Source organism: Rana temporaria, chromosome 4 (assembly GCF_905171775.1).
Source record: "Rana temporaria chromosome 4, aRanTem1.1, whole genome shotgun sequence".
NCBI lineage: Eukaryota > Metazoa > Chordata > Amphibia > Anura > Ranidae > Rana > Rana temporaria.
Genome location: NC_053492.1, coordinates 44,264,546 through 44,336,634, shown reverse-complemented (window position 1 = coordinate 44,336,634; position 72,089 = coordinate 44,264,546). Strand labels below are relative to the sequence as shown.

The window sequence follows — 72,089 nt, the reverse complement described above, 5'->3', positions numbered from 1 at the left end:
AGCCAGCGGTCGGCTTTCATGTAAAAGCAGTCCTAGCGGCTAATTAGCCTCTAGACTGCTTTTACATTCAGTGGGAGGGAATGTCCCCCCCCCCAGATATAAACGGCGCCATTGAGAATATGGGAAAGCATTTTATCACACCGATCTTGGTGTGGTCAGATGCTTTGAGGGCAGAGGAAAGATCTAGGGTCTAATAGACCCCATTTAAAAAAAAAAAAGAGTACCTGTCACTAACTATTGCTATCATAAGGGATATTTACATTCCCTGAGATAACAATAAAAATGGTAAAAAAATAAATAAATGGAAGGAACAGTTAACAAATAAAATAAAAAAAGCGAAATAAATATATAAAAAAATAAAAAAATAAAAAAAAGCATCCCTGTCCCCCCCTGCTCTTGCGCAAAGACGAACGCAAGCGTCGGTCTGGAGTCATATGTAAACAGCAATTGCACCATGCATGTGAGGTATCACCGCGAAGGGCAGATCGAGGGCAGTCATTTTAGCAGTAGACCTACTCTGTAAATCTAATGTGGTAACCTGTAAAGGCTTTTAAAGGCTTTTAAAAATGTATGTAGTTTGTCGCCACTGCGCGTTTGTGCGCAATTTTAAAGTATGTCGTGTTTGGTATCCATGTACTCGGCCTAAGATCATAATTTTTATTTCATCAATAATTTGGGCAATATAGTGTGTTTTAGTGCTTTAAAATAAAAAAAAGTGTATTTTTTCCCCAAAAAATGCGTTTGAAAAAACGCTGCGCAAATACTGTGTGGAAATTTTTTTTGCAACACCTACCATTTTAATCTGTAGGGCCTTTGCTTTAAAAAAATATATAATGTTTGGGGGTTCAACTTTACTTTCTTGCAAAAAAATAATATGTTTTTATGTAAACAAACAGTGTCAGAAAGGGCTTTTTCTTCAAGTGGTTAGAAGAGTGGGTGATGTGTGACATAAGCTTCTAATTGTTGTGCATAAAATGCCAGGACAATTGAAAACCCCCCCAAATGACCCCATTTTGGAAAGTAGACACCCCAAGCTATTTGCTGAGAGGCATCTTAAGTCCATGGAATATTTTAGATTTTGACCCAAGTTGCGGGAAATATAAATATATATATATAAATATATTTTTTTTTGCGCAAAGTTGTCACTAAATGATATATTGCTCAAACATGCCATGGGCATATGTGGAATTACACCCCAAAATGCATTCTGCTGCTTCTCCTGAGTACGGGGATACCACATGTGTGAGACTTTTTGGGAGCCTAGCCGCGTACGGGACCCCAAAAACCAATCACCGCCTTCAGGCTTTCTAAGGGTGTAAATTTTTGATTTCACTCCTCACTACCTATCACAGTTTCGAAGGCCATAAAATGCCAAAATAGCACAAAAAAAACCCAAATGACCCCATTTTGGAAAGAAGACACCCCAAGGAAACTGCTGAGAGGCATGTTGAGTCCATTGATTTTTTTTTTTTTTTGTCCAAAGTGATTGAATAATGAGAAAAAAAAAAAAAAAAGAAAAATGTGTCACTAAATGATATATTTCTCACACATGCCATGGTTATATGTGGAGTTGCACCCTAAAATACATTCTGCTGCTTCTCCTGAGTACGGGGATACCACATGTTTGGGACTTTTTGGGAGCCTAGCCGCGTACGGGACCCCGAAAACCAAGCACCGCCTTCAGCATTTCTAAGGGCGCAAATTTTTGATTTCACTCCTCACTACCTATCACAGTTTCGAAGGCCATAAAATGCCAAAATAGCACAAAAAACCCCCAAATGACCCCATTTTGGAAAGTAGACACCCCAAGCTATTTGCTGAGAGGCATGTTGAGTCCATGGAATATTTAATTTTTTTGCCCCAAGTGATTGAATCATGACCAAAAAAAATTAAAATAAAAAAATGTACAAAACATTGTCACTAAATGATATATTTCTCACACATGCCATGGTTATATGTGGAATTGCACCCCAAAATACATTCTGCTACTTCTCCTGAGTACGGGGATACCACATGTGTGGGACTTTTTGGGAGCCTAGCCGCGTATGAGACCCCGAAAACCAAGCACCGCCTTCAAGATTTCTAAGGACATAAATTTTTGATTTCACTCACACAAATCTTGAAGGCAGTGCTTGGTTTTCGGGGCCCCGTACGCGGCTAGGCTCCCAAAAAGTCCCACACATGTGGTATCCCCGTACTCAGGAGAAGCAGCAGAATGTATTTTGGGGTGCAATTCCACATATAACCGTGGCATGTGTGAGAAATATATCATTTAGTGACAACGTTTTGTATTTTTTTTTTTTTGGTCATTATTCAGTGACTTGGGGCAAAAAAATTAAATATTCCATGGACTCAACATGCCTCTCAGCAAATAGCTTGGGGTGTCTACTTTCCAAAATGGGGTCATTTGGGGGGGTTTTGTGCTGTTTTGGCATTTTATTGCCTTCGAAACTGTGATAGGTAGTGAGGAGTGAAATCAAAAATTTATGCCCTTAGAAATCCTGAAGGCGGTGATTGGTTTTCGGGGTCCCGTACGCGGCTAGGCTCCCAAAAAGTCCCACACATGTGGTATCCCCGTACTCAGGAGAAGCAGCAGAATGTATTTTGGGGTGCAATTCCACATATAACCGTGGCATGTGTGAGAAATATATCATTTAGTGACAACGTTTTGTATTTTTTTTTTTTTGGTCATTATTCAGTGACTTGGGGCAAAAAAATTAAATATTCCATGGACTCAACATGCCTCTCAGCAAATAGCTTGGGGTGTCTACTTTCCAAAATGGGGTCATTTGGGGGGGTTTTGTGCTGTTTTGGCATTTTATTGCCTTCGAAACTGTGATAGGTAGTGAGGAGTGAAATCAAAAATTTATGCCCTTAGAAATCCTGAAGGCGGTGATTGGTTTTCGGGGTCCCGTACGCGGCTAGGCTCCCAAAAAGTCCCACACATGTGGTATCCCCGTACTCAGGAGAAGCAGCAGAATGTATTTTGGGGTGCAATTCCACATATGCCCATGGCATATGTGAGAAATATATCATTTAGTGACAACGTTTTGTAAAAAATTTTTTTTTTTTTTTTTTTGGTCATTATTCAATCACTTGGGGCCATAAAATTAAATATTCCATGGACTCAACATGCCTCTCAGCAAATAGCTTGGGGTGTCTTCTTTCCAAAATGGGGTCATTTGGGGGGGTTGTGTGACATCTTGGCATTTTATGGCCTTCAAAACTGTGATAGGTAGTGATAGGTAGTGAGGAGTGAAATCAAAAATGTATGCCCTTAGAAATCTTGAAGGCGGTGCTTTGTTTTCGGGGCCCCGTACGTGGCTAGGCTCACAAAAAGTCCCACATATGTGGTATCCCCGTACTCGGGAGAAGCAGCAGAATGTCTTTTGGGGTGCAATTCCACATATAACTATGGCATGTGTGAGCAATATATCATTTAGTGACAACTTTGTGCAAAAAAAAATCAGTTTGTCATATTCCCGCAACTTGTGTCAAAATATAAAATATTCCATGGACTCGACATGCCTCTCAGCAAATAGCTTAGGGTGTCTACTTTCCAAAATGGGGTCATTTGTTTTTTTTTTTTGCTATTTTGGCATTTTATGGCCTTCGAAACCTTGATAGGTAGTGAGGAGTGAAATCAAAAATTTGTGCCCTTAGAAATGCTGAAGGCGGTGCTTGGGTTTTGGGGCCCCGTATGCGGCTAGGCTCCCAAAAAGTCCCACACATGTGGTATCCCCGTACTCAGGAGAAGCAGCAGAATGTATTTTGGGGTGCAATTCCACATATAACCATGGCATGTGTGAGAAATATATCATTTAGTGACAACTTTTTGTAAACATTTTTTTTTTTTTTTTTTTTTCGTCATTATTCAATCACTTGGGACAAAAAAATTAAATATTCAATGGACTCAACATGCCTCTCAGCAGTTTCCTTGGGGTGTCTACTTTCCAAAATGGGGTCATTTGGGGGGGTTTTGTACTGCCTTGCCATTTTAGCACCTCAAGAAATGAGATAGGCAGTCATAAAATAAAAGCTGTGTAAATTCCAGAAAATGTACCCTAGTTTGTAGACGCTATAACTTTTGCGAAAACCAATAAATATACGCTTATTGCGATTTTTTTTACTAAAGACATGTGGCTGAATACATTTTGGCCTAAATGTTTGACTAAAATTTAGTTTATTCGATTTTTTTTACTTTTTGTTATAAGAAAAATCATTTTTTTTCAAAATTTACGGTCTTTTTGCGTTTATATCGCAAAAAATAAAAATCGCAGAGGCGATCAAATACCATCAAAATAAAGCTCTATTTGTGGGAAGAAAAGGACGCAAGTTTCGTTTCGGTACAACATTGCATGACCGCGCAATTACCAGTTAAAGCAGCGCATTGCCAAATTGTAAAAACACCTCTGGTCTTTAGACAGCGTATTGGTCCGGAGCTTAAGTGGTTAAAGTGGATGTAAACCCAATTTTTTATTTATTTTTTGCCGTCATAATGTAGAGTATAAGATTTCCTATCATCTGTGCCCAGTCTTGCCACAAAGAGTTAATCCAGCTCTGAGCAATCCTCTTTTCTTTTCTCAGTGAGATAAACGAACAGACAGGAGAAAACTTTTGTCTGTTCTTCCCCCTTGCTGTGAATGAAAGGTTATTTACATATCGCATGCACTAGCCTGAGACAGGCATTATTTTTTTAATTCCCACCCCCACTCCTTTTCTGAAGTCATGTGTTTACTTTTCTAGATTTTAGTGATCATAGCAGAATTTAGTGTAAGGAATATACAGGAGAAATGCATGTTGACAAGGGGAGAGTAGAGGTTGGCGGGGAATCTACTGACATCACGACTCCACCCACCGAGCTCCAGACAACAGATCCACCCACAGAATCTGCAGTTTAGTTCTCATAACAGAGGGGAGACATTTGACAGGAAAAGGATACATGCAGGGGGCATCTATATCCTTATAGATCAGCACTATGGCAGTAGTTTAGAAAGCATGAGAGTGGGTTTACATCCACTTTAACATTTTATCATTTTTGGTCCGTATGGTTGCATAATCCCAACTGTACAATTAAACCTTGAAAACAGTTATCCTACCTTAGTTTTTGTGATAACCAGCCTTTATACACAGTTTCTGTAAAAAGCTGGGCTTGACATATAATTATTATACAGGATTTATATAACGCTAACAGTTTGCACAGCGCTTTACATCAGAATGGAGGTTTATACTTCTTGTTTTTTATACCATCCTTTTTATCTTTCTTCTCTTCTATTCTCTCCTGGTTAGAAGGACAAGGCCTATATTATTTGAGATTCTTTACTGTAATGTACTGCTGTTCCCCTAATCCAGGTGTAACAGAACCCCAAATGGGACAGGGGTTAACGCCGTTTACGATATTCCATTCCACCAACCCACGACAGCTTATCGACACTCCACAATCCGGCAGACGAACCCCAATAACGAGACACAGCTCTGTTTGAGGTTCAAACGAATAGACTTTAATGGGAAACTCAGGCTTCTTATATACAGTTAGAAACCCCAATGAACAATGACTGAACTCCACCCACAACATTATACAATGAGCCCAATACGCATCTTTTAGTCAGACTTTCTGGAACCGGGTCTGACACAATCCACATGAGCTAATTAGCTACAGCTGACAAGTCAGACATCATGACTCCGGCTTCTCTCACCTGCTATACAATACACATCTATCATCAATAGAAATTCACACAATACAGTGTCACTTAGCATAACACAATAAAAGGTCTTTTAGCAGCCAGACTAAGGTTAGTTTACATGACAGTAGCAGACTTAATTACCCCCTTAACAGTCTGTGTTCCCACATGAATGAGTCACTCTTCTATTGACCTGTTGGGTTCAGAATCAACAACCTGTAATTGGTTCGTCCAGACATTCTTGAATATATTGTGGATTACATTACTGCCCCATCTCATGTAGTCCAAGATATAATTTCTCAGTCATCCTATGCCCCTAGTGGACATAGGATGACTTTAGACACAAGAGTCATCGGTGAAGCTGAAAAAGGAGTACACCACACCCTGCAAGAGCCTCTGGGTCCCACGGCCCACCCGTTACACCAGGGGTCTCCAAACTGCGGCCCGAGGGCCAGATGTGGCCCTTTGCTAGCCTTTACCTGGCCCTTTGAGCACTATTACTCTTAACCACTTCAGATCCGCACTATGGCCGAAAGACGGCCGCAGCACGGACCTGAACTGGCAGGTGGACATCCTACTGTTTTCTTCCGTGTTGTGCGCCGCCAAGGACGCGCATCGCGGAAAACTGTGCCCGCTGTGTCACGCGGGTGCCGATGCGTGTGCCTGGAGGGCTGCAATGTCCGCCAGGTACTTGCGATCGGCAGTCACAGAGCCAGGGATGTGGATCTGTGTGTGCAAACACAGAGATCCACGTCCTGTCAGGGAGAGGAGACCGATGCTGTGTCCCTTGTACATAGGGACACAGATTGGTCACCTCCCCAGTCAGTCCCCCCCCCACAGTAAGAATCACTCCAAGGGAACACATTTAACACCTTTATCGCCCCCTAGTGTTAACCTCTTCCCTGCCAGTCACATTTATACAGTAATCAGTGCATATTTATAGCACGGTTGGCTGTGTAAATGTGAATGGTCCCACAATAGTGTCAAAAGTGTCCGATGTGTCCGCCGCAATATTGTAGCCCTGACAAAAAAAAAAAAAAAATCGCAGATAACCGCCATTACTAGTAAAAAAATAAAAAAAATATTTAAAAAAATTTCATAAATCTATCCCCTATTTTGTAGGCGCTATAACTTTTGCGCAAACCAATCAATATACGCTTATTGCGTTTTTTTTTTAACAAAAATATGTAGAAGAATACGTACCGGCCTAAACTGATAAAAAAAATAAAAAAAATTGTGATATTTATTATGGCAAAACGTAAAAAATATTGTGTTTTTTTTTTTTTTTAATTGTCGGTCTTTTTCTGTTCATATCGCTCTATTTGTGGGGGAAAAAATGATAAAAATTTAATTTGGGTACAGTGTTGTATGACCGCACAGTTGTCATTCAAAGTGCGTCAGCGCTGAAAATTGGTCTGGGCAGGAGGGGGGTTTGAGTGCCCAGTAAGGAAGTGGTTAATTATGTGAGGCACTAAACCTCCCCATGACACAATCAATAGGGTACTATTTCTTCCACTGATACCAATGATGGTGTAATGTTCCTGCCACTAATACCAATGATGGGGCACTACCTCCCTACTGACTGCCAACCCGGAGGCCATGTTTAGTCTCACGCCGGGTCCAGGACATTTTCTACCCCAGCTGGTCACCATGCGGCCCTCCCTAAATTCTGAAGGACGGTAAACTGATCCTTTGTTTGAAAAGTTTGGAGACCCCCTGCCCTAATCCAACTTGATTTATAATACCTGGTTAATTAGGTTGCCTGTATTTATTTGGATCTTACTGCTCCACAGTACTTTGTCCCCATTATATTGTTTTTCAAGAAAGATATTGTAATAAAATGGTCCATAATGCAGCAAAGCATTCAAAAACTGTAAAAAAATAAAATAAGGGGGGGGTACACTTGACTGCAGTAATATACGCAAATACATATGAACAATATAAAGCATAAGCTTATTCAAAGAGGATGGAGCAGATTTTAATTTTAAAGAGATTGTAAAGGATTTTTTTTTTTTTAAACATGTTATACGTTACCTGCTCTGTGCAAGGGTTTGCACAGACTCCCGATCCTTCTCTTCAGTGGTGCCCCAGGGGCTCTCCTGGCCCCTCTTCAATGGGGTGCCTCGTGCGGGCATGCTCACGAGTCGTGCTGCTGCGTCCATTGACACAGGCAGCAGGACTTAGCCCTGCTCTCGTGTCCCTGGATTTGATTGACAGCAGTGGGAGCTCCTGCTGCCATCAATCTATCCAATGAGGACAGAGACAGCGGCTGGAGCTGCTGCGCTCGTGCTGGTCACTGGAACTAACAGATTAAGGTAAGAAAAAGGTGGGCAGCTGCAGCACAGAAGGTTTTTTACTAGGGCTGTTACTGATTAAAATGTTCGTGTTCGATTAATCAACTAATTTCAATTAATTATAAAACGCACATACATTTTTCGGACCACCACCATACAGTGGGGCAAAAAAGTATTTCGTCAGCCACCAATTTTGCAAGTTCTCCCAGTTAAAAAGATGAGATAGGCCTGGAATGGTCATCATAGGTATACCTCAACTATGAGAGACAAACTGTGGAAACAAATCCAGACAATCACATTGTCTGATTTGGAAAGAATTTATTTGCAAATTATGGTGGAAAATAAGTATTTGGCCACCCTACAAACAAGCAAGATTTCTGCCCCTCACAGATCTGTATCTTCTTTAAGAGGCTCCTCTGTCCTCCACTCATTACCTGTATTAATGGCACCTGTCTGAACTTGTTCTCAGTATAAAAGACACCTGTCCACAACCTCAAACAGTCACACTCCAAACTCCACTATGGTGAAGATCAAAGAGCTGTCGAAAGACACCAGAAACAAAATTGTAGACCTGCACCAGGCTGGGAAGACTGAATCCTGCAATAGGCAAGCAGCTTGGTGTGAAGAAATCAACTGTGGGAGCAATAATTAGAAAATGGAAGACATACAAGACCACTGATAATCTCCCTCGATCTGGGGCTCCACGCAAGCTCTCACCCCGTGGGGTCAAAATGATCACAAAAACAGTGAGCAAAAATCCCAGAACCACACAGGGGGACCTAGTGAATGACTTGCAGAGAGCTGGGACCAATGCAACAAAGGCTACCATCAGTAACACACTACGCTGCCAGGGACTCAGATCCTGCAGTGCCAGACGTGTCCCCCTGCTTAAGCCAGTACATGTCCGGGCCCGTTTGAGGTTTGCTAGAGAGCATTTGGATGATCCACAAGAGGATTGGGAGAATGTCATATGGTCAGATGAAACCAGTAGAACGGTTTGGTAGAAACAACTTGTGTTAGGAGAGAGAATGCCGAGTTGCAACCAAAGAACACCATACCTACTGTAAAGCATGGGGGTGGCAATATCATGCATTGGGGCTGTTTCTCTGCAAAAGGAACAGGACGACTGATCGGTGTACATGAAAGAATGAATGCGGCCATGTATTGTGAGATTTTGAGTGAAAACTTCCTCCCATCATTGAGTGAGTGAGAAACCTTTATAGCACAACACATGCGAACTGAATCGCCTCTGGGCGCTTAGTATCCTTTCCCTACTGTACTTTTGCCCTCAGAAAAGATGGGTTTTGAGTTTTTTTCTGAAGGCCAGGTGATTCACCTCCAACCGGATGCTGGTTGGTAGAGCATTCCATAGTCTAGGTCCTTGGATTCCAAATCTTCGTTCTCCTTTGGACTTGTATCTGGCTTTGGGTATCTGGAGTAGATTTTGGTTGGTGGAACGCAGAACGCGATTGGGGTTGTGACGTTTTAATTTTTCGCATAGATATTGGGGGGCATTTCCTTGAACACACTTGTGTCAGACAGAGTGCCTTAAAAGTGATTCTGTCTTTTACTGGCAACCAATGAAGGTAGCTCAGTGAAGGTGAGATTGATTCCCATGTTTTTTTCCCAGTCACTAGTCTAGCGGCCGTATTTTGAACGACTTGCAGACGAGTGATTTGGTATTTGGGGAGTCCTAGATAGAGGGAATTTGCATAGTCGAGTCCAGAGTTGATAATTGTACCCACCACGACTGCTATGTCTTCTTTCGGGATAAAGGGAATGAGTCTACGTAGCAGCAAGGGCATTGAAGATGAAACGCGGCTGGGTATTTCAGCATGACAATGATCCCAAACACACCGCCCGGGCAACGAAGGAGTGGCTTCGTAAGAAGCATTTCAAGGTCCTGGAGTGGCCTAGTCTCAACCCCATTAGAAAACCTTTGGAGGGAGTTGAAAGTCCGTGTTTCCCAGCGACAGCCCCAAAACATCACTGCTCTAGAGGAGATCTGCATGGAGGAATGGGCCAACATACCAGCAACAGTGTGTGACAACCTTGTAAACACTTACAGAAAACGTTTGACCTCTGTCATTGCCAACAAAGGATATATAACAAAGTATTGAGATAAACTTTTGATATTGAACAAATACTTATTTTCTAACATAATTTGCAAATAAATTATTTCCAAATCAGACAACGTGATTGTCTGGATTTGTTTCCACATTTTGTCTCTCATAGTTGAGGTATACATATGATGACAATTACAGGCCTCTCTCATCTTTTTAAGTGGGAGAACTTGCACAATTGGTGGCTGACTAAATACTTTTTTGCCACACTGTATAGTCCCCATTGTAATATCCACAGACATCTCCCCCACTGTAATATCCACAGACATCTCCCCACTGTAATATCCACAGACAACTCCCCCACTGTAATATCCACAGACAACTCCCCCACTGTAATATCCACAGACAACTCCCCACTGTAATATCCACAGACAACTCCCCACTGTAATATCCACAGACATCTCCCCCACTGTATAGGAAGATTAGTGCTTGCTTAGTCTTACCAGAGATGCCGGCTGAACACGAGCAGTTGAGGCTGGGTGATGACGTCAGCGTGCCGCTCTAGGCTCACCTTACCTTATTGCATAGAATGCATTAGGGTGAAAAACCCAAGACTTTACAACCCCTTTAAACAATCTGTAGTGGATAGAAGTACAATCCGCACATCACTGGACGGAGGAAGGTTCAAAGTTTCATGGTCCTTGAGGTTGTATGAACTCAAACACCATGTATTGCATGGAAAACATCAAAACGGTAGATAATTTCTTGCCACACGAATCAACAGGCCGCTAGTTATTGAATGCACAGCTTCAACAACTCGATGTCTCAGATCATGACGAGTAGCAGGCATAGGTGGGATAAACACCCTTTCTTTTATGTCCCCCCCCCCTTCCGCGAGTCTTTCATGTTCGAGGACTATGCAAGGATTTTTACTGCCTCAAACTCTAACATTCTAGCAATTAACCTTACCAGAGACACGAAACGTTGATTAATCTGAAAAAAGTTGTTTTTGGAAAAATGGTCTTCTTCCATGCAAAACGCAAAAAAATGCATCCTTCTGCTATGATCACCAGGATGCAATGCCTGCAGTAACTGCAACTTGTACAGCTTCATATAGGTGGGCGCTTCATAAGAACACACCATACTGTAAAATGTTGTGCAAGTTCACTGCTTGCCCGAGTTGTATATTTCCTAAGGCTCCGTTTGAACGCACCTTGGATACACTTAACATTCTCATTTGACGTGCGAGGCCGACCAGTGTTTTCTCGTTTACACATTCAACCATCTTCAAGTAATTCTTTTTATGCCAGTTGTAAATTTTCTTATAATGAAGTGTCTTTTTGTTGAACCAACGGTGGAAGTCACAGTGCAATTGAACAATGGATTCACAATTCGCAAACTGCAGTTTGCGAAACGACTTCTCCTGTGGCGTCAAAAATTTCCTATAAATGAATACCAGCGCCACTGTGTGGCATTGAATGGAACTTCTACCCCTAATGCCTCGTACACACGATCGGTCAAACCGATGGGAACGGTCTGATGGACCGTTTTCATCGGACCAAACCGATCGTGCGTGGGCCCCATCGGTTATTTATCCCTTAGGTTAAAAAAAAGCAATCTTGTTTTAAATTTAATCGATGGATACCTAACCGATAGAAAAAAAAACAACGATTGTTTGTAGGCACGTCCAATCGGTTAAAAATCCAGGCATGCTCAGAATCAAGTCGACGCATGCTTGGAAGCATTGAACTTCGTTTTTTTCAGCATGTCGTGTTTTACGTCACCGCGTTCTGACACAATCGTTTTTTTAACGGATGGTGTGTAGGCACGACTGACCATCAGTCAGCTTCATCGGTTAACTGATGAAAACGGTCCATCAGACCGTTTTCATCGGATGGACCGATCGTGTGTACAGGGCTTTAGTTTGTAGGTACCGTGAATTTTTCCTAAACTTGTATCGGCACATGCACACTGAATAAACGGGGCGAGGACATCTTAAAAAAACGATCTTTACTGCATCTGAGCACCACAAACCAAAAACGCCATTTAATTAATTTTTACTATTGAAAGCAAACTCCCCCCATCCATCCACGTCTCCATGCTTTATTTTGGTGAGAAATCTCTTTGAGAAATACCCCCCTAGCATTTCTGGCCATGGCCATCTTGAGTAAGGGAAAGTGATTCATGTAGCATTTACTTCCTGCCCTTAGCTCAAGTATGCATGCAGGAGCGTGTGCTTAGCTGAGAAAACTCCTCCTCTCCTGAAGACTCCTGGGATATATAACAATTTGCCTAGGCAGGAAACCAGGAAGTAACAGAAGAACTGCAATAATAATAAAATAAAAAAAAGTTTAATAAGTAAATGTTATACTTTCCTATATTTACTAATGCCAACAGCAGGAGGATTAAAAAGAATCAATGTTGATTGGAAGAGTGAAGTTCCACTTTAAACTGAATCAGTGCTTTGCCTACAGAGGTTTAAAGGAATAGTTACTTTAATGCAAGCCCCAGAAATTGCTATGAGTAATAATCCCACCTCCGGAAAGAGCAAAGAGCATGTAAGTTTCAAGTCTTACCTCGGAGCTTACACAATGATGAAGAATTTCTCCCAATCCCGATGTGACAGCTCTTGAGCAGCCAATCACCAACCTTGTCTAATGGGAGGAAATAGAGCGAATAACATTCTCCCCATACCCATCAGTACCAGGTACTTTTCTTGTGCTGGTGGGGCAGCTAATAAAAAGGTTGCATGGGCACAGCACAGGTCCACTTTACCACTTATATGAAGCCATTCCAGGACTCAACTCGCCATAAACCATGAAAATCAGTCAAAATATGAGCTTTGACATCCACCATTGATTCCCAAAACACATGAAAAGATGGAAAGTAAGCAACGTACAAAAAACACAAGACCTCGTAAGTCAACATTGTTAATAAATATTTTATAATACAAACAGTAGTAGTGTATGCGAAAAAATTTTACATAAAAACAGAGAATATATTAAGTTATGCAGTCTACAAATACATGTTTAATACAGAGAAAATTTGTTTCAGGATTTAAATCCAAGTCTAGTATATATATTCTTGTTATAAAATACAATAGGAAGGGAAAAGCAACTGGCTACTGCAATTATTTTGCAAAGCATCTTCCAATATCAGAATTCAGTTGCAGCGCCCCTGCTGGTGAAATGTGAGAATTTTCAGTCATAGCTAAATAGACAAAGTGTCCATTTATGAAGGATATTTATCATGAAAGTATCTACAAATACATAATTAATAAGACAGTAAATATTACATAAACTGCCAGCTTTCCAGTTATTATACCAAATGGAAGCATAAAGCAGACTTTGCATTGCAATGTAAGGTCCGCTAAAGTGGCTGCCACCCCCTCCCATCAGTCAAAACATTGCGTTACAGGAAATCCTTAGAGTAACCTTGAGGAAAAAAAATAATAATTCTCCTCTGGGTGATCTATGTACATGACAAGGATTTTAACAAGCTTGCAGATTCCTACCTTTTGTTATTCTGAAGGAACAGCTGTTTGTTTGTGTCCATATGCAAAGTAAGTCTAATGGGAGTGATTTTTTAAATTACCAATCAGCTGCTGCACTTTCAGGACTCTAAAAAGGCGGAAAGTGGTAGGGTCTGCAACCCTTTAGACGTGATCTCCCTTTTGGAGTATGTCACCAAAAATGACATTTTTGTTGCAAGGGATGCCCAAAATCGGACTTGTATCTTAGTGTAGGCGCCTGGGAAAAATCAGTGAGCCAATCACACAAGCAGGAAATAGAATTTCTGGAGGTGGGGTGTACAGAACGCCTCCAGGTTGCCATATTGCATTTTCCATAAATGGAAGGAAAAGGTAATTTTTATGATCATTCAATTACAATATGACTTGTGACGCAATTGTATACGCTATATTATTTTTTTAATTTGCTTCCCCCTCCACAAAAGTGTAGTAACCCTTTAGGGCTTACCTAACTCCAAACTCTCTCCCAGGTAAGAGGACATCGTGGGCCTTTTTGTTCCTATGAGAACACGCTCCTGTAGCATGCAGTAGTGTCCCCTCATGAGAATTAGGGATCCTGAGCTCTCTGAAGATCCCTCTGTGGGGCTCAGTGATACAAAGTAGTTGCAACTCAATTTCTATTAGTGTATTTTTTTTGTTTTACTTATTACTGTAATGCAATGAACGGGGGGGGGGGGGGGGGTCCCACATTATATGGGACCTTGCATATTAGTGCAAGGTTCACTTTAACCCAAGAAAAAAGCATTGTTGAAAATGGGCTTTTAAATGATAGTCCCCATAGTTAAGATAAAATATATATACACCAATCATTATTATAAAGATAAAAAAGTTTATTTATGAATATATATATATATATGGTGTTCATAAAAGAGAAACAAAGGGGCAACTAAAGCCCAAATATATGCAGAGACTGAGAGCATATCACACGACTTGTACGGGATCAGACAATACTTATTTCGTTCCAATATATAATCGGGCTGGTGCCCCCTAGGTGTGGAATATGGATTTCCCTCTCCATTAGGCCCTCACTCTAATAAACGTTCACTTTAACCCACTAAACATATACAGATATATAATCTAACCAAGGGAAAAATCCTAGAGGGAAAAAAAAATAAAAAATGGTGCTTTACTACATAGCCCAAATTTTTGAATTAAGGCTCTGTTCACACCATGGAGGTTCGATTAAGCAACTTTTATTTTTCCAAGTTTCTGCAGGATATGCATTTCAATGGGCGGCATATGAAAAATATATAAAGAAAAAAAAGGTGCCTGCACCTTTTTAAGAATCACGCAGAACCAAAAACACATACTGTGGTACCACGCGTTTTGGCCCACACAAAACGCAGCAACAAGATGCGTGGGGGTGCCATTAAGAATGGCACTGCTGCCCAACTACCAAAGAGCAGCATAGCGCAGAGTTTCGAAGGATTCCAAACAGTGTCAAGTTTCTAATTCTGTCAGTGTCCCTGTTGGTTAGATTCCCCCCTCTCTTTTTGCATTGGTGATAACACCTAAAAAAGAAAGTGGTTTTGCAATTGCAAGAAAAAAAAATCTTTCAATAGGGGCACCTATTTTGGTGATATCTAATTAAGAGGGGAATTCCCTGCATATTTCTACAACCCCCGATTCCAAAAAAAAGTTGGGACGTTATGTAAAATCAACTTACAAACAGAACACAATGATTTACAAATCTCATAAACCCAGATTTTATTCACAATAGTAAACATATAATATTTAAAATGAGAAAACGTATGATTTTAAATTAGGTCATTTTGAAATGGATGACAGCAACACATCTCAAAAAAGTTACGACAGGGCGACCAAAAAGCTGGCAAAAATTTGTAAACAAGGAAGAGCTAGAAGAACTTTTTTGCAAGTAATTGGGTTGATTAGCAACAGGTTAGTAACATGATAGTTAGTAACATGATTTGGTATAAAAAAAAAAAAAAAAAAAAAAGCATCTTAGAGTCAGAGGGGCAGATCCACAAAGAAAGTACGCCGGCGCATCTATTGATTTAATAAGACGTAATTTCAAAATTCCCGCGTTGTATCTTTAGTTTGAATCCTCAAACCAAGATACGACGGCATCTGGGTTAGATCTGACAGGCGTACGCCTTTGGATCTTAGATGCAATACTTCGGCGTCTGCTGGGTGGAGTTTGTGTCGTTTTCCGCGTCGGGTATGCAAATTTGCTATTTCCGACGATCCACGAACGTACGTGCGGCCGTCGCATTCTTTTACGTCGTCTCTAGTCGGCTTTTTCCGGCATATAGTTAAAGCTGGTGTTTTGCGGCGTATAATTAGACTTGCCATGTTAAGTATGGCCGTCGTTCCCGCGTTTAATTAGAATTTTTTTTTTGTAAGTCGTCCGTGAATCGGGATGGACGTAATTCACGTCTATGTTAAAAAAAATTACGTCCTAGCGACGTCATTTAGCGCAATGCACGGCGTGAAATTTAGGCAAGGCGCATGCGCAGTTCATTCGGCGCGGGGACGCGCTTCATTTAAATGAAACACGCCCCCTAATCGCCGATTTGAATTCCGCCGCCAGAGATAGACTACACCGCCGTAACTTACGGCGCAAAATCTTTAAGGATTCGAAGATAACACAAGTAAGTTACGGCGGCGTATCGTATCTCTGATACGCTGCGCCGTGCCAGATCTTTGTGGATCTGCCCCAGAGTGTCTCAGAAGTAAAGATGGGCAAAGGTTCGCCAATCTGTGAAAAGATGCATCTAAATTTTTTTGAATAATGCTGTCTTGAGGACCCCGAAAATTCAATATAGCGTTTTGGCCTTGATGTAATTAAAGTCTTTGCAAGTTTACATCAGCTACAGAACAGATCATCAAAAGATTCCAAGAATCTGGAGAAGTCTTCGTGGGCATGGGATAAGGCTAAAACGCTATATTGGATCTTCAGGATCCTCAGACAGCACTGCATTAAAGAGAGGCATAATTCTGTGATGGACATCACTGGGCTCAGGAATACTTCCAAAAATCACTGTCTGAACACAGCTCACCATGCCATGCAAAAATGCAAGGTAAAGCACCATCGGGCAGAGAAGAAGCCATATTTGAACATGATCCAGAAACGCTGCTGCCTTCTCTGGGCCAAAGCTCATTTAAAATGGTCTGTTGCAAAGTGAAAAACTGTCCTGTGGTCAGATAAATCTAAATTTTCAATTTTTTACATCCATGGGTGCCACATCCCCCAGCCTAAAGAGTGACCTTTCAGCTTGTTATCAGCGCTCTGTTCAAAAGCCTGCATCTCTGATGGTTTGGGGGGTGCATTAGAGTGTATGGAATGGGCAGCTTGCACCCCTGGAAAGGCACCATCAATGCTGAAAGATATATACAAGTTTTAGAGCAGCATATGCTCCCATTCAGACAGTGGGGGTAGATTCAGGTAGCAATTACGCCTGCGTATCCATAGATACGCAGCGTAATTGCTAAGTAGCGCCTGCGTATCTACTTTCTGTATTCAGAAAGCTAGATACGCCGACTTTAGCCAAAGATACGACTGGCATAAGTCTCTTATGCCGTCGTATCTCAGGGTGCATTCTGCCGCTGGCCGCTAGGTGGCGTTCCCGTAGTTGTCAGCATAGAGTATGCAAATTGCATACTTACGCTGATTCACAAACGTACGCGCACCCGACGTTAGTTTTTTACGTCGTTTGCGCAAGTCGGTTTCGTCGTAAGGCTGCTCCTGCTATTAGGAGGCGCAGCCAATGTTAAGTATGGACGTAATTCCCGCGTCGCGATTTTCAAATTTTGCGTCGTTTGCGTAACTCGTTAGTGAATGGCGCTGGACGCCATTTGCGTTCACGTCGAAGCCAATGACGTCCTTGCGACGTCATTTTCCCGACGGAGCATGCGCAGTACATTCAGCGCGGGAACACGCGCCTAATTTAAATGATCCACGCCCCCTACGGGATCATTTAAATTACGCGCGCTTACGCCGGCCCCTTTTACGAAACGCCTCCGCAAATTACGGAGCAAATGCTTCGTGAATGAAGCGTAGCTCCAGTAATTTACGGAGGCGTAGCGTAAAAACGAAACGCTGCGCCGCCGTAACAGTGCGCGCCCCTACCTGAATCTACCCCAATGTCTTTTTCAGGGAAGGCCTTACATATTTCAGCAGGACAAGGCCAACTGCATCTACGACAACAGAATGGCTTTGTAGAAGAAGAGTCCAGGTGCTTAACTGGCCTGCTGTCCAGACTTTTCACCAACTGAAAACATTTGGCTCATCTTAAAACAAAAAAAGATCCAGGACTGTTGAGCAGTTAGAATCCTCTATCGGGCAAGAATGGGACAACATTCATCTCCCAAAACTCCAGTAACTGGTTTCCTCAGTTCCCAGACATTTACGGAGTATTGTTAAAAGAAGACGGGATGCTACACTATGGTAAACATGGCTGCGTCCCAACTTTTTGAGACGCTGCCATTAATTTCAAAATGATCTTATTCCCCCCCCCCACAATGGTACATTTTTCTCAGTTTAAAAATGATTTCCATTGTAAATATAATACAGGTTTATGAGAGTTGTAAATAATTTCATTCTGTTTTTTATGTAGATTTTACACAGCAGCCCAACTATTTTGGAATTGGAGTTGTATATCTGGGACAGGAAGTGAAATCTCCCCAACAGGACACAGGCAGACAAAAAAATAAGCTGACAGGAGAAAGGAAACCTCAACTGAAGACAAATACAGAGGAAGCCACTGCTGACCTCATAATAAAAATATAGCCTAGAATAAAGTGCACAATCAGGAAACTCCAAATCTATATACACTGTACTTGCTTTGAGTCAAATGAAAAGTACTAAATCTGCTGGATCAGTTTGACAGGCAGAAAGTTAAGCCTAGTACACACCATCAGTTTTTTTTTTTCCATTCAACCCAGCGGGCTGAACGGGAAAAAAATAAAAAACCCACACACAACTTGAGGAGCTCCCTGTACGAAGTATCGGATGTTGGTACAGCATTCTCCACACTGAGCTATTGTGTTCTAACAGGGGTACTGCCACCCTCGCTAGAACACACTGGTCAGCACCCTCAGCCATTGGATGAGAGCACTAGTCAGATGCCTCTTTTTTGGTCATGTCCCTTTGACAGAAGTCGCACATTTGGTAAATTTCTGTTGAGAAAGGGTGCCGTACACATGGGCCAATGTCAGCCGGTTTCTGTTGGGACAGGGTGACAAATACATGGGCCAATGTCAGACGGTTTCTGTTGGGATAGGGTGTCGTGTACTCGGGCCAATGTCAGCCGGTTTCTGTTGGGACAGGGTGCCGTGTACTCGGGCCAATGTCAGCCGGTTTCTGTTGGGACAGGGTGACAAATACATGGGCCAATGTCAGACGGTTTCTGTTGGGATAGGGTGTCGTGTACTCGGGCCAATGTCAGCCGGTTTCTGTTGGGACAGGGTGCCGTGTACTCGGGCCAATGTCAGCCGGTTTCTGTTGGGACAGGGTGACAAATACATGGGCCAATGTCGGACGGTTTCTGTTGGGATAGGGTGTCGTGTACTCGGGCCAATGTCAGCCGGTTTCTGTTGGGACAGGGTGCCGTGTACTCGGGCCAATGTCAGCCGGTTTCTGTTGGGACAGGGTGACAAATACATGGGCCAATGTCAGACGGTTTCTGTTGGGATAGGGTGTCGTGTACTCGGGCCAATGTCAGCCGGTTTCTGTTGGGACAGGGTGTCGTGTACTCGGGCCAATGTCAGCCAGCTTCTGTTGGGACTGGGTGCCGTGTACTCGAGCCAATGTCAGCCAGCTTCTGTTGGGACTGGGTGCCGTGTATTAGGGCCAAATGTCAGCCGGTTTCTGTTGGGACAAGATGCCGTGTATTAGGGCCAAATGTCGGCTGGTTTCTGTTGGGACAGGGTGCCGTGTACACAGGCTGAATGTCAGCCAGTTTCTGTTGGGACAGGGTGCCGTACACATGGGCCAATGTCAGCCGGTTTCTGTTGGGACAGGGTGCCGTACACATGGGCCAATGTCAGCCGGTTTCTGTTGGGACAGGGTGACAAATACATGGGCCAATAGACTGTTTCTGTTAGGATAGGGTGCCGTGTACTCGGGCCAATGTCAGCCGGTTTCTGTTGGGACAGGGTGATGTATACATGGGCCAATGTCAGCCAGCTTCTGTTGGGACTGGGTGCCATGTACTCGAGCCAATGTCAGTCGGTTTCTGTTGGGACAGGGTTCTGTGTACTCTGGCGAAATGTCAGCCTGTTTCTGTCAGGTCAAGGTGCCGTGTATTAGGGCCAAATGTCAGCTGGTTTCTGTTGGGACAGGGTGACAAATACATGGGCCAATGTCAGACGGTTTCTGTTGGGATAGGGTGCCGTGTACTCGGGCCAATGTCAGCCGGTTTCTGTTGGGACAGGGTGATGTATACATGGGCCAATGTCAGCCAGCTTCTGTTGGGACTGGGTGCCGTGTACTCAAGCCAATGTCAGCCGGTTTCTGTTGGGACAGGGTGATGTATACATGGGCCAATGTCAGCCAGCTTCTGTTGGGACTGGGTGCCGTGTACTCAAGCCAATGTCAGCCGGTTTCTGTTGGGACAGGGTGATGTATACATGGGCCAATGTCAGCCAGCTTCTGTTGGGACTGGGTGCCGTGTACTCAAGCCAATGTCAGCCGGTTTCTGTTGGGACAGGGTGATGTATACATGGGCCAATGTCAGCCAGCTTCTGTTGGGACTGGGTGCCGTGTACTCAAGCCAATGTCAGCCGGTTTCTGTTGGGACAGGGTGATGTATACATGGGCCAATGTCAGCCAGCTTCTGTTGGGACTGGGTGCCGTGTACTCAAGCCAATGTCAGCCGGTTTCTGTTGGGACAGGGTTCTGTGTACTCTGGCGAAATGCCAGCCTGTTTCTGTCAGGTCAAGGTGCCGTGTATTAGGGCCAAATGCCAGCCTGTTTCTGTTGGGACAGGGTGCCGTGTATTAGGGCCAAATGTCAGCCGGTTTCTGTTGGGACAAGATGCCGTGTATTAGGGCCAAATGTCGGCTGGTTTCTGTTGGGACAGGGTGCCGTGTACACCGGCTGAATGTCAGCCGGTTTCTGTTGAACTGGCCAATATTTGGCCCATGTGTACGGGGCTCAAGGATGAAAGTCAGCAATAGTGTGGGTACAATCTCATTGTTTAATCTCTTTAAAATCTCCTTTGAACTTGCCAAAACTATGTAATAGGATGACAAACCGAAAACAACCCATCCCATTTGCATAAATCAGGTGAGCCCCTATACTGCATAGTCGATGGTAGATCTAAAGGAGTTGCATGGTATACAGTCACTTTTAAGCCTGGTACACACATTTAGAATATTGGACGAATGATCGTATGTTTTTATTCATGCTGGTTTTGGATTGAAAAGAGGCAACTTATGTTACGAAAATTCGCTAAACTTCAGAAGTGATATAATGGGGGTTTAATTTACGAAAGGCAAATCCACTTTGCACTACAAGTGCAAAGTGTACTTGAAATAGCACTAAAAGTGCAATTGGAAGTGCAGTCGCTGTAGATCTGGGGGGGGGGGGACATGCAAGGAAAATAAAAAACAGCATTTTAGCTTGCACATGATTGGCTAACAAAATCAGGAGAGCTTCCCCTCAATTCAAATCAACCCCTCAGATTTACAGCGACTGCACTTCCAAGTGCACTTTGCACTTGTAGTGCAACGTGGATTTGCCTTTTGTAAATAACCCCCAATGTATTGTATTGTAAAGTATTTCCGAGCATGCGTGGCCTTGGTCTTCCGTCCCCAGACGAATACTGTACGTTCTGGTATCGTACAAGATTTTTTTTGTGTCCCTTTGGATAATTTCCCATGAACTGTCAAGATCGGCTCTCAAAATGTATGTACCAACGATTAGATTATCTACGATCGCTTTCAAATCACTATTTTGTGGCCAATTTCCTGATCGTGCATCGTCTAGGCTTTGGGTGCAGTTAGATTACTCAGGTCAACCCAGGGTGTCCAAGTGAAAATATTGCCTGTGCCTGCATTGCATCAAGCAGCCGCACAGCTTACACTGAGATAGAGGCTCCATTGCATGCTGAGGAGTACTAATATTACTGGTAGAAACGTGTGTGAAATGCAAAACCCCGTTGGGTGTAACAATATGTCTGCTTGCCCCCTTCTCAGTGTACCCTTACTGTGGAGGAGTGCAGGGTATAGCAAGATGGCAGTGACTGAACGTTGCTTCCATTAAAAATTCTGACAGGTCGCCAAATCTGATGAAACACTGTAGTCCAGCTTCTTTCAAAATGTAACATCAAAGCAGCAACACACATGTCAACATACTACATTTATAATTACTTTGAAATTCAAGACATAGCTGGGTGTAGCAAGATGTCCGCTGCCGCCTTCTTCTGACTGCAGATGTTCTGTCAGATTAGCAAACCTGGTAGCGGTGGAACACATGCGCAGCACTTCCATTCCCTAATCTGATGGGTTCACCATTCTGACAGAAGCATGTGCTTTTCACACAGGTATAAGCAGTGATTACATTTATTTTATAATGCATTACGGCTTCAAAAATAGGAAAACTTATAAATGACACAGATAAATAATAAAATCATTCCCAGTAACAGGACTTCGTTTGTACCCTAGGTATAGGTAGGTTATCTGCTGTACAACATGTACACGTTTATCTAACACACACAAAAAAAAAAAAAAAAAAAAAAAGGGAAGGATATATGATCATAACTAACCGTATTCCACATACAGTGAGGAAGAGAATCTCTTCCTGCTCCACTAAAGGTTCATACACAAAATATTTGGACCCTATTCAGATCGATTGTGTTAAAGCAGCCTATTCATTTGAGTGCTGTCAATACATCACTACCTATAGAGCTCCACAATGCCAGGCAGCGTGTCACAGACTCGTGGTGTGCTTCCACAGAAGCGTGTTCCTTCAGTACATTGGAGTGTTATTCAAAATGAATGGCATCACAATGCACCAAATGCGTGCAAGGTGCACCACTATGCATTGTGGTAACACAAAGGTGTGAATCTGCCTTTAAAGAGGACGTAAACCCTGATGGGTTTTACTTCCTCCCCCCCCCCCCCGCAAAGTAAAAGCATAATGTGCTAGTACTGTATGCGTCACATACTAGCACATTATGTGACACTTGACCTGTAAACGAAGCCCAAGCTGTCGCCGCTGCAGTCAGCATTCTCTTTCTTCCGGGGCCGCAGACCCCAGCTCTGCGACTTTCTGGAGTCACGTGACATCACTCCAGCGCATGCGTGCGGGAGCTGGCGGTCACGGCACACGCTATTGAAGAAACGGCACTGGCGGCCGCTTCTTCACAGCGCAATGCACCGATTACATCATTGGCGCAGTGTACAGCAAATATATCCTAAACAGCACACGTTTAGGAGATATTTACAGTACCTATAGGCTTACCTATAGGTACAACTTACCAAAGGAGGTTTACAACCACTTTAAGGTCTGTGTCTAGAGTAATGCATCAGGTCTAGGTAAACTGGAGAACCCAAAACCCACTAGCTTTGTGCATCGTCTTGGGACTCCAGCAGTCAGGTCTCCTGTCAGAAAGACACCTTTAACCTTGCAACAGCTGTACCGCTGACAGAGCCAGGAGCAATGAGATCTCCATTAGAGTTTCTCAAATAAAATAGGAAAAAAAAAAACAAGCCAACCACATAATTGAACGTACCCCACCAATATCAGTTTTAGACATTTGTGGGGGATTTAAAGGGTGGTACGGGCTTTACCCCTGCACCACTCCTAAAGCTGAGAAATGTGAGAAGATTCTGCTCATAAAAAATAAAAAAAAATGTACAATCCCTTTTGTCAAGTAGGACTGCTCTACTCCCTGTTCCATGCTGTGTCTGACAAAGTACTGAAGAGTACAGCTGGAGCTGCCTTACCAGTCCCGATGCTCTACCCCCCCGTCCAGCTGAGATAAAAAAAAAGGAGGAGGAGGTCCTCACACGGGGCACCAAAAAAAAAGGGAGGTCTGTGCAGGCTCTTAACACAGTGATCACAAGTGTAAGAAAAATTCTTCCCACTGAACATCACACTAATGTATCATGAGATGTACATATAGGAATTTTAGCAGGGGATCCCTAAGACCAGAAAGTAATTTCAAGGGTTCCTCTGTGGAAATACATCAATAATGTACAAAAAAAAATAAAAATTTGATTGGGTAATAGGCAATCTGCCTAAAATGTACATCATATCCCTCACATCGGAGGCGTTTACATTACTGTCAACAAAAGGCACAAGATCTGTTTTTCTAATACTGTCTAAAGAAATGCACTGACCTCTAAATACATCTGGTTACCTGAAGACAGGAGCCTGGCAACAACGCCAAACACGTACCACTAAGACTAGATACAACCAACAAACACAAATTTCATAGAAATATAGAATAAATAATATATAATGGCATTAAAAAAAAAAAAAAAAAAAAAAAAGCTTTAAATATTATTTCTGTTAATTGCACACAGGATTGAATGTTGAAAAGGTCATGTACCAAACACTGAATTCCATCACACAAAATATTTCATACTCTACTCCATTGGACGGGGTTCTACCATTATACTCTCTGTAATAAAAGCATGGATCAAGACGGATATTCCAGGCATATTAAGACACTATGTAGTATGCGCCTACCAGATGGGTACTGCATTGTGACCATGAACCACATCTATCATAGCTTAGGAGACCTTCCATAGGTCTAGAGTCTCTCAGTCAACTGATCTAGCCTCCGTCTGGCCTTTGTGGACTCTCGTGGTTCCGATTCCACATTGGTGGCTTGTGGTTTGGGGGTGGAGGTGAAACAAGGCTTCTCTTCCTGGACAAGCCTTCCTCTTACAGATGAAGGAAGGATGCCAGATGGTAGCAAATGGTAGCCTCGTTTTGACATAGGTTCCTCTATTTCTGGAACTCCAGAATCATCATGGGAAATATCAGACTCCTCGCACAAACTTCCCGTATCTTCTCCAATGCTCCTGTGGAAGTTACTGTTGGTGGGCAAATTCAGAATAGGACTGACACACATAACCTGAATATTCTCGGTCTCACTCTCTGGCAACTTTTTTATTGGGCTATCAGTCTGAGGTTTCATGCAAATTTCTGGAACATCCAAGTGCGAATCCTTCCCAGGTTGAACCATTCCTTCAGCGTGTGCGCTAAAGTACAGCGTTGGGCTTCCAAGGGCTCCATTGCCTGGAGAACCAACAGAATAAACATCAGGGGATTTCCCACAGTACCCCAACGTTTCACACGCCTTCATTTGGTTTTGCACATTCTTTGGGTCAACGTTTTCAGTTTTGGAGTTTTCAAGTGTAACATAAGCAGAACATTCATGTAGAATGTACTTATGATCATGCCCATTGTCTGTCTGTCCTGGGTCTAACATCCATGGGGTAGACTTTAAAGAACTAGTTTTAACATTTTCAGGGTTTTTTTCATTAGCTAAGGCACAGTTCTGAATTAATGGTTGCTGGGCATTTTGTGCACATCCAAATGCAAAGAGGTCCCCAAAACCACCCTCGCCAAAGGCAGCGTTGATTTTTGACATGTTTCCAGTTTTCATGGCGAGTTTCAGTAGAAGCAAGTGATGCCGCTTATCAGCAACCTTGTTCCAGGGGAGATCTTCATCGCCTGTAACACCTTCAAGGATTTCAGCCTTTGGACCCAGTTCCTCTTTCCCAAATAAGTCACTGGTCGCCTTCTTGGAACTTCGGCTCCACCATCTGGAAGGGGGACTAGTTGAGTCTTGTTTGGTGCGATTTGTTCCAGTTTTCTTACAGCTTTGGGAAATCTCTGTGGATTTTGGGTGCAGGAGTGTGTAGTAAATGATTAAAGCAGCACAACCTGAAAAAGATTCAAAATAAAATCTATTTTTTTCAAAACACAAGCATTGCTGTGAACATCTATGGGTTAGGACTGTACTGGGCAGCATTGCCTAATGAATGTATGCGATGTGATCACTTAAAGAGTAACTCCACTTTTATTGAAAAAACAAACAAAAAAACAAACAAACACACTTTCTCCCCTGGGTGATCTACAGGTGTAACTCAAAAAATTTGAATATTGTGCAAAAGTTCATTTATTTCACTAGTGCAACTTGGTGAAACGAATATACGAAATAGACTCATTACATTCAAAGCAAGTTAGTTCAAGCCGTGATTTATCATAATTGTGACGATTATGGCTTACAGCTCATGAAAACCCCAAATCCACTATCTCAGGAAATTCGAATATTGTGAAAAGGTGCAATATTCTAGGCTCAAAGTGTCCCACTTAATCACCTAATTAAGCCATAACACCTGCAAAGGGTTTCTGAGCCTTTAAATGGTCTCTCAGTCTGGTTCAGTAGGAATCGCAATCATGGGAAAGACTGCTGACCTGATAGTTGTGCAGAAAACTATCATGGGCACCCTCCATAAGGGAGGGAAAGTCTCAAAAGGTGATTGCAAAATAAGTTGGATGTTCCCAAAGTGCTGTATCAAAGCACATTAATAGAAAGTTATGTGGAAGGGAAAAGTGTGGAAGAGAAAGGTGCACAAGCAGCAGGGATGACCGCAGCCTGGAGAGGATTGTCAGGAAAAGGCCATTCAAAAGTGTTGGGGACTTTCACAAGGAGTGGACTGAGGCTGGAGTCAGTGCATCAAGAGCCACCACACACAGACGGATCCTGGACATGGGCTTCAAATGTCATATTCCTCTTGTCAAGTCACTCCTGAACAACAAACCACGTCAGAAGCGTCTTACCTGGGCTAAAGAAAAACTGACCTGGTCTGTTGCTCAGTGGTCCAAAGTCCTCTTTTCTGATGAGAACACATTTTTCATCTCATTTGGAAACCAAGGAGCTGGAGTATGGAGGAAGAATGGAGAGGCACACACTGCAAGATGCTAGGAGTCCAGTGTGAAGTTTCCACAGTCTGTGATGATTTGGGGAGCCATGTCATCTGCTGATGCTGGTGTTGGTCCACTGTGCTTCATTAAACGAAAGTAAACCCATCCATAAAACAGTTTCATTTCTGGCACGTGCCGGAAATGCAACACTCCCATTGGTTGTGCTCTCAACCAAACTGTCAAACCTTCCAATGGCTGGTGTCATAACTTATCACATGTGCAGCATCAGAGGCAAAGATGGCAGCTTCCTTGGCTGAAAACGATAGGAGGGTTTACTTCCACTTTAAGTCCAGGGTCAATGCAGCCGTCTACCAGGATATTTTGGAGCACTTCATACTTCCTTCCACAGACAATGGGGATGCTGACTTCATTTTCCAGCAGGACTTGGCACCTGCCCACACTGCCAAAAGCACCAAAACCTGGTTCAATGACCGTGGGATTGCTGTGCTTGATTGGCTAGCAAACTCGCCTGACCTGAACCCCATAGAGAATCTATGGGGCATTGCCAAGAGAAAGATAAGAGACATGAGACCGAACAATGCAGAAGAGCTGAAGGCCGCTATTGAAGCATCCTGGTCTTCCATAACACCTCAGCAGTGCCACAGGCTGATAGCTTCTATGCCACACCACATTGAGGCAGTAATTACTGCAAAAGGGGCCCAAACCAAGTACTGAGTACATATGCATGCTTATACTTTTCAGAGGTCCGATATTGTTCTATGTACAATCCTTGTTTTATTGATTGCATATAATATATTTTCATGAGCTGTAAGCCATAATCATCAATCAATTATGACAAATCACGGCTTGAACTATCTTGCTTTGCATGTAATGAGTCTATCTCATATATTAGTTTCACCTTTTAAGTTGCATTAGTGAAATAAATTAACTTTTGCACGAAATTCAAATTTTTCGAGTTTCACCTGTATATATATATTGCAAGGATTTAAAAGCGTAGTTACACCCAAAAGTGGAGCATCCGCTTATCCGATTCCTCCCTCCCCTCCTGTACCACATTTGGCACCTTTCCAAAAAGGAGGGGGGAGGAGCGGATACCTGTTTTTGACAGGTACCCTGTCCCCACTTCTGGAAGACCGGCCGTGGCAAAGATTGTCACAATTCGGTCCACCACCTCCTCCCTCTCCTTCTGCCGGCCAGTGAGAGAGCACAGAGCGCTACGCGCATGCGCAGTAGGTACCCGGTCGTGAAGCCGAAAAGCTACGCTGCTGGGCCCCCTTACTGGCAATGGCGGCAGCACCCGACAGCTGATGGAATCAGCTTCGGTGCCGACATCGCTGAACTCCAGGACAGGCAAGTGTTCAAATGTTAAAAGTCAGCAGCCACAGTATTGTGTATCTGCTGACTTTTAATTTAAAGGGGTGGGCGGACCTCCGCTTTAACAAACTTTGTTGCAGATTCCTCACTTTTTTTTATTCTGAAAAAACAGTAAATGTGAACGGGAGCGACTTCATAATTATCAATCAGCTGCTGCACTTGCAGATTTCTAATAAGGAAAGGGACCTGACATTCCTTCAGACGCGATTTCCCTTTGGAGTATCACACCGAATTTTTTTTTTTTTTGCAGGGGATGCCCAAAATTTGACTTGTATTTTAGTGCAGACTTCTGGGAAAATCAGTAAGCCAAACACACAAGCGGCAAATTACATTTCTGTAATTTTCGGACGTTTCGCCCTAGCCTACATGGTTGTAACCATGTTACAACCAAAAATGTAAATGTATTTTATTGGGATTTTATGTGATAGACCAACAGAAAGTAGCACATAATTGTGAAGTGGAAGGAAAATGATAAATGTTTTTCATTTTTTTTTTTACAAATAAATATCTGACAAGTGCGGTGTGCATTTGTATTCAGCCCCCCTGAGTCAATACTTTGTAGAACAACCTTTCACTGCAATTACAGCTGCAAGTCTTTTTGGGGATGTCTCTATCAGCTTTGCACATCTAGAGAGTGACATTTTTGCCCATTCTTCTTTGCAAAATAGCTCAAGCTCTGTCACATTGGATGGAGAGCGTCTGTGAACAGCAATTTTCAACTCTTGCCACAGATTCTCAATGTAATTTAGGTCTTGACATTGTCTGGGCCATTCTAACACATGAATATGCTTTGACCTAAACCATTCCATTGTAGCTCTGGCTGTAGGTTTAGGGTCATTGTCCAGCTGGAAGGTGAACCTCCTCCCCAGTCTCAAATATTTTGGAGGCCAACAGGTTTTCTTCTAAGATTTCCCTGTCTCTATCCATCCTCCCATCAACTCTGACCAGCTTCCCTGTCCCTACTGAAGAAAAGCATCCCCACAACATGATGCTGCCACCACCATGTTTCACGATTGGGATGGTGTGTTCAGGGTGATGTGCAGTGTCAGTTTTCCGCCAATCATAGCGTTTTGCTTTTAGGTCGGTTTATGTCTTTCTTTCAACAATGGCTTTCTTCTTGCCACTCTTCCATAAAGGCCAGATTTGTGGAGAGCACAACTAATAGTTGTCCTGTGGACATATTCTCCCACCAGAGCTTTGGATCTCTGCAGCTCCTCCAGAGTTACCATGGGCCTCTTGGCTGCTTCTGATGAACGCTCTCCTTGGCCGGCCTGTCAGTTTAGGTGGGCGGCCATGTCTTGGTAGGTTTGCAGTTGTGCCATACATACTCTTTGCATTTTCGGATGATGGATTGAACAGAGCTCCGTGAGGTTTTTTTTTTTTTTTTTTTTATAACCTAACCCTGCTTTAAACTTATCCTCAAACTTTATCCCTGACCTGTCTGCTGTGTTCCTTGGCCTTCAGAAAGCGGTTTGTTCACTAAGGTTCTCTAACAAATCTCTGAGGGAGTCACAGAACAGCTGTATTTATACGGAGATTAAATTACACACAGGTGGACTCTATTTACTGATTAGGTGGCTTCTGAAGGCAATTGGTTCCACTAGATTTTAGTTAGGGGTATCAGAGTAAAGGGGGCTGAATACAAATGCACGCCATACTTTTCACATATTTATTTGTAAAAAATGTTGAAAACCATTAATCATTTTCCTTCCACTTCACAATTATGTGCCACTTTGTGTAGGTCTATCACAGTGATGGCGAACCTTGGCACCCCAGATGTTTTGGAACTACATTTCCCATGATGCTCATGCACTATGCAGTGTAGTTGAGCATCATGGGAAATGTAGTTTCAAAACATCTGGGGTGCCAAGGTTCGCCATCACTGGTCTATCACATAAAATCCCAATAAAATACCTTTATGTTTTTGGTTGTAACATGACAAAATGTGGAAAAGTTCTAAGGGTATGAATACTTTTTTCTCCAAGGCACTGTTAGGTAGATTCAGGTAGAGTTAGGCCGACTTATCAGTAGATAAGTCGACCTAACTCAGAATCTACGCCAACCTATGTTTAAGCGTATGCTCAAACAGAGATACGCTTAAACATATCTAAGATAGGACGGCTTGCGCCGTCCTATCTTAGGTTGCAATATTTTGGATGGCCGCTAGGTGGCGCTTCCATTGTGGCCGTCGTAGAATATGTAAATTAATTTATACGCCGATTCACGAACGTACGCCCGACCGCCGCAGTCGATTTACGCCGTTTCCTTAAGGCCTTAGGAGGCCTAAAGTTATTCCACCTATGAGGTGGAATAACAATGTTAAAGTATGGCCGCCGTTCCCGCCGCAAGGTTCGAATTTTTAACGCAAGTCGTCCGCGAATCGGGAGTTACGTCGTTTACGTCCACGTCAAAATCAATAGGCCCGTACGGCGTACTTAGCCGCAATGCGCACTGGGGAATGTAGGCGCCCGGCGCATGCGCAGTAGCCAAAAGACGTCAAAAACGTGAGGTCAAGCCTCATTACCATTAAACACGCCCCCCTCCAACCCATTTGAATTAGGCGCCCTTACGCCTGCCGCATTTACACTACGCCGCCCTAAGTAAGGAGGCAAGTACTTTGAGAATCATGTACTTGCCTCTCTTACTTAAGGCGGCGTAGTGTAAACACGCTAGGCTACGCCGCCGCAAATTAGCGCGCCCCTACCTGAATCTACCTATGTGTATATTGTTGGGGGTGAATGGTTGGAGGGGCCATCAGGAGACTGTGTCACTTTTCTCTGAATGGCCAATAGTAAAAATGCAAAATAAATAAATAAAATGCAAGTGTGAGAAACCAGCTAGAATACTAGTGTTGTATTTTTGTGGTTATTAAAAACAATTTCACATCCAAAGCAAGGGAAATGCCAGAAAATGCAGATAATGACTGTGGTTCACTTTAACAAAGAGCCCCATTGAAGCAGGGCTGTGAGGCCGTTACGCTGCTAACAAGGCAAAATGAATTATGACCCCCGACGAATCTTCATTCACTCACCAATCAGGAATCCTGACATGACAGCTACAGACAGCTTCACATTACTCCACACTGCCCCCTGCAGGAAATCCGTGGCCAGCAGCAGCAGAATGCAGTTCTCCAGCAACATAATCTAAAGAGAACACACAAGAGGGAGAAGAATGAACTATATTCAGACAATAAGCATCCTACAGGCTTTGTTTGGGGGGGGGGGGGGGGGGGCGACACAACACAGAGCAATGCAAATTTTTATACCCCCAGAGCAACCAATGCTTTCCATACAACTTTCCACAATTCAATTTAAAAGTGATCTGTCCCCCGAAATGAGCACTTCTAACCTGCAACAGCTTCATTGTAATCTTTGCACTGTGGTAACATGTAGTAACTAAGGGCCAGATTTACAAAGAACTGCGGCGGCGTAACGTATCGTAGATACGTTACACCACCGCAAGTTTTCATCGCAAGTGCCTGATTCATCAAGCACTTGCTTGAAAACTTACGCCGGCGGCCTCCGGCGTAAGCCCGCGTAATTCAAAGGGGCATGTGCCATTTAAATTAGGCGCGCTCCCGCACCGGACCTACTGCGCATGCTCTGTTTTGAAATTCCCGCCGTGCTTTGCACGAAGTGACGTCATTTTTTTGAACGGCGACATGCGTAGCATACTTTCGTATTCCCGGACGTCTTACGCAAGAAGAAAACATTTTTAAATTTCGACGCGGGAACGACGGCCATACTTTATACAGCACATACGTGTGCTGTGTAAAGTTAGGGCACCTAAAACTACTAACTTTGCGACGGGAAACTAGACTAGCAGCGACGTTGTGGATCGCCGTGACTACTAATTTGCATACCCGACGCTGGAATACGACACAAACTCCACCCAGCGGCGGCCGCGGTATTGCATCCTAAGATCCGACGGTGTAAGTCAATTACACCTGTCGGATCTAAGGGATATCTATGCGTAACTGATTCTATGAATCAGTCGCATAGATACTCTGAGAGATACGACGTCGTATCTCGGCTGTGAATCTGGCCCTAAGTGCTGTGCATTGCAAGGTTTTGAATAGTCTGCCAATACATATATAACCAGCGCAATGGCATTGTGCATTTTAGTCCAACACAACACACAGTAGGGAGCCAAGATAAAAATAGGAAACTCAGCCTTTTCTGCAATATTCAGCTTCAATTCAGAGATCTCTCCCTCATAGCACTTTTTTTTTGCTGCTAGTCAGTCAGTCTGATTGCCAGCATCATTCCTCTGAGCCCAGGTCATCCTAGAGACACTTGTGATTGGACAGTGAAAAGTATATGACGCAGTGATGTGCTCATATCTGTCACTCTGTCCTTTACTCACATCGGTGTAAGCTTCTTGTGCTGCTGCTTTTCCTCATACTCCAGCCCTGCTGTACTGGGATAGCAAAAGGCCAATACCAGCTCACATTCAGGGACTTACACTATTTGTATATAGAAAATAACTTTTAAATTCTGCAACAATGAATATAGGATCGCATTAATGAGAGTTATGTCTGTCTAGAGAGTTTAGCTTTTATACATGACAGGAGGGGGGAGGGGGGGGGGGGAGTTTAGCTGTTAGGCATACCTGTATATAAAGCATAACTTTAGCTTGGGAGAGCAGGGCTAAGCCCCGCCCCCTGATCACTGGCTGTGAACCAATAGCTCCTGCTACGGTGTCTCAGCCAATGAGGAGGGAGAGAGCCGCTGCTCTTGTGCACATCACTAGATCAAGATAAGGCTCAGGTATGTATTGAGGGTGGGGTTTGGTTGGATGTTGCATACTAAAGGTTTAGAGGTGCCTTCTCCTCTTCATATCCTTAAAAGGGTTGGGGGTGCTCAACCTTTTGAAGAGTGAGGGCCACTTAGGCGATTTGGTAACCCGTCGCGAGCCACAATGAATTATGGGGGTTTTCCATGATAGTCCTGATAGAACACCTTCTTGTTCATATCAGTGCCTGACCTCGCAAATGTGCTTCTGGAAGAATGGTCAAACATTCCCATAGACACACTCCTAAACCTTGTGGACAGCCTTCCCAGAAGCGTTGAAGCTGTTATAGCTGCAAAGAGTGGGCCAACTCAATACTGAACACTATGGACTGAGACTGGGATGTCATTAAAGTTAAAGTGTGTGTAAAGGCAGGCGTCCCAATACATTTGACAATATAGTGCATATCCAAGAACAGAAATGCAATATATTGCAGTTTACTTTTTTTTTGACATGCGTTTTTACCGCGATTTGCGTTTTTTTTTTTTTAGCCAGTAATTTTTTTTTTTTTTATACATTTCCTTTAACAACCAGCTATAAACAGGTTAAAAAAAAAACGCAAATCGCGGGAAAAATCGCGGTACTTGCGTTTTGGATGCAGGTCCATTGAATTCTATTGCATGCAAAACGCTGCTTTTTGCAGGAAAAAAAGTCCCTGACCCTTTCCAAAAACGCAGAGGCACAAAAAAGCATTGATGTGAACATGTTCCATAGGAAACCATGTTAAAAAATTTCCCTGCATTTCTGCAAAATGCATCAAAAAAAGCATTAGTGTGAATGGAGCCCAAGACACTTCTGGACTACAGAACATCTCCCCTTTTCTAAAAATAGGGGGGAGGTGCTTTATAGTCCACAGAGATCATAGGAAACAATGGAAATTGATAACAGCACAGCACAAAAAGTCACCAGCTCACAAGATTTTTGGCAGGACCAACAGGTATGATTCTTGCACTTAAATATAACAAAACAGTTTCAAAAGTATATTAAAGCGGAGTTCCACCTAAAAATGGAACTTCCGCTTAATCCACTCCTTGCCCCCTTACATGCCACATTTGGCATGTAATTTTTTTTTGGGGGGGGGAGTGGGGGGGCTCAGGAGAAGTGGGACTTCTTGTCCCACTTCCTCCTTCCGCCGAGGGGGCTGGTAAGGCGAATAGCTTAATCGCCTTATTGCAGCCCCTCCCTGTAGGCCAATCGGACGGCGACGCTCGTGCATGAGCAGTGGGTGCCCGGTCGTGAAGCCGAAAGCTGTCACTGCCGGGTACCCACACTAGGAATGAAGACGCCGGCGAGGGGGGGGGAGAGGAGCGGAGCCCCGGCCGGTGCGTCGCTGGAACCGTGGAGCAGGTAAGTGTCTTTTTATTAAAAGTCAGCAGCTACGCTTTTTGTAGCTGCTGACTTTTAATAAACTTAAAAACAATCTGGAACACCCCTTTAACTAGAGCAAAAGGAAGTAAATATGTTTATTGTTTGGGTTTACACACACTTAAAGTGGAAATTTACACATAACAACCTGATAAAAAAATAAATAAATAAATAATGTTCTTTAGTAAGGAACATACATTCCACATTAAAGTGTAGGTGCAGCTGCGATTTTTTTTTCTTTTAAAGCCAGCAGCTACCAACACTGTAGCTGCTGACTTTTAATAAGGACACTTACCTGTCCTAGACGCCGGCGAGGTCGGCCCCCCGAGGCCGATCCCTCGATCGTGGCAGGTCCCGGCGCTGCTATCCTCACTAAGGGAAACAGGCAGTGGAGCCTTGCGGCTTCACTGCCCGTTTCCTACTGCACATGCGCAATTTGCGCGGCTCCTTATGAATGGGCGGCTGTTCTCTGGGATACACACAGTTCCCAGAAGACAGCGTGCCCCATTCCCCAGAAGACAAAGCGAGGAAGACAACCACCGCGGACTAGGAAGAGGCAAATTGGGAAGATTGCCTAGCAATCGCCATTTCTGCTAAATAATTTTTTTTTTTTAGGGTGGACCTACGCTTTAATAATTATGCTACCAAATGATTGTATGCTGTAAATTCCCTCCAGCATTGCTTCCGTTTCTTCTTGCTGAAGGCTGCCATTTTGCTGAAGCCCAGAGCCCCTGAGCTCATAAAGCGTAACTAAACCAACAAATTTACCAATAAAAAAAAAAAGTTACATTCCTGGAATTGCCAAATATCACATTTGCTTGTTTCCTCAATCAAACATCAGTGCCATAACTGATCACATGTGCAGCATCATGGCAGCTGCAGATCAAACAGAAGCAGCTTCCTTGGCTGTTAAGAATAGGAGGGCTCAATTCCGCTTTAAAGAGGAAGTAACCCTGATGGGCGTTACTTCCTCTTTGTTTCCCTGCAAAGATAAAGCATAATGGGCTACTATGCATCGCATAGTAGCCCATTATGTGACACTTCCCTGCATGAGAAGCCTGCGATGTCCCAGTCTTCCTCGCGAGTAGCGAGTGTCCATTCTTCACCCCTCTCCCTTCCAGGGCCGCGAACTCCGGCTCTGAGTGGCCATACGCGTGACGTCACTCCCGCGCATGCATCGGCATGACCCCAGTTAAAAACAGCACAGCGGCACAACTCTGGCGCATGTGCAGAACAAATCACCATACAGCGATTTGCAAATATCTCCTAGACCGTGCAGGTCTGGGAGATATTTCAAGCACCTACAGGTAAGCCTTAATCTAGGCTTATCTGCAGGTTAAAGTGGTTGTAAAGGGTTTACAACCACTTTAAGGCTGCCAGTAGACCAGCCTCTACAAACTCATCAGAGCCTAAAAATAGAGTGCAACTGACACTCCGGATTGGAGATTGAGGTTAATAGAAAAAATAAAAATATCGAGTGCAACTGAGCATGTGCAGAGTGGGGTGAGACACGATTACTGGATTTTAAAAAGTATAGGCACTGGTTTTTAATGTTTTACATAGCTATACCTGCAAAAAAGGCCAGCCTGAATGATCTAGCAGGACTTCATTTTCTGACGAAGGTTCCACTTTAAGTCTTTTAAAAAAAACAGTAGAATTTCCCTTAACTAGGTGTGTGAGGGTTAAACAAAGTACAGGAATGCCTTACCACATAAAAGATAGCAACACGATACCGCGAGGGCCCATCCCGGACGTTAATAAAGCAGAAGACATAGACAGCTCCGAGGAGGATATTGAAGAGTCTCCAGTAACACGGCCTGCTGATAACATCAGTCTGCTGAGCCACCAGCCAGAAAGACATCACCAGCCAGTGAGCACCTGTACAAAAGAGACACAGACACTTAGTACATCTTTCCAAACTCAACACCAAGAGACCGATAAGATACCTGCCTGTTCTGTCTATGCAACATAAAAAACTTACTCTGCAAACAGAAAAAAAAAAATGCACTAAATACAGCTTAACTGGTGCACACAGAAGGTTCTCTCTTTCTTTCAACCCATTAGACTAAATGAAAAAACAAAAAACAAAAAACCCCCCTGACAGATTGCTGCAATATTGTGTTCTGACAGTGGGGGCGCTCTTCCTCCAGAACACACATGGGCTGCCAGTGCTGGTCGGCTGCCAATTGGATGCTGGTTCAAAATAAGCCGCTTGCAAAACCAGCTTCTGTCAGACATGGAGCTGGTTCCTGCCAAACCGACCGCTTTCGGCCCGTGTGAACGAGGCATTGAGGCTGGATTCACACATGTGCAGTGCGAATTTCAGCTCCAGTTTGTCTGCGAAGAGAAAAAAGCAGCTGTTCAGCGGTTCCTCTCCGTTGACCAGGGGAGGTGTAGTGAGGAGGGGGAGAGAATTTATGTTCAGAACGGAACGCATCTGCGAATCAGATGCGTTCCCATGGAATTTGCACTGCGATGCCCAGAAAACGCACATGTTTTTTTGGGCAATGCGGAGTGTGGACATATGTGAACCAGCCTCATTGAAAAGAAAAGATTTTAAAATGTTCTGTGAATTGGTTGCGGTGTAATTTCGCATAGGTGTGAACTCAGCCTGAAGCAGAACTCCAGTCAAAGATAAAAGTGATAAAATAAAAAATAAAATACAATACAATACAAAATGAATAGGGAAAAAAAAAAACACACGTATTTTATATCTGGGCTCTTCTAGATTAAAATTTTGGTGGACACCCCAGCAGCCAAAGATATCTCCCTGGACATCCATACATATTAAAAGTGAGAACAGCTTCTGGAACAGGAAGCAGCCGGGTTGTTCAGTCAGAGAATGGGCAGAATATAGGCTACGCGCTTGGAGCGGTCTGTTCTTTCTGAAAGTCTGGCTGCTTCCTGTTCGGTGACGTCATTTCCAGCCGGTCCGGCTGTATTCCACACCGATTATGTTCCCTGGTTCCTGGTGGCCACAGGTCGCACATAAGGTTTTTCTACCAACCTATCCACATAGCCTGGGAACCTGGAGGGACAGAAAGGCTTCCATACCTCCTCCTCCTGCGATTGTTTGGAGCTTGAAATCTACTGAATTATTTGAACTTCCTATTTAGGGAAAGGCATCATTATTCTTTAAAGCGGATGTTCCACCCCAAAAAAATATTAAAAGCCAGCAGCTACAAATACTGCAGCTGCTGACTTTTAATATAAAGGACACTTACCTGTCCTGGAGTCCAGCGCCGTCCGCAGCAGAGCACGAGCGATCGCTCGTCACCCTGTTGCTCCCCCCGCCATCAACGCTGAGGGAACCAGGAAGTGAAGCGCTGCGGCTTCACTGCCCGGTTCCCGACGGGATGTGACGGAATGCCCGTCTTTTGCCCGTGAATGCCGGGCCGGAAGTGGGTGCAAATACCTGTCTTTAGACAGGTATCTGCACCCCCCTCCCCCTGAAAGGTGTCAAATGTGACACCGGAGGGGGGAGGGTTCCGATCAGCGCGACTTCACTTTAGGGTGGAGAACCGCTTTAAGCATAGGTCTGCTATAAAAAGTGATCTGCCTTTCATGCTATCCCACTGGATTCAATTCTTTGGATCCAAAACACCAAGGTTGCACAGATACAGAGTACAGATACCTTTGCGTTCATACAAAATGAATGGGTGAACAGGAATGTGGTGTGATTCTTGTCCAAATCACATGTGATTTCCCCCACTGCTCCTGTGTGTGTGAACCCATTATAGAAAGAGACGTACCCTCTAGTGCAGGGATCTTCAATCTCCGACCCTCCAGCTGTTGCGGAACTACATATCCCATGAGGCATTGTAAAACTCTGACATTCACAGATATGACTAGGCATGATGGGAATTGTAGTTCCTGAACAGCTGGAGGGCCCCAGGTTGAGCACCCATGCTCTAGTGCAGCAGTGGGCAGTTTATTAGTTTTTATAACTTTAAAAAAAATGACATCTCTTGTCAAATCCAAATCTACATAGTGTCCCTGTCCCGCCAATGATAGAAAACCACGGCCGCTGAAGGTGCTCACAGGGCTGGAGAAGTTCCGGGACTCCTGTGAGTATAGGGCGAAAGTGATGTCAGCTTGGGGGTGGATCGCCTATACATTCCCTCCAGCGGCTGTAATTTGCCATCATCGGCAAGACAGGGACACTATGCAGATTTGGATTTGACTAGATACAATGGGGAAAATTATTATTTGTTCCCCTGCAGATTTTGTAAGTTTGCCCACTTACAAAAAAAAAAGAAGGGTCTATAATTATCATAGGTGTATTTTAAATGACAGACAGAAGATCAACCAAAAATACAGAAAAAAACACGATACAAATGTTATAAATGAAGTTGCTGGTCAGTGAGTAAAATAAATACTTGATGCCCTACAACCAACAAATAATTCTGGTCCCCACAGACTGGCTACAGTATGTGCTCATGTGGTACACAGATTAGTCCTGTCAATTTAAGAAGGTGCTCCCAACGACAACTCGTTATGTGTATAAAAGACAGAGGGCTAGATTCACATAGATCAGCGGATCTTTAGATCCGCGTGACCTATGTGATTTAAGATCCGCCGCCGCAAGTTTGAGAGGCAAGTGGGTAATTCACAAACCACTTACCTCCAAACTTGCGGCGGCGGATCGTAAATCCCCCGGTGGAATTCAAATTCCGCAGCTAGGGGGAGTGTACTATTTAAATCAGGCGCGTCCCCGCGCCGATTTAAATGTGCATGCGCCGTCCGCAAATTTTCCCGGCGTGCATTGCTCCCAATGACGTCGCTAGGTTTCGGCGTGAGCGTAACTTGCGTCTAGCGCGTTTGAGAATCGGCGTACGCAAACGACGTAAAAAAAAAATTTGACGCGGGAACGACGGCCACTTAACATAGGGTACGCCACCTAGGGGGCATGTTTATCTTTACGCCGGGAAAACCCTTCATAACAAAACTGCGTCGGGACCGCGTACATTCGTGAATTGGCGTATCTTGCTGATTTACATATTTCTTAGCGTAAATCAGCGAGAACGTCCCCAGCGGCCATTTTTAAACTGCAGTTAAGATCCGACGGTGTAACACAGTTAGACCTGTCGGATCTTAGGCATATCTATGCGTAACTGATTCTATGAATCAGGCGCATAGATACGACCGGCCTAAGTCAGAGATACGACGGTGTATCAGGAGATACACCGTCGTATCTCTTTGAGAATCTGGCCCAGAATCTCTTTCTTCCATTCAAATCTCACCATCATGGGTAAGAGCAAAGAGCTGTCAAAGGACATCAGGGACAAGATTGCAGGACCCACACAAGGCTGGAATGGGCTACAAGAACATCAGCAAGAAGCTTGGTGAGAAGGAGACAACTGTTGGAGCGACTATTCACAATAATGGAAGAAATACAAAATAACCATCAATCTCCCTCGGTCTGGAGCTCCACGCAAGATTCGCCTCATAGGGTAAGGATAGTCATGAGAAAAGTGAGGGATGAGCCCAGAACTACACATGAAAGATTCTCAAGGCAGTTGGGACCACAGTCTCCAAACAAACCATTGGTAACACAATTACCATGGATTTTAATCAGTGCACGCAATGTCCCCCTCCTCAAGAAGGCACATATACAGGCCCATCTGAAGTTTGCCAACGAACATCTAAATGATTCAGAGGATTGCGAGAAAGTGCTGTGGTCAAATGAGACCAGACATGAGCTCTTTGGCATTAACTTGACTCGCCGTGTTTGGAGGAAGAAAAAGGCTGACTATGACCCCCAAGAACAGCATCCCTACAGTCAAGAACGGAGGTGAAAACATTACGCTTTGGGGTGGTTTCTCTGCTAAAAAGGTACAGGCTGACTTTATTGAGGGACCAATGAACGGGGTGTCATGTATTGTAAAATCTTGGATAACGTGGCTGCATTTGTGGGGACACATTTTTAAAAAAAGTATCGGTATCAGCGAATACATGAAAAAAAAGTATCGGGGACACATTTTAAAAAAAGTATCGGTAATCGGTATCGACGAGTACTTGAAAAAACGTATCGGTACTTGTACTCGGTCCTAAAAAAGTGGTATCGGGACAACCCTACAAACAACCATAAGAATAACTACAAGGAACATCTTACTTCTGTGCTTGTCAACAAAGGTTTCTCCACCAAGTACCAAGTCATGTTTTGCATGGGGATCAAATACTTATTTTACTCACTGAACTGCAACTCAATTTATAACATTTGTATCATGTTTTTCTTCTAGATTTTTGGTTGAAATTCTGTCTCTACCAATTAAAATACACATATGATAACAAAAAAATAGGATTTTTTGTACTCACCGTAAAATCCTTTTCTCTGAAGTCCATGGACGGACACAGCTCCTTAAATCTTGACAAGTGGGTTATGTTCCCTGTTTACAGGAGAGGACTAGGCAGAAACATGTTAAATAGTTAAATACATGTTACATTAACAGAGTTGAACAGCCCCGCCCAGGGGGCGGTCCCTCCAGACATAACCCTCCTCACTGCAGCTTGCAGCCTCAGTTCGTAACAAGCAGTACAAACCTAAAAAGGAGGGGTGGGAGCTGTGTCCGTCCATGGACTTCAGAGAAAAGGATTTTACGGTGAGTACAAAAAATCCTATTTTCTCTTATCGTCCATGGACAGACACAGCTCCTTAAATCTTGACAAGTGGGACGTCCCCAAGCAGTGTCAAAAAACGAGGGGTGGGAAATATATCAGTAAAAACAATTTTAACTTCACCCCAAAACAAGCAGAGCTCCTCAACGGAGGAGGTGCAACTTTAAACAGCCGCCGGCAAAAACTAGCGGCTGAAAAAAACATCATAAGATGCACTCACAGCAACCATGTAAATTCTGGAAAAAGCGTGAACGGACGAGCAAATCGCCGCCTCGCACACCTGTGAGACCGACGCATGATGTCGGGAAAAAAAAAAAAAAAAAAAACCCAGGAAGCACCAATTGCCCTGGTCGAAAGTGCCGTGACCGGAAAAGGGGGGCCCGCCCTTAGGAGCATAGGCCTGTATGACGGCCTGCCCGATCCACCGAGAAATGGTGGTCGACGAGACCGCCAGGCCCTTTTGTGGACCAGACACCGACACAAAAGAGAGTCAGAAGCTCCGAAATGGAGCCGTAGTAGGCTGGTATACCCGCAAAGCGCGTACCACGCCTAAAGTATGAAAGGCCGAAACCTCCTTCGGAAGAAGGGAAGGTCGCGGGCGCACCATCACCTAATCCTTATGGGGGATCAAGCATGGCGGCTTGCAAGACAAGACCGCCAACTCAGAAACCCCTCTAACAGAGGTAAAGGCCACTAAAGGGGCCACCTTCTGAGATAGTGTCAAGAGAAAATCTCTCTGATGTTTCCAAAAGGAAGGTTCCTGAAGAACCGAGAGCACCAGAGTCAAAACTCATGGGGGAAGAGATGGGCCAAGAGGGGAAAGTATATGACAAACCCCTTGCACACAAAAAAAGGGGACCCACCAGGGAACGGGCCGCAAAAAGGCCACTAAAAACACAGCCAAGGCTGAAATCTGCCCCCAAACGGTGCTTTAAGCAATTTTTAGATCCAATCCAAGCTTTAAAAACAGCAGGACCCTGGACATTGAAAGTACGCCCGTGGACGTCACTCCATCCCTTCGCACCAAGAGAGGTGCGACGGTAGATCCTCCGGAAGAAGACTACGGTGCCCTGTTGAGATGACCGAGTCAGACAGACCCTGGTCACCTAAAGTCTGGCTTCCAATAACCATGTTAAGCAAGTCAGTGACTGTACAACAGGAGGAAGTATGGGACCTTGAGACAGGAACCTCCTGCCCTGGCAATCGCCAGGGTGCCTCCGCTACCAGGCGCCCGATATCAGCGTACCAAGGACGCCGAGATTAATCTGGAGCGATTAGAATCATCGGGATCTCCTCAGCATCCACTCTGTGGAGCGGCCGAGGAAGCAACTACCATGGAGGAATGGCAAAAAAATCACCGATACAGACAACACAGGGCCACCAGCGCGACTGACGCGTCTGTACAAGATCACTAGACCTGGCCACTAACTGACACCCTTGCGGCGGAGACAAGCTGCCAGGAGATCCATGCCATGTGAGGCTCACCTCCTGCAAGGGAGCCGAAACACCCCAAAGCACAAAGACCAGTCGCCCTGGTCCAGCATCTGGCGACTCCAGTAGTCTGCCTGCCGGCATACCTGATGGTAGACTGAAGCCACGGCCGTGGCGTTGTCCGGCTGAAACCAGATTGGTCGACCACAAGGAGAAGCATAGCCTGATCGCCTAAAATAGTAGGACAATGAACAGTAGACAGCACCTGGTATTCCCAGGCGGTCTTCCACCAGGCACTAGCCAGGCCCGACCCTGGGTAGCTACCGAGACCAGACACATTCAAGGAGGTGTGGTCATAGGTCCACGCAAGTCCAGCGACTCAGGGCCGACTGGACCCCCCAGTTTTGTGAACCTCCAGGTTCACAACCCGTGAGCTGGCATTCGTCGTAAACACCGACCACTGGAAGGAAGGAACAACTTCCCGGACCGAAGAGTCGGGAATCTCTGTCACCAACTCAGAGAGACTCTGACTAGGTGGCGCACAGGAATCTAATGATTTCAGAGACAAGAGATTTTTACCACCTGGACAGTAGTTCCACTGGAAAACCAGGGTGTGGAACTGGGCATACAGTACCACCTTGAAGGAGGCTACCCACAGACCCTGAACCAGCAGGCGCCCGGAGAGAAGACCGATTGCGTGATGCCAATACCTTCTCCGCAGACTGAAGAGTCTGCAATTTCTCCAGGGGAAGAAGGACCTTTGCCACTGAGGAGTCTGGATCAACACTAGATACTCCAACGCTGAGTCGGAACCTAGCATGCCCATAATTTGAACCCTGGGTCGCACACATGTAGGGCAGGCTTGCTGCCACTGAGCTACACTTTCTGGCCTAAACGTCTAACATCCACCCGAATCTTCGGAGGGTCTGAATGGGAATAACCCATCCACTAGGTCGGAGACAGAAGCTGCTCTCAGAAGAAAGTCGTCAAAGTAGCCAATGAGGCAAAGCCTCGCTGACCCAACAAAATTCAAATAAGTGCGAGCTCCTAGCTGAAAACCCATGGTGCTGACGCCAGATCAAAAGGGAGGGCCACAGGCTGACAGAGACCCTTCTCTCATCACGAAGCACAGAAAAAAACACTGTGACATGTGCAAAACGGGACATGCATGTATGCGTCCCTGATGTCCGAGGACGTCAGGACATCCCCCGGATGAAGCGCAGCTACCACCGAACAAATGGATTCCATGCGGAACTACCCGACGTTCACAAAGGTATTTAGGGCCTGAGGCCCATAGAAAACCCCAAAACTCTCGTCCTGCAGGAAAGGTAAAATTACCTTGCAGCTTAGCAAATCCCACACTGCCCAAGGCAGACCGACGTGCCGGGAGGGGAAGACACAAGGACAGAACTTTGTTCTGTGGATAGGAGGAAACCCTATCTAGTACTCCGAAGAGACCACCTCGCAGACCCACTAATCGGAGAGCAGGGAGGTTTCACTGAATTGTGAACCTGCAAGCCGCCCCTCCCACCTAGAGACAGGGAGGGAAGGCTATATACATTGGCAGGATTTGGGTGCCGGCGTGATCGGCTTATGCACCCAGGGACAGATTAGTCCCCCAGCTGGGCCTTTGACGGCCTGGGAGGGTTGCCCCTAAATAATACACACACATAGTGTGTATGTATATTATGTAGGTGTATGCACACATGTCTTTGGAGGAAACCGGAGTACCCGGAGGAAACCCACACAGACACAGGGAGCGACAATGCAAGCTCCAGGCAGATTGGAGATTCGAACCAATGACTCTTTTGCTGCCAAGTAATGGAGTTAAGCACTACACCACCGTGTGCATAAAACCATTCTGAAACAGACGCCCTGGATAACAAGGGCGCAGCATTCAATGAAGCATCACAGACCTATATGAGGCACTGGACCAGCTGGTCCGCTAGGCTAATAACCTCAGGAGAGAGTCGGTGCTCCTCCACTGTCTGGTGCAAAATGCTCACTCTGTGAGTTGTATACAGCACTAGGGGTCAGGACTACTCCAAGATGGCCGCCGAGCGTTCAGAACGCGGCCACAGGAAAAAGGCCAGCACAATGTAAGCTGCGCCATAGCGTGGCTACGACAAAATGGGCGCCAATGGGAGTTTTCAATGTAATTGAAAAATCTCCCAAAAAAAAATAGCGCCAGCGACCACTGAGACCCCAGTGTAGTGGCCACAATAGGCCGCAAGCCAGACCCCAGCATGGTAAACATGGAACGGGTCAGTACTTCGGATCTTCTATCAGTCAGATCCATACAAGTAGGGGTTCCCGCCCGGCGGTGAGGGACTACAAAAGCCCTCAGTGGCTTTTCTCATTCCGCATCTCAGAAATTATCAAAGAAGGGCACAGAAGGAAAAAACCTACACAGCGGTCCGATTTGTGTGATCCAAAAAAGACCGAGCCCTCAGCGGAAACCCAGCTGCACTATGCAGCTTAGGAGAGTCCCTTGCAGCAGTAAAAAGCGCACCCATAAATGCCTTATTCTGCCTTTTTTTTTTTCAACTAGGTACCTAGTCCATGGCTCCATAACAGAGCATTCCCCAGGGGATAACGGGGGAAGGGGGCACTCTTTTACCGCCCGCCCGCAGTCCACCCCCACCCTGGCACAAACTGTGTCCAGGACTACAATAAAAACTCTGTGGGAATCACAGGTGCTAACACCTGCTGCCACCACCAGCATGTGGGGAAGGACCCAGATACTGACTCCAATATTTACATATAGTGTGTATTATAATATGCACACCTGTCCATACAAATAGACAAAAGCTCCTAGAGCCCTATTCAGGGCCTCTCACCCACTTGCTGCGCTGACCAGGGGTAACCAGGGGACTCCCTCAGGAGGAGACTGCACAGCGCTGCCTGTGAGGAAAAGAACCGTGAGGTAACTTTTGCAGGGACCTGTGTTTAAACAGGAAAAGCCTCATAGGGCTGTTTTATTTAAGGACAAGTCACAGATACAGCATAAAAAGCAAAACCGTTACAGGTGTCACCAATCAGTCAGCGTCTGCTGAAGTATAATCATAAACATCTGTGCTCATCACAGGGCTTTTTACCTCACAGGAAAGCCCAATACAAAAAAGAAAAAGCACAGGCCAGATAACACAGTCCCCTCAGGAAGGCCCCCTCCCCCCTGACAGCGGCAATGTTAGCAATGCAGCAAGGGAAAGGAGCAGGGAAGTAAGGGGAAGGGACCCCCGAACCCCAGGAATGCCCAGCCGTACCAACCCACCGAAGCAGGAGGGACTGTACTTACCCGTCCAAGCGAGGACTCGCTGACGCATTCCTGACAGAACTACAACCGCAATGGAGGTAGCTGTCGGCCCGGTCCACTGTGATTGAGACAACACCACAGCTCAGTCATATGTGGACCTCGGAGCAAAGCTCACCGGCCACCTCAGGAGTCATGAGGTATGGCGTGGCAGACCAAGCCTCTTTGCAAAGGTGTGCCCACGCTTGCTGGTCGGACTGAGTAGACTACAAGGATCTATAATATCCAGCCTGTCTCTCAGCCAACAGTTGAAAGAAGATTCTTCAAGAAAAAGTAAAGTAAAATAAAATAAAATTTCTCCTCAGGGCGCTGGGCCCAAAGGGAGCCATACGTCCTTCTCCTTTGCTAGGCAGAACGAAACTGAGGCTGCAAGCTGCAGTGAGGAGGGTTATGTCTGGAGGGACCGCCCCCTGGGCGGGGCTGTTCAACTCTGTTAATGTAACATGTATTTAACTATTTAACATGTTTCTGCCTAGTCCTCTCCTGTAAACAGGGAACATAACCCACTTGTCAAGATTTAAGGAGCTGTGTCCGTCCATGGACGATAAGAGAAAAGAGATTTTTAATACAGCTTACCTGTAAAATCTTTTTCTTGGAGTACATCACAGGACACAGAGCGGCATTCATTACTATATGGGTTATATGGAGTACCTTCAGGTGATGGACACTGGCAATCTCAAACAGGAAATGCCCCTCCCTATATAACCCCCTCCCATAGGAGGAGTACCTCAGTTTTGTAGCAAGCAGTATGCCTCCCAAAATGGTCCCCAAAGAGGGGTGGGAGCTCTGTGTCCCGTGATGTACTCCAAGAAAAAGATTTTACAGGTAAGCTGTATTAAAAATCTCTTTTTCTTTATCGTTACATCACGGGACACAGAGCGGCATTCATTACTATATGGGATGTCCCAAAGCAATGCTTACAATGAGGGGAGGGAGAACATCTCCAAGACAAAAGGATTTAATTTAGAGATATACTCAAATCATAATAAATCCAACTTAGTTGAGAAAAATAATCTTAAATTTTAAATTTAACTCAAAAAAGAGGAGCCCCCGGAATCCGAGGGTCTCAAACTGCAGCCTGCAGCACTGCCTGCCCAAAGGCTGTATCAGTATTCCTTCTTACGTCCAACTGGTAGAATTTTGTAAACGTGTGGACAGAAGACCAGGTTGCCGCCTTGCAAACTTGAGCCATAGAGATCTGGTGGTGTGCTGCCCATGGCCCTAGTAGAATGAGCCCTTAATGATACTGGAGGAGGCAACCCTTTCAAGCCGTAGGCCTGAGTGATTAATTGCTTAATCCACCTAGAAATGGTGGACTTTGCAGCTGCCTGCCCCTTCTTGGGCCCATCCGGTAAAATGAACAGCACATCTGTTTTCCGGATCTTCTTTGTAGCTTTAAGATAGGCCTTCATGGCCCTGACAATATCCAAGGTATGCAGCAACCCTTCCTTTCTGGAAGTAGGTTTAGGAAAGAAGGATGGTAATACCAAATCCTGGTTCAAATGAAAACTGGATATAACCTTCGGTAGGAAGGAAGGATGAGGGCGGAGAACGACCCTGTCCTTATGAAAAATAAGATATGGTTCCTTACAGGATAAGGCCGCCAGTTCCGATACTCTTCTTGCGGAAACTATGGCGACCAAAAATACTAACTTCCTTGTCAGTAAAACCAAAGGAATTTCAGCCAACGGCTCAAACGGTTGTTTCTGTAAACTTGACAGAACAAGATTTAAATCCCACGGACAAAGCGGGGATTTAACTGGAGGTTTAATACGTAAGACCCCTTGAAGGAAGGTCTTAACCAGTGAGTGGGTGGCCAGCGGCCGCTGAAACCACACTGACAGAGCCGAAATCTGTCCTTTGATTGTGCTTAATGCCAATCCTTTATCCACTCCTAGCTGGAGAAAACGTAAAACTCTATCGATGGTGAACTTGCGAGGAAGCCATAGCTTGGACTCACACCAGCCTACATAGGCCTTCCAGACCCTGTGATAAATCACCCTAGAGACCGGTTTCCTGGCTCTGATTAGGGTAGAGATTACTCTCTGAGACAGACCTCTACCCCTGAGAATCAGGGATTCAGCTTCCAGGCCGTCAAATTTAGATGCCGTAAGGCAGGGTGGAGGATCGGACCTTGCGATAGCAGGTCTGGCCGTAGAGGAAGAGTCCAAGGGTCTTCCACTACCATCCTTAAGATTAGTGAGTACCATGCCCTTCTGGGCCATGCTGGAGCTACCAGGATGACTGGTATGTGCTCCACCCGGATCCTGCGCAGCAGGCGGGGTAGTAACTGGAGCGGGGGAAACGCATAAAGAAGTTTGAACTGATGCCAAGGGCAAACCAACGCATCGGTTCCGCAGGCCATCGGATCCCTTGAGCGGGACATGAACCTGTCTAGCTTCTTGTTGAGTCTCGATGCCATGATATCCACGTCCGGCACTCCCCATCTTTGGCAGAGTGCTTGAAAGATTTGTGGATGCAGAGACCATTCCCCCGGCAATAGAGTCTGGCGGCTTAAGAAGTCCGCCTGAAAGTTGTCCACTCCTGGAATGAATATTGCCGATATGCAGGGCACATGAGCCTCTGCCCATAGGAGAATCAAGCTCACCTCTCTCTGAGCGGCTTGACTCCTGGTTCCCCCTTGGTGATTTATGTATGCCACGGCCGTGGCATTGTCTGATTGAATTCTCACCGGGAACCCCTGCAATTTTGACGTCCAAGCCCTGAGGGCTAGTCGAGCAGCTCTGAGCTCCAAGATGTTGATGGGCAACTGCTTCTCTGGCGTTGCCCAAGTACCCTGGCGAGTGCAACCATCCAAAATTGCTCCCCAGCCCGTCAGGCTGGCGTCTGTGGTCACTATCTTCCAAGCCACTGGGCTGAAAGACTTCCCCTTCAGTAGATTCTGAGGGTCTAACCACCAACACAGACTTTGTCGGACTCTTGATGAGAGCGGCAACGGGATATCCAAGGCCTGTGGCCTTCTGCTCCATGCTGACAGGATGGCTGTCTGCAGGATGCGAGTGTGGCTCTGGGCGTATGGTACCGCCTCGAATGTGGCCACCATCTTGCCTAGTAACCTCATACATAGGCGAATAGTCGGTTCCTTCTTGCTTAGAACCAGTAGGATTAATTCCTTGATGGCTTTGACCTTCCTCAGAGGTAGAAACACTCTTTGTTGTTCTGTGTCTAATCTCATGCCGAGATATTCCAACTGCCTTGTGGGCAGGAAAGCTGACTTTTCTCGATTTAGGACCCAGCCGAACTTCGAGGTATTGGACCGTGAGGGCCACTGCTCGCTCCAAGCCGGGAGACGAGTGATCTATGACTAGGAGGTCGTCCAGGTATGCTAGGATCGTGACCCCTTGGATCCTTAGCTTGGCTAGGACCTTCGTGAACACCCGGGGGGCCGTAGCCAACCCGAAGGGAAGCGCCACGAATTGGAAATGACGTGAAGCCACCATGAAGCGTAGATATCTTTGATGTGGCTGATAAATTGGAACATGAAGGTAGGCATCCTTTATGTCTATGGACGCCATGAAGTCGTCCTTTTGGAGTGTGGCAGCTGCTGACCGCACGGATTCCATCCGAAATGAGCGGACTTTTAGGTATGCGTTTACCCTCTTTAGGTCCAAAATTGGCCTGACATCTCCATTGGACTTTGGGATGATGAATAGGTTGGAGTAGAAACCCAGCCCCTGTTCCAGGACTGGTACCTCTACTATTACTTCCTGGGAAAGTAGATGATTTAATGCCGACATTAATGCGGCTCCCTTCTCCGGATCGTTTGGAATCCTCGACGCCTGAAAATGAGGAGGAGGAAACTTTAGGAAATCTAATTTGTAGCCCGTGGCCACGGAAGACCGTACCCACTCGTCGGGAATGCTGGCTTCCCAGACCTCTGAAAAGAGTCGCAGCCTTCCCCCCACCTTCGTGGGTGGGGGCGCCCCTTCATAAGGTCGGCTTGGGGGCTGGTTTTGCTGGTTTGCGAAACCACTGCTTTCTGCCTCTAGCAGCCTGTCCTTGTGACTTGCTGTTGAAGCCGAAGTTTGCTTTCGCAGGAGGCCGTCGATACTGTTTGGCATTAGAGGGCCCCTGCCCAGGGGAGTACTGTCGTTTAAACGCAGGCCCCTGAAACCTCTTCTTAGTTGGCAAGAGAGTACTTTTGCCGTTTGAAATGGTCTGAATGTATTTATCTAGGTCTTCTCCGAAGAGTCGTCCTCCATGGAAGGGGAACCCTACCAGGAGCTTCTTGCATGGGGGCTCGGCCTCCCAGCTTTTTAACCATAAGAGTCTTCTCATATGGATAAGGGATAACGATGAACGTGACGCTTGCTGGATAGAATCCTTAATTGCGTCTACCGTAAAACATATGGCCTTAGGGACATCCGAAAATTCTTCTGCCTGCTGGGCAGGAATAAGTTTAAGCATCTGCTTAACTTGATCCGATAATGCTTGAGCAACCCCAATCGCAGCCACAGCTGGCTGTACTACTGCCCCTGCAGTAGTGAAGGAGTTCTTAAGTAGTGCTTCCAAGCGTTTATCAACTGGATCCTTGAATACCTGTATGTTTTCTACAGGGCATGTTAATGATTTGTTAATACATGAGATGGCTGCGTCCACTGCAGGAGTAGCCCATTTCTTGGAAAATTTATCTTCCATAGGATATAGGGCAGAGAATCTTTTAGGTGGTAAGAAGATTTTATCTGGCTTGTTCCAATCTTGGAACAAAACTCCCTCTAGTAGAGGGTGGATCGGAAACACTGCATTGCTTTGAGGCGCCCTCAGTGAGCCCAAAGCTGAAACCGTCGATACCTGGAGATCTGGTACTGGCAAGTTGAATGCATTATGGACCAAGTCCGTTAAGGCTTGAATCCACCAGCTCTCCCCTTGGGAGACTGCTCCAGACTCCTCTGTATCCGGATCTTCGATCCCTGAACCTACTTGGTCCTTGTCCAAGAGGTCGTCCAATTCCCCTGAGGAAAGGACCTCCTCTTCTGAGGGTCCACGCTCGGGCGACGGAGATCTAATCCGTTTACTGCCCCGCATAGCTGTGGCTATCATTTTTCCCATTCTTTTCTCCATCTCCTTTAAAGAGGTGAGTAATACCTCGTCCGTGACTATCTTAGGGTTGGACTGACCCGCGCCAGCTCCAGCCCCAGATCCCGATGGCCCCAAGGCTCCCTGTGGGGAAAGCAGCGGCATAACTTTGTCCGAGACCTCAGACTCTCTGGGGGAATCCCCACCTCTTGTACCCTCTGACCCGGATGCCATGGTACAATACCGAGGTACACCTGCTAGCTTATTGGTACTTGGAACTATAAATAGTTAATTGCCCAAACACCTGTTTGGGGGATAAAAAATGCTTCCTCTCCCCTAGATGACTTTTTTTTTTTTTTTTTTTTCAATCTTTTTCTCTTTTTCTTTTTTCTTTTTGTTTCAAACCCAGGAAAGAAAAAGCATTCTGTCCCCCTGAGTAGTATTGCAAAGAAAAAACTATGAGATGGAAAAGAAACAGCCTATTTCTAGGCTTGAAAACAGTCTTCTGAAGACTGCAATATCCTTTCTGGCCAATGTGTGTCCTCGGCGCCCCGTGCTGCCGCTCAGGTCTTTCCTCCCCAGTTCCAATGTATATCACACAGGCCCCACTCAATGCTTTTCCAACACTACAAGGGAGGTCACTTCTTATGGGGAATAATACACATAGAGCCATCCTATCATTAAGATATGTGACTAGTTTGCCAGATGCAGCGCATAACTTTAGGCATGTCCCCTGTGACCCCCCAGAAAAAACCTGCTAAGAACCAAGTTCCGCAAGTTTTCCCCTCACTTACCTGCTCCATGCCGCAGGACTTTGCCAAGCAAGAGGCCCAATCTTCCCCCATCTCCGTGGGGATGTCTAGACCTTCAGGCCCTGGGTTCCTATGAAGGATCCACTGTCCTGGGCCCATATAGCACCCTGGCAACAGAAACATTAGGCCCCCAAAGGTTTCTAAGTTCTGGGCCCAGGGTCCAGCTCTCTAAAAAGAAAAGCATTATGGGCTATACCCCAAGGGTTTGGGGCCCGGTTACTGACCACTTTAGCGCTGAGGCCTTTGGACAGAACCGGTTAGCTCACCTAATCCCAAGGATGCGGAGGCAAGCTAAACCATGACCAACACCTAAGACACTGGCGTAAAAACTGAGGTACTCCTCCTATGGGAGGGGGTTATATAGGGAGGGGCATTTCCTGTTTGAGATTGCCAGTGTCCATCACCTGAAGGTACTCCATATAACCCATATAGTAATGAATGCCGCTCTGTGTCCCGTGATGTAACGATAAAGAAACACACACACACACACACACACACACCCTTGATTTCTTTGCAAGTGGGCAAACTTACAAAATCTGCAGGAGATCACATAATTTTCACCACTTTATGTACTCTAAAAAAACAGCTCACATTAAACATTTTTAATAAACTTTTATACTGGGTTCACACAAACAGAAGCGGTGGGGGAAAAAAAAAAAAAAAAAAAAAAAAAAAAAAAAAAAATCGCACCACATTCCCGTTCAAACCGAATGGGATTCGCGCCCATTAATTTTGTATGGACGCAATTCGCACTGCAAAGCATCAGTTTTAGGTATCATGAGCATTTTCACAAGTACTCATGAAAATACTTGGTATTGGCACCATTACTGATGCATCCATAAAGAAACACCATAGGAGTATGCAGACCAGAGAATTCAGTTGTCTCGATCTATACATTTTTCAAAAGGTAAGTAACACAAATTATTTAAGTAAAAAAGGTAGGGAAGGTGGCACGCATGTTCGCATTATCAGAAGGAAAGTTCATCAAGGACATACAGTAAAATACGTGCAAGATGATTTCTCACCTCCCACAGCAAACACCCAGAAATGAAAGACTCTGGCAAACACTACCAAGGCCATCACACGGGTCCCAACCATGCCCATCCTCCACAGGAGCTGGCACAGAACCGATGCCCACGGCAGACACAGGTTCCCAGGTCTCAGGAGGCACAGGAAGTGACTGAAGGAGACCAGTGCCCAGGACACAGACAAGAGGCATGCCAGGGAACAGCTAGCTGGAAAAAAAAAACACAACATAAACAAAGTCAGAATATCAGAAAGATTTATAACATTTTACAAAACATTCTAACATTACAAAAACAGTTCTGAATAAATACAAGACCGTTGGACCTCATTAGCAAAGACCTTCTGAGGGCCGGTTAGCACTTTGAATTTATAAATGTGTTCCACATAGGAGGAGGGAAACAAGTTCTTCCTAAAAAAACGCTACCCTGGCTTTTACATGCATTTATCTCTATGGTATGTGGGTACAGGGGCAACCTAACAAAACTGCTGCTGCAGTATTAAAAAATAAATACAAATATTATGGAAGCGAGCGCATAAGATGGACATGTCTTGGAACAGCTCTGCACAAGTTTGGGGAACAATGGGCCGACTAGATCAAACTGCTGAGATTTCATCAACCGGCTACTACAGCTCAACAGCCACGTTTCCCCCAAAATTGCAGCCATGGATATGGAGAAGTGCTGGCGGGATTGCTCAGGTGGGTTGGGACTAGGGGTGCAACGGATCAAAAAAACTCACGGTTCGGATCGTTCCTCGGGTCAGGAGTCACGGATCGGATCATTTTTCGGATCAGCAAAAGAAATTGCAGCCTCACTGTGCCCCAAATTGCCGCCTCACTGTGCCCCAAATTGCCGCCTCACTGTGCCCCAAATTGCTGCCTCACTGTGCCCCAAATTGCTGCCTCACTGTGCCCCAAATTGCCGCCTCGCCAGGGTGGAAGAAGTGAGAGGGCAGCTAGCAGGGCTGGATTTCCTTTCCCTGCCACCCCAAGGCCAGGTTCTGCAATGCACCCCCTCCCCACCAACCGAACCCCCCCCCCCCCCCCCCCGGAGAATAGCAGTTGGATGGCAGGGGCGGCACGGTTAGTTCAAATATTTTTTGTTTCTTCTTTTTTTTTAATTACATTATCACTTTTTTTTTGTAGCTTGTCGTTTTTACTTTAATTTTTGTATAATTTTCTTATTTTTAATATTATTTTTCTTCTTCTTTACTTTTTAATTACTTATTGTTTTATTAATTGAATTATTATTTCTTATTTTTTTTTTACATTTAACTTTATTGCTATCACACAGGAGAAAACAATTCCCTGTGTCATAGCAATTGAAGGTGACAGGTTCTCTTTGTTAACCCTGTCACCTCCAAAAACAGTCCTCACAGTTGAGATGGGAAGAGCACAGCTCACCCCTCTCACTGTGTGCTATTTGCAGCAAGGACAGGAGACTCGGCAGCTGGGGGGAGGAGGGGGGGGGGGGGCAGAGCCAGCCGGGAGAGGTGTGGGGGGAACGGACGGACGGCAGCTGGGACGAGGAGGGGGGGGAACGGACGGACGGCAGCTGGGAGGAGGAGGGGGGGGGGGGATGGCAGCTGGGGGGAGGAGGAGGGGGGACGGCAGAGCCAGCCGGGAGAGGTGTGGGGGGAACGGACGGACGGCAGCTGGGAGGAGGAGGGGGGGGAACGGACAGACGGCAGCTGGGGGAAGGAGGGGGGGGGGGACGGACGCCAGCTGGGGGGAGGAGGAGGGGGGGGGGGGCAGAGCCAGCCGGGAGAGGTGTGGCGGGGAACGGACGGGCGGCAGCAGCACATTCTCTGCTAGAAACCAACTAAAGGCCTGTATGTTTAAACGTCTCCACTCCTGCTCACACACAGCCCCACCTCCTTCTAAGCCCACGCTGTAATAGACAAAACACATCAGCGCATTGGACACGCATTCTGTCTATCACAGCGTGGTTAAGAGCAGGCGGGCTGTTCTCCTCCTCCTCTTTCTCTCTCTCCCTGGCGTCCCTCCCGCCTCTTGTAGGTGGGGAGTGGGACGGGGGATTGGAGGAGAGGGAGGGGGAGGCCGATGGTGCCCATGGGGGGGATAAGGTAATGTAGGAAAGTATTTTTATTTGAATATGTACGGAGATATCCTTTTTTTTTTTTTTTTTTTCCTGTTTTGTTTTGTTATTTGTTTATTGTATGTGATGTAATTTGGAAAATAAAGAAAATGAGTAATTATAAAAAAAAAGAGCAGGCGGGCTGTGTGCAAACAGAGCGGAGACAATTTCAATGTGTTTTTTACCGCTTTGCTCTGCAGTCCCGCAGCACGCCACGGATCACGTGTGTGCCGATCCAAAGTCATTGATCCGTGCGGATCACGGATCAATGACGATCCGTTGCACCCCTAGTTGGGACTACGATCCAAACACACCTGGGCCCATCCCTACTTGCTAGCATTGATGGCGCAATTCAAAGCCACACACAGCCCTAGACAGTCTCAAAGTGAGTTACATTGCAACTGATTAAGTTGATACGGAACCCTGGCAAGAGTACCTTGGCCCTATAGAGATGGTGCAATGATAACTACTATCCTTGAAGGGCAAGAGGATGAAGTACACACACAACAGCTTCTGGGTAGCATGATGACATCATGCGCCTGTCTCCACCTTACGCATTACACCTACAAGACGGGGCTTCATCCGGTGATCAGCCAGACGGAAAATAGGGCTTTCCTCCATCACACTTTGGCGGGTCGGAGCTGGTTGGATGTCAGCGGGCATGTCATCGCTGACATCCGTGGCTCCATAGAGGAGCACGGAGCGCCCGTTTAGGTCCACCTAAAAAACTGGCAGGTTGACCTGAATGGTCCGCCGTGTGAAAGAGCCCTTAAAGCGGTGGTTCACCCTCCATAACAACTTTTTAGCATAAAATGAGGCATAGTAGCGCGAGCTACAGTATGCCTGTCTTTATTTTTTTAGTCCCGTACTCACTGTGCAATCGTAGACACAAGATTCCGACTCCCAGCGGGGAATGGGCGTTCCTATGGAGAGGGAAGGTGATTGACGGCCGGCTCTGGCACGTCACGCTCCCCGAAGACAGCCGGAACAGGTCTCGGCTCTTCACGGCGCTATACGGCGCCTGCGCACAGACTATGCGCAGGTGCCGTGAAGCGCCAAGTCCTATTTCGGGTATTTCCGGAGAAGCGTGACGTGCCAGAGCCGGCCGTCAATCACCTTCCCTCTCCATAGGAACGCCCATTCCCCGCTGGGAGTCGGAATCTTATGTCTACAAATGCACTGTGAGTACGGGACTAAAAAAATAAAGACAGGCATACTGTAGCTCGCGCTACTATGCCTCATGTTATGCTAGAGGAAAAAAAAATGTTTTTTTATTAATAGGGTGAACCCCCGCTTTAAGCCTGGAATTTTCAGCAGTGCATTAGAGAGCTTTGCTCTCCGGTGTGAAGAGTTGTTTTTCTTCCATTTTCTGTCACACAGCTTACCTGCATAGATATCTGCCTTCTCCAGAGTCATATAGATGTAAGTCTGAAGTAATAACTGGGGGAGAGCTTGAAGAAGAGCTTCTATGAGCCGCAGAAGAGACAGGTCCCCTTGCCTTATCACCAGCTCCCTTGCTTGACATGTCTCATCAAGTCTTCCGCACAGAGCCAAATGCAAACAATCTACATGCCTGAAACACAAAATACATACATTGTTGATACCTTGGAAGTGGAGACTCACCATCATAAAACGTAAAAATATGGCATTTTTCAGCACCCGGCATATACAGGGTTTTGGAGTAGAGCTGCTTGTAGAAAGGAATTACAGGATACGGCTGTGTGGGTATAGCGCAAACATACATATGGGCATGCTAGGACCAGAGCATGCATCATACATACTAGGGGGAGTACAACTGGGGGGAATCCATAGTGGAGAAGGATCGGGGGTTTTAGTAGATAATAAGCTCAATAATGGCATGTAGTGCCAAGCTGCGGTTTCCAAAGGGGAGAGAAAGAGAGGAAGAGAAAGAGAGAGCGAGAGAGAGAAAAAAAGAGAAAGAGAGAAAGAGAGAGAGAAAGAAAGAAAAGAGAGAAAGAGAATTTTACCCCTGTACAAATCATTAGTGAGACCTCATCTGGAATATGCAGTTCAGTTTTGGGCCCCAGTTCTCAAAAAGGATATCGGAGAACTGGAGAAAGTGCAGAGAAGGGCAACCAAACTGATAAGAGGCATGGAGGAGCTCAGCTATGAGGAAAGATTAGAGGAACTGCATTTATTCACTCTTGAGAAGAGGAGAATAAGGGGGGATATGATCAACATGTACAAATACAAAAGGGGTCCATATAGTGAACTTGGTGTTTAGTTATTCACTTTATGGTCAACACAAAAAGGACAAGGGGGCACTCTTTACGTCTATAGGAAAAGAGATTTCACCTTTAAATACGGAAAGGTTTCTTCACAGTAAGAGCTGTGAAAATGTGGAATAGACTCCCTCCAGAGGTGGTTCTGGCCAGCTCAGTAGATTGCTTTAAAAAAGGTACTGACATTTACAAGTAAAGTTGATCCGGGGAAAACCAGATTGCTTCTCGGGGGATCAGGAAGGAATTTCTTCCCCTGCTGTAGCAAATTGGATCATGCTCTGCTGGGGTTTTTCACCTTCCTCTGGATCCACTGTGGATATAGAATTGGGTATATGGAACTGTATGATATTTAATTTTTTTGTGGTTGAACTGGATGGACTTGTGTCTTTTTTCAACCTGACTAACTATGTAAAAGTACAGCCACATCCTGTACTCCATTTGACCTTCCAAAGACCTCACCTTTTCTTAGTAGCTCACTTTTGTTGAGAAAACAAACAAACAAAAGAAAAAAAAATCCACTTTTAGTGATCTATGTACATTGCAAAGATTATAACAGTGTAGACGTCTGGGAAAATCAATGAGCCACACAAGCAGGAAATTACATTCTGTGTAGAAAAAGTCTCTAAGTAGCCATATTGCTTTTTACAGAAGATTATAGCATTGCAGATTGAAAAGTAAATTACTTTTTTACAATATGACCTGTGTTGCAATTTATATATATTATTATTGCAATATTTTTGCCAGTGGAGTTACCCTATGACCCTCCAGGTAGTGTGCAAATCTGACAAGCGGACTCCCAGGCCCCGTACACACGATAGAATCCATCCGCTGAAAAATCTCAGCGGATCGGTTTCAGCGGATAGATTCTATGGTGTGTACATTCCTGCGGATATTTATCCGCGGAAATTTCCCAATTCCAGCAGATAAAAATTTGTAGACATGTCTACAAATCTATCCGCTTGAATTGGCTCCCGCGGATCGATCCGGTGGTCTGTACAGACTCACCGGATCGATCCGTCCGAAGGGATCCCCCGCATGCGTCGTAATGATTCGACGCATGCGTGGAATTCCTTTTATGACAGCGTCGCGCACGTCGCCGCGTCATCATCGCGGCGACGGCGCGACACGTCATCGCGAGGGGATTTCGGCGCGGATTTCGATCCGATGGTGAGTACACTCCATCGGATCCAAATCCGTGGAAATCCTCGAGAGGATTTATCCGCGATACGGTCCGGTGGACCGTATCCGCGGATAAATCCTCTCGTGTGTACTAGGCCTCAGACTCCTGGCAGTCAGGTGGAAGCATTCAGGCAGCTGCACTGCTGTCTAAATGCTTGCACACCCCCCGCAATGCTGTATCTTGGCCTAGGCCAACAAGGCCCAGGGCAGCACTTTGCAGGGGGGCAGCATGGAAAGAGTCCCCACCGGCTTGTGCTACACTTTTAGTGTGGTGCAGTCTTATGGGGCAGACTGGGCTGAGAGGCAAATTAGTCTATCGCCCCCATAAAAGCGGCCGCACTGCTTCCGGTATGTGGGCATTCTGCAAATGTGGGGGCGCTCGGTTTCTAATTTTGATTGACCTATTATCCTGGACCACAAACCTTCCTCACTGTGCTATACGTTTCTGGTGCACCATTGGCATGGTTATATCTTCTTAGTCCTCTCCATAAAATTATCAGAAATTTGTGCTTAAAGTAGAACTATAGGCAACAATTTTTATTTTCATTTTGGATAGAGTAAGGGAGGGTTATAGCCCCTGTCAGTTTATTTTTTTACCATCCCAGTCCCATTGCAGCGATTTCCCTTCACTTCCTGCCCCAGAGCCAAACAGGAAGTGAGAGGAAATCTATCCAAATGAAGAGAATCCCATACCCCCCCCCCAGAATTAGTGTACCCACTCGAAAATTTCAGGATGGGTCTTAAACAGCAAGGGGTGTGGCCTTGACATAAAGGGGTGGGTCACATTGAAATTAGGAGGTGCACGAGTTTAGTCAGGCCTAGGGCAGCACAAAACCTAAATCTACTACTGCCCCCCGAAATGTATCAAAGGCTCCGCCTGCCTGGAAACGACATAGCAGACACCGTCAGTTAGAGGGGCGAAGGGGAAAAGCAAAGCAGACACAGGTCCATTCTCCTCGCCTCCTATGCTCTGCAGGCTCCTCCCCCCCTACAAAAAGGTGATCTTATTATTTCAGTGTACCTACTGCTGCAGTGTACACCACAAAAGAAACACCCAACATGACAAAAAATTTGGAGTGAACTCAGTCCTGGCTCTAGTCGTTCAGTCAGTCCTTACCTCTTTAAGATGCCCAGCTGGAAGATGTGGACCAGACCCAGAGCGAGGCATCGTGGATGTCCATCGGAGTGTAGCCAGACAAAGCTGAGAGCCTGGATGAGGCAGCCAGGAAGGAGCAGGCCGAGAGTCCATCCTGCCCACAGGTACTGGGCAGTAAGGAAGTAATGTACCACCACCGCACACTCTGTCAATAAAACACAGTATGAGAAGTTTAAAAAAAAAACATGTGTATATAGTGGCAAATTACCCCCAACCCCTGCAAGCCGCCGCCTCCTCTCCATGCAAGAGACCTCAAAGTCCATTCTGCTCCATTTCTACTTCATTCAGTTTTCTCTTCATCATGAATGGTTCCATCAATATTTACAATTGCGTCACGTGCTTCATATGACTCCTTCCATTTCCTTTTCCCTCCCACACCTTTTGTTGATACACTTAAGCTGACGCTACTAAAAAAGGGGCTGATTTCAACAACCTATAGGCAGTTGCTAATAGATTTTCTTCATAAATTGCCTCTCCCCTGTAAGCGCAGAAGGGAGGAGGATTGGGATCTCTTGTCTGAGGAGCTTTGAGGAAAATGTATTGTAGAATGGTCAGCTGGTCTCGCTCTTTCTAACACAGCTTTTAATTCCGCACAGAGTATCATTCACTGGACTTTAAACCGGAGTTCCACCCAAAAATGGAAAGTTAAAGCGGAAGTAAACCCATCGATTTAACAGTTTCAAAAAACAGTTACATTTCCGGCATTGCTAACTGTCACATTGGTTGTGCTCTCAACCAAACTGTCAAACCATCCAATGGCTGGTGTCATAACTGATCACATGTGCAGCACTATGGCAGTTGAAGATTAAACATAGGCCAAGATGGCAGCTTCCTTGGCTGAAAATGATAGGTGGGTTTACTTACACTTTAAGTGTAGGTTAACAACAAGGCAAGAGGTGCCTCTGGGTGTAGTAGTTTTAACACATTTTTTATATAACCACTCACATTCTTCTGGTATATAGTAGGCATGTAAATTCCCAATGAAGGGAGAGAGGTCCGCCGTTCACTTCCTGGTCCTGTAGAAGTGTATTCTCACGGCTGATGAGATGGAGCCGGCTGCGGTGGAGGAAAGGGACTTCAAACGAGGCGCGGAGCGCAGATGGAGAGGCAGGAGAGGGGTGATGATGTCACTGGGGATGCAACGAGTTTCCGAGTGTACAGGCAGTGTATGACGCAGCTGCCGCACTCCTTTGTCATACACTGCCTGTACACTCGGAAACGCGTCGCACCCCCAGTGATGTCATCACCCCTCGCCTGCCTCTCCATCTGCGCTCCGAACCTCGTTTGAAGTCCCTTTCCTCCACCGCAGCCGGCTCCATCTCATCAGCCGTGAGAATACACTTCTACAGGACCAGGAAGTGAATGGCGGACCTCTCTCCCTTCATTGGGAATTGACATGCCTACTATATACCACAAGAATGTGAGTGGCTATATTCTGTGTTTACATAAAAATTGTGTTAAAACCACTACACCCAGAGGCACCTCTTGCCTTGTCGTTTTCCTTTAGAACTGGAACTTTTCTGTCAGACCTTGGACTCCATTGCTTGCTGACAGTATATAACTTTAGGTATACTCATTATACTGACTTGATACCTGTTGCACTGGTTTGTTTACGCATTCTTTACTTGTTGTTAAGTGTAGGTTACCCCCCTGACATATAGGGTTGCCACCTCATCCCTTTAAAAAGGAACACATCTGAATTACACAGATTCTGAGGCCAATTTAATGCAGATAAGGCACCAAGTGAGTTTAATTACCACCTTAATCAGCCACAGAACCTGTGTAATTCAGATGTGTTCCTTTTTAAAGGGATGAGGTGGCAACTCTACTGACATACCCCCTTACATGAGTGTGCTGTTACACTTGTATGAAAATATAATACAACGCATAGTCATGGTTAATGTTCATATGACTGTGAATTGAGAATTGATATGGTTAATCTCCTTAAAAAAAAAAAAAAGAGGATTCCAGCCTGAGCTCGTTTGGCTGATCTTCTCCTATGGGTCACCGGAGTGCAATTCGTTTTGCACTCCTGTAACCAGTTTTCAGCAGAGAGCGGACTGAAGTCCACTCTCTGCTGACATCACAGGAATCAGTCTAGGTACCAAGACAATAAAGTCTGGATCCACCAGGTGCCTGGACTGATACCCATCTCAGCTCCCCGCTGAGAGGCTGAGACGGCCGCTCCCCGCCCCTCCACAGCTCACTGCTCCAGTGAGCATGGAGGAGCAGAGAGCTGCCGATTGACAGTCAGCTCTCTGCTCGGGGAACTGTGAGAACTAAGCCATCATTGATGTTTGATCACTCGGTTCTCAGTGTAGGGGCACCGGGGGACAGATAAAGCATCGGACCAATGCTGCATCCACCTAGGCAAGTATGACGGGGACCCCAAACCCATACTTCTCTTTTAAGCCATTGTTTGTTTGGCCCCAGTATAGTTGGTTAATATACTTCTATCTTCCGGTTATTTCACCATCCTTTTCTGTGGTCCCTCTCACCTATGATGCATTTCCCCGTCCTCAGAACATTGTCTTTACAGGTTAAGATAGCCCCTTGCCTCAAGGCCACACGCTAATCTGCTTGCATCAGGGAAGGCATTACCATGTTTGAACCTACAAATACTGTCCTTTTCAATCTGCCACATCCTGTTGTCTGCTGTAACCTTCACGTTCAATAAAGATCTTTGTGGACGAGAAAGAGTATTTGGTGAGTTCAGTTATCTAAAACTGTCCGCAGTGATTGTTTCTGCTTATACAGGCCAACCATAGAGGTCTCAGCAAGGGAGAAGTCACTATTACAACACAGAGTCAGAATAGTGAGACTGTCACCTAAATCACGACAGTGAAAGTGAATTACGTTTATTGTATTGACAAGAAAGGAGCCAATAAAGAGACTAATGCCGCGTACACACGGTCAGAATTTCCAATGGATAAAGTCAGATCGGAGCTTTCCATTGGATGTTCCGACCGTGTATATGCCCCATCGGACTCTTTCCGTCTGAACTTCCAGACGGACTTTAGATAGAGAGCAGATTCTCGATTTATCCATCGGAAATTCCATCAGAGTTTTGCATGCTAAAAAGTTCGACCGTGTGTACGCGGCATAAGGTTATGTCATGAAACTACTCACTCCAACGCAATTTAAAAAAAAAAAACACCAGTTAGGGGATTTAGAGTTCTTCATTGGGAAAAAGGGGTTGACAATGAGTGAGTGAGTGAAAAACTTATATAGCGCAACACATGCGAACCGAATCGCCTCTGGGCGCTTAGTAACCATTCCCGAAGTAAACTTTTGCCCTCAGAAGAGATGGGTTTTGACTGCAGAGAGGTCAAGAGTGCGGAGTTGGTCAAGAATAGAAACAGCAGGTAGGCCCCAATAATCAGGGATGGATGCGACCAGATCATGGAGGTTTTACATTGGGAATCAGTAGTTTTCTCCCAGGGAGCCTAGATGAAAAGATGGGTGGTCAGCCCAAGTAAGGTAGTTAGGGTGGTGGGAGACAAACAGCCCAGTGAGGGACTGACCAAGGGAGAGAAGGCATGTTGAGCTTGGCACCTTATCAAGTGCGGGGTCCTGTTTCGAGATTCAAGAAACCCATCTGGAGACATTCTGTCTGGCCACCTCCTTACAACAGAGCACACTCATATGGTTATTACAAGGGTACATAGACATTTAGCCGCATTATTAACATAACCCAAAATCTACTAAGTAGCTTACTCTAGCCGTACTAAGAACCTATCTTCCTCACTTTTCCTGATGCCAATTTTTTTTATATATATATATAAAAAAAAAAAAAAAAAAAAAACGCACACACAAGCAACAGGAAAAAAATAAAATAAAACAATTCATAAAAATTTCAGCACCAGTGGTTGTCTTGAGGTATCCTTGGCTAGCTTGCTCATCTCTAACTGCCAATCAGTAAGAGAGATCTGACTGACAGACAGGTTGTGTTTGTTTGCCGTGACCCCCGAGACACGACACTTTATCCAGCCAGCATGATTCCAACAAAACTGCCCACATTTATAATGTATAAAGGGCAGAACATCTCGGAGAGGTCAGAACACAGTATCAGAATCGCACAGTAATGCTGCAGAGTAGGTCCGAGAGACTGCACACCAAGCAACAGACAGACGCTCAGTGTTAGGCACCTACTTATGATGTACTAAGTGCAATAAAAAACAAACACTTACCGTATATACTCGAGTATAAGCCGAGTTTTTCAGCACTTTTTTTGTGCTGAAAATGCCCCCCTTGGCTTAGTCACCTTTTTGCGCTTGATCTCCCGGCAAAGTTTGTTGTCCAGGGGGACCTACGACCGGGGAGCACCGATTTTTCAAAGCCGGGCAACCCCTTCTATAGACTCCCATGTTAAACGATAATTTCTCTGGCGATTTTGGGGACCCGGTACCGACCGGTCATTGGTCCCGGAACATGGCACACATGTAGCCCCATTTCTCCTCTACAAGTGTGCAAAGTTTGTTGTCTGGGGGACCTACGGCTGGGGAGCACCGATTTTTCGAAGCCGGGCACCCCTTTCATAGACTCCCATGTTAAACGTCAGTCAAGCCATGGGCACAGTGAGGCATGCACATGGGCACAGTGAGGCATGCACATGGGCACAGTGAGGCATGCACATGGGCACAGTGAGGCATGCACATGGACACAGGGAGGCAAATAGAGGCATGCAGATGGACACCCTAGGCTTATACTCGAGTCAATAAGTTTTACCATTTTTTATGGTAAAATTAGGTGCCTCGGCTTATATTCTGGTTGGCTTATACTCGAGTATATGCGGTAATTTCACTTCATTGACGATTATTCACTTTATACAAATATGAGAATCTCTGCGTTTTCAACTTTCCCAGGACTGTTGATAGAACTGGCTCCCAGTTGATGGTGGCTTCACATGTGGACTCTCTGATCAGAAGTGCATTCTTTGATCAAAAGTGCGAGTTAAAAAACAGGATTTGGCTATCATTTGCTTCTGCTTGCAGATTTGTTTTTTCCCCTCTTTTTCTCTGACACTTTTAAAACAGCTTTTTTTTTTCTTTTTCCTTTCTGCTAATTAAGGGGAGGGTTTAATTGTTCACAGGTGTGTGTTTGTTCACAGGTCTTCACAGGTGAGTATTAAAGTGGCTGTACAAGCTCCCAGAGGAGCTGGCTCCCAGTTGATGGTGGCTTCACATGTGGACTCTCTGATCAGAAGTGCATTCTTTGATCAAAAGTGCGAGTTAAAAACCAGGAGTTTGAAACAGGAGGTAAGACAGGAGTCTTCATTATTTTTTTCAATCACTGATCCAGAACAAGCTTGCAGCTAATAAAGTTGGAACTCTTGCTATATAGATTCAGCGGTGCAGCAGACGTTCTCATCTTAGTCTGCTCACCCCAGGGATAGTGAGAGCAGGACGCTCTCAAACGAGTCGGCTCTCCCCAGGGATAGTGCAGCCAGGCAGGGTCCACCACACCCCCCTAGCCAATTGATCCAGGGTTGCACCGATCGCCGTTAAGGGGTCAGGAAGGAATTTTTTCCCCCCGATCGCTGCAGATTGGCACAGCACGCCTGGGGTTTTTCGCCTTCCTCTGGACCAATCGGGGAGAGAAGACTCAACGAGTGACGGCTCACTTGGACAGTCTTCCACCCATCACGTCCGGCGTCTCGCGGCTCTTCCCGCATCCGCGCCAGACCAGGCCTCATTCGCGGCCGCCGCAATTAGGAAAGACTGATGACAATGTGACTGGCGACAATGGCTAATCTGCGATACTCTGCGCACTCTATTCGGGGTCTGAGACAATTCGCAACAGCATTACCAGCCGTCACCAAAAAGGCCTTAAAAATAGAGCAACTTTTGAGATTCGATCGACGATCGACCATCAAAAATTTTAACTATTTAACCCAGCTCGAGCACATATCATGTGCTTTGATCAACACAAGATCGGCAGTAAAACACCGATTAGAAATCCACGATTTCTTACTACAAAACGATCTAGACTGCCTCTTTATTACAGAAAGCTGGCTCTCAGACGACTGCAACACCATTCTCGGAGAATTGGTGCCAGAAAACTATCGCATTATAACGGAAAACAGAATAGGGCAAAGAGGAGGAGGCCTGGCGGTGATCCACAAGAATCGCATTACAATCACTAAGCCAGCCCTTCAAAATCCTCTTCCATTCATGGAAACCCTCACTCTTCAACTTCAAACTTCCCCCCAGGAGACTGTTCACATTCTCCTCTGCTATAGGCCACCTGGGCCAAAATCGCAGTTTTTGCCATCATTAACGGAGTTTATATCCACTTATACCCTTAACAGCAAACACCTTTTGCTGCTCGGGGACTTTAATCTGTGGGCCAACTCCGCACAGGATCCCATTGCGGACGCCTGCATTGATCACCTGGAGGGATTAGGGCTACAGCAACTTATATGCGGGCCAACACATGCTTCAGGTCACACACTCGACCTAATTTTCAGACAAAATCTGAAAATAAGCATTTTAGAAAATGAACCATTGCCATGGACAGACCACCATGCAATTAATTTCATAATCTCCAAAATTCCCCCAGTGATAAAAGCACCCAAGCCGGTGACAATACACTGGGCTAGATCTCAGAAGAAGCTCCATTCGGAACTCTTCAAATCTACCTTGGGAAACAGAATCAAAACAATCCATCCACATCAAACAGCCGCAGATACACTGGATGCCGTAAACGCAGCCCTGCTACAGTCAGCCGATTTAGTAGCACCGAAACGCAAAGCCTGCATCCGAAAAAGAAAGTCCGGCTGGTTCAACAACCAGCTGTCGCTTCTGAAGCAAGAGCGCAGAAGGGCGGAAGCCGCCTGGAAAAGAAGTCCTGCAGAGGATAACCTCATCATCTACAAGGCAATAACAACACGATATCATAAAGAAATCTTCAAAGCCAAGAAACATCATTTTTCTATGGCGATTAACAGCGCCCTAAACCGCCCCCGCGAACTCTTCAAGATGGTCACCCAGACCATGAACCCAGGATGTCTTGAAGTCCCCAACTCAGACACCCAAGAGTTCTGCAATGAACTATCGGATTTCTTCATCAACAAAATTGAAAGAATCCGGGAAAGCATCATGCAAAACAATACCCCCCTCAACCCCACCGTCAATCAACCACAAAACACCCACAGAAACGCTCTACAATCAACAAAGTTCACTCTGGAACCGATCTCCATCGATACCACAAAAAATATCATTGGTGCTTTGCGGAACAGCACATCGCCCAATGATATCATCCCCACCAAACTGCTGAAGGAATGTGCCGACATCCTGGCACCACCCATCACACAGCTTATAAACCAGTCATTTAAGGAAGGCACAGTGCCATCCCTGTTGAAAGAGGGCACAATCCAGCCCATCTTGAAAAAACCTAACCTGGATCCCAAGGACCCAACTCACCGCCGTCCCATAACAGGCCTAAATGTTCTCTCCAAGATAATGGAGAAAGTAGTGGTACAACAGCTGCAACAGCATCTAGATACCCACAATCTACTGGATCCATTACAATCAGGCTTCCGTCCCGGACACGGGACAGAAACGGCCTTACTCAAAATATGGGACGATGCCCTCGAGGCCGCAGACGAAGGAGAATCTTGTCTCCTGATTCTGCTGGACCTAAGCGCAGCCTTTGACACGGTAGACCACAAACTGTTACTGATGCGACTAGCCAAGGTAGCAGAAGTCGCAGAAGGTGATTTACCATGGTTTTCTTCCTTTCTTGAAAACCGATCACAAACAGTTAAATTGGGTTGTTTCACGTCGGAAAAGCGCACGGTGTCATGTGGAGTCCCCCAAGGATCCCCCCTGTCACCGGTGCTTTTCAACATCTATCTTCGCCCTCTCTTTGATATTATCAGTAGCCAAGAACTACTCTATCACTCTTATGCAGACGATACGCAACTGTATTTTCGCATCTGCAACAAAAAGGATCATCATCTCAGTTTAGAGAAATGTCTCTCTTTGATAGAAAACTGGATGACTAAGAGTTATCTTAAACTCAACAGTTCAAAAACAGAACTCCTTATGTTTCACGCCAGCCGAAAGAGTCAACTGGCAACAACCTGGACACCCCCGCCCATTCTGGGCCAAATCATCACCCCTAGCTCCAAAGTCAAAAGTCTCGGGGTCATCTTCGACACCTTCATGACAATGGACGCACAAATAGGGTCAGTAGTCAGCGGAGCGCACCATCTGTTGCGCCTACTACGCAGACTTATTCCATTTATCCCCAAAGAAGACGTAGCAGTCGTGGTGGGAACAATCGTGAATTCCAGACTGGACTATGCAAATGCCCTTTACCTCGGACTCCCAAAGTACCAAATCTCTCGTCTGCAAGTCGTACAAAATACGGCCGCCAGACTTGTGACTGGGAAAAAAAAATGGGAATCAATCTCACCTTCGTTGAGAACCCTTCACTGGCTGCCAGTAAAAGACAGAATTGCATTTAAAGCACTCTGCCTGACACATAAGTGCATCCATGGGAAGGCTCCGCAATATCTTTGCGACAAGATAGAACCTCACAATTCGAATCGCGTTCTGCGATCCACCGACCAAAATCTGGTCAGGGTACCAAAAACCAAATACAAGTCCAAAGGAGAAAGAAGGTTTGCTTTTCAGGGTCCTAGACTATGGAACGCTTTACCAACCAGCATTCGGTTGGAGGAAAACCACCTGACTTTCAGAAGACGAATCAAAACTCTGCTCTTTTGATGTCATGAGACACGAACAACTAGCGCCCAGAAGCGATTCAGTTTGCATGCGCCGCGCTTTATAAGTTTTTCATTCATTCATTCATTCATTCATTCAACATCAACAGCTTATACTATGCAGCTGGCTACCCTACTAAAATCAAGCTGCTGGATCCTTATATTCAATTGCAACTGAGGACGTTTAATGGTTTGAGCACCCTCCAGCCTTATGCCTCGTACACACCATCCGATTATCGGATGATAAAAGTCGCTTTCGGATAGATCGTTCGATAATCTGATCGTTAGTACACAGCTTTTCGACTGCCGATCACGAAAGTCCGTCCAACAAAATACGAAGGGACATACACGAAAACTTTGCTCAGACGATAGCCTATCATAAGTTTAATCAGTACAGTATGCGTCAGCTTAAAAAGAAAAACACAGACGCATGATCGGGAACACGGAAATAAACCAGGACACAGGGGTCACACGTTTTTGACATTTCAGATTCGTAGATACGCATACCGGAAGCGTTTTTCCAGAATCGTACTTTTCTTAGAGCACATTTTGCACTGTTGTATGCGATATTAATTTTATGCAACAAAATGCGAACAATACGTTGTACGATAATCGGATCGTGTGTATTAAAGCACAGTCAGAAAATCTGAAGTTAAATTTCATCCGATGAACGATCTGCCGATTTTTTGATCAGTAGAATGTTGCTTTTGACAGCCAATTAAGAATTTTCGCCAGACAAAAACTGTAAGTGCAGGCTTGAAAATTTTGTCCGACGTGACCTCAATGTCCGATTTTCTTTTCATTAGTACGGTTTTCTGCCAAAATAAAATCAGAAGAGCAAGACTACGCATGCTCAGGAATGAAAGAACACATACAAAACAATTCAACGCATTACGTCACTTCTGACGTTAAATTCTGTCGTCCAAAAAATTTCTGATGGCGAGTACCCTCTTCATTTTCAATTTGAGACTAGCCTTCTAACAAAAAAAAAAAAACTGACGAAAAGTCATCCAATAATCTGATCGTGTGTACAAGGCTTTAGAGCTCACCGCAGCTTCACCTATAAATAATATAGAGCACACAAGAGAGGTTACAGTACAGAGGATCATGTAACAAGAGGATGCAGTCAACAAGGGCTTGCCATGTCTTACTATAATGGATGGTATGAATACTAAATATAGAGAAACGGTTAAACTTTATCACAACTGTAGTGTGTCCTGGAAGAATTTTCAGGTTACCGATTTTCCCTGGACCTTGATCCTTTATTTGCGTACACTAAGCATGTACATCAACATTAATACCTGACCCATTGCCTGCACAGCCTATATTCTTTTCTCACTTATGAAGGGATTCACAGAATACAATGATGTAGCATTGCTTCCTTCCAACTGCCACGTTGCAGCAGTTGAATCCAGAGAAGCGGGATACACAAAGGTGCGCATTGCTCTACACGCCACGCGCCACTTGTCTTTAAAAAAAAAAAAAAAAAAAAGGTGCATTCATTACCAGACGGATTAGATACGGCTCTCCCCAGGCCTCAGACTAGAAAAAATGTCTGATACTTATAAAAACAGTCAGATTCTCTCTTTTGCATAGTATTAGTTATGACAAATAAGTGATGTATACAGAATAACCCAGAGTTACTAAACTTCTGCTCCATGATAGGATGAATAGTATGCCAATCCAGGACCATCTTAAGGCATAGTCATTGGTCCTTTTAAAAAGGCGCCCGACGAGGCCGCCTCTCCTATATGGGCACCAGGCGAGACTGCCCTTCTATATGGGCGCCAGGCGAGACTGCCCTTCTATATGGGCGCCAGGCAAGACTGCCCCCTCCTATATGGGCACCAGGCAAGACTGCCCCCTCCTATATGGGCGCCAGGCGAGACTGTCCCATCTATATGGGCGCCAGGCGAGATGGCATCTCCTTTGGGCACCAGACAAGGAAGTTTCTCCCCATTGGCGCCAAACAAGGTGATTTTTTCATATAGATGCCAATGAGTTGATTCTCAAACAGGTGCCAGATGAGGCAATTTATCTTAAGAGGTGCCAGGAGAGGTTCTTCTCTTATAGGTTCCAGATGAGATGGGGTCCTCTTACAGATTCCAGGTGAGGTTCTCATATGCCGTGAACACACGATCGGATTTCTGATGGAACAAAATCCGATGGAATTTTTCATCGGAATTCCGATGAAGCTGACTTTCATCAGTCTCGCATACACACTATCAGACTAAAATCAGACCGTCCAAAACGCGGTGACGTACAACGCTACGACGAGCCGAGAAAAATTAAGTTCAATGCTTCCGAGCATGCGTCGACTTGATTCTGAGCATGCGTGGATTTTTCTCCGATGGAATTCCACACAGACGATCGGATTTTCCTATCGTTTTTTCCCCCCACCATCGGAAAAATTTAGTTCTATTTTTTTACACCGATGGAAAAAAAGTCAGATGGGGCCCTCACACACACGATCGTTTTTTCCAATGAAAAAGGTCCATCAGACTTTTTTCAATCAGAAAAAACGATCGTGTGTACACGGCATTATAGGTTCCAGATGAGATGGGGTCCTCTTACAGATTCCAGGTGAGGAGAGGTTCTCTTATAGGTTCCAAGTAAGGAGAGGTTCTCTTTAAGCTCCAGGTAAGGAGAGGTTCTCTTATAGATTCCAGGTAAGGAGAGGTTCTCTTATAGATTCCAGGTAAGGAGAGGTTCTCTTATAGATTCCAGGTAAGGAGAGGTTCTCTTATAGGTTCCAGGTAAGGAGAGGTTCTCTTATAGGCTCCAAGTAAGGAGAGGTTCTCTTATAGGCTCCAAGTAAGGAGAGGTTCTCTTATAGGTTCCAGGTAAGGAGAGGTTCTCTTATAGGTTCCAGGTAAGGAGAGGTTCTCTTATAGGTTCCAGGTAAGGAGAGGTTCTCTTATGGGTTCCAGGTAAGGAGAGGTTCTCTTATGGGTTCCAGGTAAGGAGAGGTTCTCTTATAGGTTCCAGGTGAGGAGAGGTTCTCTTATAGGTTCCAGGTGAGGAGAGGTTCTCTTATGGGTTCCAGGTAAGGAGAGGTTCTCTTATGGGTTCCAGGTAAGGAGAGGTTCTCTTATGGGTTCCAGGTAAGGAGAGGTTCTCTTATGGGTTCCAGGTAAGGAGAGGTTCTCTTATGGGTTCCAGGTAAGGAGAGGTTCTCTTATGGGTTCCAGGTAAGGAGAGGTTCTCTTATGGGTTCCAGGTAAGGAGAGGTTCTCTTATGGGTTCCAGGTAAGGAGAGGTTCTCTTATAGGTTCCAGGTAAGGAGAGGTTCTCTTATAGGTTCCAGGTGAGGAGAGGTTCTCTTATAGGTTCCAGGTAAGGAGAGGTTCTCTTATAGGTTCCAGGTAAGGAGAGGTTCTCTTATAGGTTCCAGGTGAGGAGAGGTTCTCTTATAGGTTCCAGGTAAGGAGAGGTTCTCTTATAGCAGTGGTTCTCAACCTGGGGGTCGGGACCCCCATGGGGGTCAAATGACAATTTGCCAGGGGTCACCAAATCCTGGGCTGTTCCTGAAGCCTGCAGTACTCTCAGCCTTTTCTCAGCCATCCAGCAGGGCTGTCCCTAGAGCCTGTGGCTGCCAAGCTGGGCTGCTCCTGGAGCCCTTGCCTGCCCATTCAGTTTACAGCATGGCTGTGGGGCAGAGACTAGAGGTCAGCTGACTGGTAAGAAATGTGAAGTGGGAGGGGCTGGAGGAGACCCTATCTCCTGATGTTGGCATAGGTGTCACTGCTGCGAGACACCACAGAGCTGGTGACACATTGAGTAACACTACCTGTGATTAGAGGGAGAGAAAGAATAAGAGAAAGAACAGGAAAGATGACTAGAGAGAGGGATGAGGGGACAAGAAATTAAGATAGAGAGATAAAAGTGAAAGAAAGGAGAACATAGAGAGAGTGGTACATCCTAAAATGTACCAGAAGGGGTTTTAATACTGTACGAGTGCAAGGGACTTAGGGGTCCCTAAATGTCCGTGGGCTAGGGGCGCAAATTACTTGTCTGGCCTTAGGTGCTGAAAACCCACACTACAAAAATTCTACTGTCAGGGGTCCCCACAACTTGGGAAATTTTATCAAGGGGTCACGGCACTAGAAAGGTTGAGAACCACTGTCTTATAGGCTTCAGACAAAGTGGTTCTGATGTTACATGAGGTGGTGCTTCTTATAAAGCTACATTAAGGAATTAAACCAAGAATACCCAACTGTGGGAGGCTCCAAGTTGGAACTAGATTATGGAAGGATCATGGTTTCCAGTTGACTTGGGAGTACCTGAAAATCCCCTGTGAATATGTGGGGGCCCCATTGCTGGGCAAAAGAAGGTCTGGACTGTGCGCTGCCATGCCTGCACCACCCACGCAATCCATAGAAGGCCAGCCATAGACACTCATTTTATAGAGAATCTGATGTTGCCCATTCAGGACACAAAGACAAGTTCTCTTGGCGCCCCCTACATAACCAAGCAAGA

At 45.3% G+C, this 72,089-nt stretch overlaps 1 protein-coding gene across 1 annotated transcript; it reads right to left on the bottom strand.

The window, feature by feature from the left end:
* Positions 1 to 24,228: 24,228 nt before the first annotated feature.
* On the bottom strand, positions 24,229 to 69,052 carry XKR5 (XK related 5). The gene is made up of 7 exons (XM_040347656.1): positions 68,950 to 69,052; positions 58,841 to 59,024; positions 55,687 to 55,874; positions 52,205 to 52,414; positions 35,677 to 35,846; positions 30,844 to 30,955; positions 24,229 to 25,433 (listed from the first exon to the last, which is right to left on the bottom strand). Exons 1-7 carry the CDS (start codon positions 69,050 to 69,052, stop codon positions 24,292 to 24,294), a joined length of 2,109 nt encoding a protein of 702 aa, XP_040203590.1. The 3' UTR covers positions 24,229 to 24,291.
* Positions 69,053 to 72,089: the final 3,037 nt, after the last annotated feature.

Excerpts from the sequence above, each read along its gene's own strand:
- XKR5 (XM_040347656.1), bottom strand. The coding sequence starts at position 69,052 with ATGCGCACCTTTGTGTATCCCGCTTCTCTGGATTCAACTGCTGCAACG. Across the intron at positions 59,025-68,949 it reads TTCTGTGAATCCCTTCATAA|AGTGTGCGGTGGTGGTACAT; the intron begins GTGAGAAAAGAA and ends TTTTATTGACAG. Across the intron at positions 35,847-52,204 it reads CTGGGTGTTTGCTGTGGGAG|GTGCTCACTGGCTGGTGATG; the intron begins GTGAGAAATCAT and ends TCTTTTGTACAG.